General features: G+C 43.0%; 2 protein-coding genes across 2 annotated transcripts; both read right to left on the minus strand.

Moving 5' to 3' along the window:
* Nucleotides 1-1,100: 1,100 nt before the first annotated feature.
* Nucleotides 1,101-6,151, minus strand: MED28 (mediator complex subunit 28). Its single transcript, XM_065878118.1, has 4 exons — nt 5,985-6,151; nt 3,900-3,966; nt 2,816-2,928; nt 1,101-1,525 (listed from the first exon to the last, which is right to left on the minus strand). Exons 1-4 carry the CDS (start codon nt 6,141-6,143, stop codon nt 1,328-1,330), a joined length of 537 nt encoding a protein of 178 aa, XP_065734190.1. The 5' UTR covers nt 6,144-6,151; the 3' UTR covers nt 1,101-1,327.
* A 3,932-nt stretch (nt 6,152-10,083) lies between these two features.
* LAP3 (leucine aminopeptidase 3) lies at nt 10,084-35,050 on the minus strand. Its single transcript, XM_065877157.1, has 13 exons — nt 34,867-35,050; nt 32,381-32,496; nt 31,018-31,072; nt 30,448-30,553; nt 28,625-28,784; nt 27,173-27,337; nt 24,341-24,499; nt 19,372-19,496; nt 18,082-18,170; nt 17,101-17,203; nt 13,026-13,105; nt 11,120-11,229; nt 10,084-10,661 (listed from the first exon to the last, which is right to left on the minus strand). Exons 1-13 carry the CDS (start codon nt 34,966-34,968, stop codon nt 10,472-10,474), a joined length of 1,560 nt encoding a protein of 519 aa, XP_065733229.1. The 5' UTR covers nt 34,969-35,050; the 3' UTR covers nt 10,084-10,471.
* Between the last annotated feature and the right edge of the window lie 37,039 nt (nt 35,051-72,089).

Genomic DNA, 72,089 nt, shown 5'->3' on the forward strand with positions numbered 1-72,089 from the left:
AGGCTGAACTTGGAAATAGGAAGCTCACATTAACCTCAGTCAGATCATCAATAAAACGTAGCTGCGGTGCTTTGTGACTGCCTAGAGGAGTGGGATAGGGAGGGTGGGAGACACAAGAGGGAAGAGATATGGGGATATATGTATAGCTGATTCACTTTGTTATAAAGCAGAAACTAACACACCACTGTAAAGCAATTATACTCCAATACAGATGTTAAAAATAATTAGAATAAAATAAAAAAAACGTAGCTGCTCACGCACTTATGTCATTTTGAGAGAAATGCAATTACAACTCAGACTCACAATTTAAAAGTAAATTTACTACCTAATCAAAACATATGGCCCAATAATATAAATTTTTAAGTATCACTGCTCCTACCCTCCCCCAAAAGTAAATGAACACTACACAAAATATAAACTCACCCCAAATAAAAGTCAACATTAAGGGGGCTTCCCTGGTGGCGCAGTGGTTGACAGTCTGCCTGCCGATGCAGGGGACACGGGTTCGTGCCCCAGTCCAGGAAGGTTCCACATGCCATGGAGCGGCTGGGCCCGTGGGCCATGGCCGCTAAGCCTGCGCGTCCGGAGCCTGTGCTCCGCAACGGGAGAGGCCACAGCAGTGAGAGGTCCGCGCACCGCAAAAAAAAAAAAAAAAAAAAAAAAAAAGTCAACATTAAGGATACTGCTGGATTCCTATAGCACTAGTTACTGCAGTACAGTAACAGTTATTACACTAACCTACGATATTATAATCCTCTTCCAACCTATTTACAGAATATCCTCATTCTGAGGTTCTGGAAGTGTTACATCGTTGCATTAGACTCCTCTTCTTTAGGCAGTTCAGTCTTGAAAAACAGCAAACTTACATATTTTTATATGCTGCCACTGATGGGTAAATTATCATAAAAGGCCTACAACCAAAATCCTCATCCTTTGATATGCAGATCAGATCATACAAGCTTTTCCCCTCAGATCATACAAAATAATCTAAAACTGGAAACAGAGAGATAAACACTCATACAAAAATAAAAACAAGCAGCAAAAACCAAAAACATAAGAAGGAATCTGTAAACGGCATCATATTAACAGTCTTAAATTTTGCTAAAGACAATACACTTGGTTTACCAAAGCAATAAGCATTTTATAAAGTACTCCAGAAATAACGCTTATAAAAATAGGGGGAAAACTTTAGATGAGAGCGCAAAACTAAATCATCTCACTCTCTGGCAAAGAGTTCTCCCAAAATGTCATGTCTACAAGAAGTGATGTTTGGCAAAACTGTGTCTGGGCTGACTCAGCCACCAGCTCATGTTCAGGTGGCTTTTCCTCAGGTTTGCTTCATCGGTGCAGGGATATTTGCAGATGCCTGCTCGAGGTAGGCCAGGGAACCCTGAGGGATGTCGGCTGGCTTTTTGTGCTGCATGTTGATGTCCTCCAGCACCTGCTGCCAATGTCTCAGTTTTGTTAAGTGCTTCTGGACCAGAGCATCCTTTCGCTGTAATTCGTTCCTCAGTTCTGAGACATCCTACAAACGAAAGCAATGAAGTCAGAGTAAACTCACAAAACATGAACACAGTTTCTGATTAGTTAAGAGCACTAAGAAGTAAATTCAAAACAGAGAACCAACTGAACCATAGTAGGCTGATTACTCTGCTTGGCTGCATACTTTGAATAACCCAGAACAATTCTTCTCATGAAAGATGCCTGCTTAACAGTTTTTATTTTTAATTCATGTTCTTTTAGTAAGTAATACACACATTACAAAATTCCAAAGTACCAAAGGACAGCCAAAAAGAAGTCAGTCTCTTTCCCATCCTGGTCTCCAGGCACTCAGTGTATCTCTATCCAAAGGCTACTGTGAGAAGAATCTAAAACACTGAGAATCTGAAACATATGTTAACTGTTTTAAAAGAATCCACAGCCACTGTTCTATCATTTCAGATTATTAAGTGTTAAAATCTCATTTTCAAGAGCTTTTTAATGAGTAACAGTATTAAAATCCTATATTAAGACCTGGCCTTGAACACACCTAGACTGTCACTCAGGTATTCAAATCAGGAAATGATCTGATATGGTGAATTGTAAGAATATCATCTTCTTACCATTCACCTTCCCAACAGCTGGTAGCAAAGAATAAAATGAACATTTTGACTAATTGCTCAGCTTGTGGGAGGAGTTATTTTAAAAACTGCTAAAAAAATAATCATCCCAATTTTAGTATTTCCCACTGGGGGCATCACTGTGTTTTGGGCAGGAAGATTCTTCCCTCTTCCACACTGCAGGGGGCAGGCCCTGGCCCTACCCACTAAATGCCATTAATGACAACCTCAACAGACTTCCAAATACCCTGGTTTCAAACAACTAAGATAAATGAAATCCTGAGTTTCAAGGAGCCTGGGACAGAACATTTACTTTTTGGTTCCTTGAACAAAATTGCCTAGAGCCCTTCCTGTGTGTAAGGCACCAGGGACACACATATCAGTTCCTGTTCAAAATGAGCTTATCATCTACATTAATGGCTTTTCAACCTTTCAAGCAGAACCTTTTCTTTTTTTTTTTTCTTAAAAGAAAATTCTTCCATGAAAGCCAGTGTATGAAATGAGTAAAAGCCGACAGCTGCTGTGTTTGAAGCACCGCTTTCCACCTCTGACCCCCAGGTCCAGGTTGTCATGAACACTGACAACCAACATTTTACATTCAAGCTATGAAGCCCCACTATAACTAATGGGCAAATGGAGCATCTCATTTAAAGCATAAATGGAATTTTGACAACATTTGCTCTTCCTTAAACTTAGGGAGAGAACTCAGCTTGTACCTCTTTGATAACTTGCTCTGGTTTCTGGACAGATAACTGCAATCTTTTTTGTAGGAAAAAACATTCTGTCTGTCTCGCAATATCTAGAAATTTCTGGATACACTGATCAACACCTTAAAAAAAAAAAGACCAAAGTATTAAATTAAGGAAAACACTAGACACATATATCTCTCTCATAAATCAACAGTTGGAATATCAAAACAGCACCTTCTTGTAGATGTAGTCGGGGATTTTAATCCTGCCCACAGCAATATTACTGACCTCAACCCCCTATGTGTTAAGCAACATTAACTAGCAGATAATCTGTGCTTTTACCAGGTGAATAAGAAACCAAACTACAACGCAGAAGTTCTTCTGAAGAAAGACAATCCAGAGAGCCAACAATTAACATCATGATTTCCAGTTAAAATGAAACATTTAAAACACAGTACAAAGAAATCAGAAGTACCTCTCTTGGGACAGAACGTGGGTGAAGAAGGGGAAGCAAAAAACTTAGTTCTTTATTTTTTAAAAAAGACACAGAGGATTTCTTTTTAAATTTACTTATTTATCTTTGGCTGTGTTGGGTCTTCGTTGCACACAGGCTTTCTCTAGTTGCAGCGAGCAGGGGCTACTGTTCGTTGCGGTGTGCAGGCTTCTCATTGTGGTGGCTTCTCTTGCTGCGGAGCACGGGCTCTAGGCGCATGGGCTCAGTAGTTGTGGCTTGTGGGCTCTAGAGCGCAGGCTCAGTAGTTGTGGCGCACAGGCTTAGCTGCTCCACTGCATGTGGGATCTTCCCAGAACAGGGCTCGAACCCGTGTCCCCTGCATTGGCAGGCAGATCCTTAACCACTGCACCACCAGGGAAGCCCAACTTAGTTCTTTAAAAAGCAGTACACACTATTGGTCGTCTTTGTCTTGGTACCAATATGAAAAGCTCATTCATTACAAATGGCTTATTATGAGTGACATAAGATGTCAATAAACTGAACAAAGAACCAGCAGTATATAGATTACAAAAATCTTATTCCCTGGAAAAGTTCTCTTAGGATACAAGCGGGACTGAAACACATCAAGTGTAAAATCAGCAATGAGGGAATTCTTACCAGTTCGAATTTCTTCCTGATCTGTACCATTGACATAATCCTGACTCACCAGAGAAGCAAAACAAGCCTGTGTGATCAAAACATATTACAAAAGAAAAAAATGTCATTCACACATCAAGAATCTTACTTTAGAGTAAGAAATAACTTCTCTTGATGGAAAACGAAGGCTGAGCCGAGTCTCGCGAGAAGACTACGTGGGTGATCCAGGTAGCACCTCTCCCCATCCTTTTCACTTGGCTAACTCCCAATGCCCCGCCTGGGTTTCATGTTTTCTGGGAAGCCTTCCTTGACAGCCATGCCCAGATGTGCTCTCAGAGTATCCCGGGTTTCTTCTATCAGAGCACTGATCCCACAGCACAGCAGCTGCCTGCTATTTATCTGTTTTTTCCACTGCACAGTCATGAGCTCCTTGAAGGCAGGAACTGTTTTCTGTGTATTCTTAGCACCCAGGACAGGTCCTGACACATAACAGGATCCTTCACTCTTTCACAAATATTCATCAAGCACTTGCTATCTGCTACCACTGGATTAGCACTACAGATACAATGAGAGGAGAGGAGGGCAAAACAGGTGTTCTCTGACTCCACGGAGCCTGATGTAGTGTGCTACAAAGAGCAGCAAGGCAGGGTCGATGCGGAAGTGATGTGTGAGCTGGGGGAGGAACCTGGAAGTCCAAAGAGAAAACGAACAACACAAGCAGAAGGTCTCTTGTGGCCAGAGTACGAAGAGATGGGTCTGGAGCAGAGACGTGAACATGCAGAGCTAGGAAGACCACAGCACCTCTTGGGCTATCCCCACAGCCACAGGTATCCACTAAAGGGTTTTAAGCATTAAGAGTGCTGGTGGTCAGCTGCGGACTTCTTTCTACAGGGCCAGTGTTTCAGCAAGAGCTCATAATGAGAGCCACCTCCCCTCTCAGTGCTAGATGCTGCTCTAAAAGTTTCCTTTATGGTTTAGCCCCACCCCAAAGGCATCTCATCCTCCTCCCAGACAGAAGAGATTTCTGTTCTTTAAATCTGTTGTCTCCAAACTGTTGAATGTACACCCCACCAGCAAAAGCATTTTGTCCATGCAGCCCCAATAACACGTTCATTCACAAACTATGTTTATCAACTGCTCTGCTATTATATACAGTATAAAACTCACACGACTAGGATTTAAAATGTAGAAAAGGTAATTCCAGTTACAAGTTATTTTATTTCCACACGTTAATGGCTCATCTTCCACTTTAGAGACCACAGGAAGCCATCTTATTTCTAAGCACTTATTTTGTACCTCTCCTTTGTCTGCTATCACTCCCCATCTTCTTTGGTACAGGGTTAATGCTTGAGCAGAACTCAAGAGTTTGGGTCACCTCTGCCTCTCTCCTCACCCCCCAGCTTTCCTCCTCCTTCCGCGGCCCTGAGTACCAACTGCCCCACAGTAACTTTTTTTTTTTTTTGGCGGTACGCGGACCTCTCACTGCTGTGGCCTCTCCCGCCGCGGCGCACAGGCTCCGGACGTGCAGGCCCAGCGGCCACGGCCCACGGGCCCAGCCGCTCCGCGGCATGCGGGACCCTCCCGGACCGGGGCACGAACCCGTGTTCCCCGCACCGGCAGGCGGACGCCCAACCACTGCGCCACCAGGGAAGCCCCTCCCACAGTAACTTTTAAATATCTCCCAGCTCCAAAAGTCCCACTACTTTAGGACCGTTTAAGGGTGGAGCCCAACGGAAAGGATACAGGACATAGGGGTGGACGCTGCAGTCCGGAGAGGATGAGCACGTACTAAACACGCAAGGACGCGGGAAGGGATACTCAGGGATGGAACCAAGGATGGGGTGGGACGGGAACAACCCACTGAAAACCTAGAAGAATCCCACGGTTGGGGGTAGACAAACTTCAAGTCCACGTGGCTCCAGAAATGTCAAGTTTAGGCATCTCTGCCAGCCAACTAGAGGAGAATTCCGGCCACCATTCAATGTGAAGACTAATGCAAGAGACTTTACGTGCAGGTATCGCCGAAAGAGAGAAGCTGCGCGCACGCAGCATACGCTTCAAAAAAGAAGGGAGGCTGGGAACAGAGACGCCCACGTCTTATCTTACCTCGAACGATGACTCCAACTCGTCCACCAAGGTACTGTTAGAAGTCCTCGGGACGCCTGGTGTGGCCTGAAGCAGCGAAGCCTGGGCCAAGAGACCCGGAGGGGGTGGCGGCGGTCCCGGTGGCTGCCCGGAGAACATGCCTCCTAGCGGAGCCGCCATTTCTAAAATGGCGGCTAAGAGGCTCACTGCGCCTGCGCGGGACCTGGGGCCGCGGGTCACGTGATGTGGATGGTCACGTGATGTTGTTGAGTGCACGATGGCGTCTGTTGGACGCCCAGGAAACGTATTGTTTGGTGCTTCGTGCCTTCTTTCTGTCACGCAGGCAAGCTGGCTTTTACTTTTTGTTTTTTAGCTTGAGAATTGAAGGCTTTGATAGGGTTTATCACAGTTGTGAAGAGGAGAATCAGTAACTACGGTGGGGCGAGCCCTCTGGCGGAGTCAGGATATTCCTGTACCAGCCCCGCCTTTGCTCTCAACTCTTGAAATGACTTTGGCCCAGTTGCTTTCTCTGGGCTGGGTTTACCCGTTGGTAGAAGGGAGGTGCTCATTCATCCAACAAACATTTATTGAGAGCGCACTGTGTGCCAATTACTAATCCAGTCACTGTGGCGGGAATAAAGAGGAAACATGTCCCCTAAATTTTCCTTTGGAAGATACAGGTAACAAAACCGACTTAACATTGTTGAGGCTCCCTGTCTTATGTGCTGGGAGCTATTTGCTTTAGATATTTATGGTTACATCAAAGAAAGTCACTATGCTAATCTTTTTTTAAAAACATTTGCTTATTCAACTTTTCAGAAGCTAAATATTTTTTCATTATAATTAACTTTACAGTTATCACCCAGCATATCTGTTGAGCCTTCCATGTCCCAGGCTCTATTTACTGATCTGAGGGTTATAGCAATCACCCCAAGTTTCTGCCCTTGGAGAGTTTACCATTGTTTTGTGGGAGAGAGATCAATAAACATGTACATATATAGAGTGAAATCATGTAGAGATAAGTGCCAAGAAGGAAAATAAAGCCCAGTAAGGGGATGACTAATGTTGGATTTTATTTAGGTTTTTTTTGGCTGCATTGGGTCTTCATTGCTGCATGCGGGTGTTCTCTAGTTGTGGTCAGTGGAGGCCGCTCTTCGTTGTGGTGCAGGGGCTTCTCATTGCAGTGGCTTCTCTTGTTGCGGAGCGTGGGGTCTAGGGTGTGCAAGCACAGTAGCTGTGGCGCACGGATGGGCTTAGTTGCTCCGTGGCATGTAGGATCTTCCTGGACCAGGGATCAAACCCGTATCCCCTGCGTTGGCAGGCGGATTCTTAACCACTGTGCCACCAGGGAAGTCCCAAGTGATGGATTTTAGGTGGGTGATTGGAGAAGGCCTCTCTCAGGAGATCTGCACTGGAGTGACTAGAGTAAAGTTTAATTAGGAAAGTTTTCTAGACGGGGGGGGGGGGGGGGGGGGGGGTGGGGGGGGGTGGGGGGGTGGGGCCTTGAAGAAGGAAACTGCGTGGCATATTTAAGGAGCTACAGAGAGGCCAGCAGGGCCAGAGTGAGTGAGGCAGGCAGAAGTAGAGAAAAAACAGAGGCTTCCCATTGCCAGTCAGGTCTCAGATCAAAAGTCACCTTCCCAGAGTCAGTCTGATTGGACCCACACTCCCAGCCATTTCACCCTGTTTAATTTTCTTTACAGCACTTGAACACTTACCTGAAATTATCTTGTTCATTTTTCTTCTTCACTGACTAAGTTGCCTTGCAGACATGAACACACGCACACAACACGCGAACTGGAAAACAAGATCTATGTGATCAGGGCCTGCCTGTCTTGTTCACCTGTATTCCCAACACCCAGAACTGTGCCTGGCATAAAATAGACATAATAAATATTTAATTGAACAAAAATAGAATGCCATGAGGGAACTTAGTGTACTCCAGCAGTTCTCAAACGTTTTTGGACTCCTTTACACTCCTAAAAAATTATTGAGGACTCCAAATGTTTTTGTTTATGTGAGGTATGTTGGGCAATATTTACCTATTAATTAAAAATAATAGGTAAATATTAAAACAGAATTTTAAAAATATATTCATGTAAAAATAAGCCGATTATGTTAACATAAATAATATTTTAATTAAAAATGTAACTATTGTATACAATGAAAAATAGAGGAGTGGAACCATTTTACATTTTACTCCTGGGTTTCCAGTGCCCACAGGGCTGCTTGAATTCCGGATTCTTACTTCAGCTATCTTTTAACACTACTGTATTCTAAACCGCTGCTTTGGATTTGCTGCTCTCTGAAGCCACGGCTCTCTCAAGCCCTGCCTTGTCCGTAGTGATTTAGATGCAGATTATACCACCAGTCTCTGGAACATCATTCTAAGGATCCACCAAGGTTTTGTGAGTACCTGGTAGCCAGATGCACCAGCAGTGGCAACTAAATTTCATCTCAACCAGATTAGATAAGCACAAGAATCTAGGACTACAACCATGCCTTTTGTATCTCACACTCTAGTAAACACAAGAGTTCTATTGTTCTTTTACTTATAAAAAGCCTTTGATAGAAAGGTCAAGTCCCTATTTGGTCTTCTGAGAATCACACAGAAGAAATCTAAATGTTTTTAGTTTCCTTTCACAAGCCGGTAATTCCACCTCTCCGTTTCCATCTTCCCTGCTGAAGTAGCTTCTGGATATAGATACCCAGAGGAACCTGTGTTTACACACTACTCCTTCCTGATTTTAATTAATTTAAATTCATGTTATTTATTAACATGGATATGCATGTCCATTGTCATTCCCTCTCTAAAAGCCAGTTTAGACACATAATATCCATTTACATGTCAAGTTTTTAAAATATTAAATGTTAAAAATAACTCCAATTAAAAAAAAACTGTCAAACGTTGTCAAAGTCTTAAAAAAAAAATAGATCCTATTTGTGGGTAATTTGATTCACCCAATACAAATGTAGCAGAAATTTAACCCCAGGGCTTCCCTGGTGGCGCAGTGGTTAAGAATCCGCCTGCCAATGCAAGGGACACGGGTTCGAGCCCTGGTCCGGAAAGATCCCACATGCTGTGGAGCAACTAAGCCTGCACCACAACTATTGAGCCTGAGCTCTTGAGCCCGCACGCCACAACTACTGAAGTTTGCACACGCAGAGCCCGTGCTCAAGAGAAGACCCAGCTCGCTGCAACTAGAGAAAGCCCACGCACAGCAACGAAGACGCAACGCAGCCCAAAAAATAAAATAAGTTTATAAAATATAATAAAAATAAAAATACTTAAAAAAAAAAATTTTAAACCCAGGCAGTCTGCCTCCAGAGCTGGCATTCTTAATTGTTCCACTGCAATGCTTTCTTTCAGTTTAGGGACTTGAATGGATGTGGAATTTATTTGGAAATACTGAAAGAAGACCATAAAAGGGACTGTAAACTATTTGCTTACCACCTGGAACTAAAACCAATCAAAATTCCACTTGTGCAGATTTAGAAGGAAGCTCTAGGACTTCCCTGGTGGCGCAATGGTTAAGAATTCGCCTGCCAAGGCAGGGGACGCGGGTTTGAGCCCTGGTCCGGGAAGACCCCACATGCCACGGAGCAACAAAGCCTATGCGCCACAACTACTGAGCCTGTGCTCTAGGGCCCGTGTGCCACAGCTACTGAGCCCAAGTGTCATAATTACTGAAGCTTGCGTGCCTAGAGCCAGCTCTCTGCAACAAGAGAAGCCTCCGCAATGAGAAGCCCCTGCTCGCCGCAACTAAAGAAAGCCCGCGGGCAGCAACAAAGACCCAACACAGCCAAAAATAAAATAAATAAATAAATTTATTAAAAAAAAAAAAAAGAAAGCTCTACTGCTTTCTGCTCTCCCACTTATTAGCTTGGTGACATCACCGGCATGTTACTAACCCCATCTTGTGCCTCATTTTCCTCATCTGTAATGTGGGGATAATAGTACCGCCTCACAAACTCATAAGCTCATCACTGAGTGCCCCAAAGTGATCATTAACATTGAAATCCAACTTAATTACTTAGTTCATATAACACAGCCAGAAGAGACAAGTTATAGCATCACTGGTTTTATAATAATATAAGTAAATCAGAGCCACACCAGGGAGCACAAGAAGTTGGATTTATTGTTTCTGACAACTGCATAGCAACTTTTAGTTTGTTCATATTCCCAGCATCACAAATCTGAAATACAATTTTGCTCCTCAATTACAAACATATACTCTGAAAAGTGATTAGGTAGCTTTTAAAAAATCATCATTATTCATTTAAGAGAGAGTATCTTAAAAATCTTTGCCAAGCAAGATATTAGCTTTACCTTTATAAATCTCTGCATAAAATGAAAAACAAATCAAGGCATACAAATTTCATTTTGTTCTATGTTTTTAAATACCATCCTTTGTTTCCCTTAAAAGATTTTGATCTATTCATTCAAAAGTATTCTGAAGCTCTACTGCCTGTTTAAGACAGAATGAAGGCATTTTAGAGCATCTGAACTAAGCACTGTCTTGACTGAACCGAAGCAGGAACTCAATCAGGGTCCTCGTGGGCCTCCCAGCCATGCCTTTGCGCAGATAAGGAACCTCATCTTTGTTGGTCATCACACCTGCTATGTCTAAATGCGCCCACTTAGGATGAGTCACGAATTCTTTCAGAAACGCTGCAGCCGTACATGCTCCTGCAGATCTGAAGGGGAAGACAATAATCAACATTTAACCCCATGTAAATGTGCACTGAACGTTCTATTAAGATCCTCCATTCTTGCTAAGTGGCTTCTATGGCCAGAGAGCAAAGTCAAGCTAATGAGACCTCTTAAGATGTTAACACAGAAATCACTTTCAAGATTTTCAGACATAGCTTTAAGCATAAAGGATAAATTCTTTTTCCTATGGTAATGACCATATTTGCATCTCATTCCCTTACCATTTGCTTAAAATGACCTTTAGATTTGAAAACATGCAAGATTTTGAGAACCAGTTGGGAAATACCTTGAAAATAAAAGACAGAGATTAGTGCTTACAAGCACTACATCAAAAGAAAATTGGACAGCTAAACCTTTTGTGAAAGAGGATTAAACTGAAAATGGTCTTTCTGGCAACCAATGATGACTGTAAACATGTACTTTTATAGCTTATTTTACATACCTATATTTTCCAATGTTATTAACATCAGCGAGTTGGCAATCTACAACCTGTCTTGTGTAATGTTCAAAGAGAGGCATCCTCCAGACACGGTCTCCCGTTTCAATGCTGGCCTAAAGAACAAATAGGTATGCTGGTTGGCAGAGAAGATGAAGCAGGTTCTGACCTGTTACTCTAAAACATGATGCAATAGAACAGATTGCAAAATTATTTCAGTTAGTTAAAAGGTTTACTTAAGAATTATAAAAGAAGCCAGGAATGTTGTAAAAGAGTCCTGCAAATTTGTAGGGCATTTGCTAAAATCGTCAAACTAATATTATGGGTCTCAGTTTAAATGAATAAGCTGGTAACCTGTAGCACAGACAGGCTTTCTGGTTTGGTCTGGCCAGATCTCCTAAGATAACGTGACCTCATTATTTCATGTAATCATTTACACGTCCGTCCATCCGTCCATCATCACCTACTGAACTGCTGAGCACCAAGGTGCTGGGGATATAAAGACACTGAATAACTGAGCCATCAAAGGGCCCACAGGCTAGTAGGAGAAACGGATAAAGGTGGTTTTAATACACTGTGGTCAAAGGTGAGAGCCAAAAGTGAAAAGTCAGGAAGCAGCAATGTAAGCTGCTGTTTTGAGACTTGAGTAGTTATCAGATGAACCCACCAAGGGTTGAAAGCAACTGCCTCCAGGACAAGAGGCTGTAGGCTGTATAGACTGCTGGCTGTTATTTCAGTGTTTATGTACATACAACTTTAATTTTTTAAAGAAAATGAAATTTAAAAAAAAATCAAAACCAACAACGACGTTGTGGACGGTAGCGAGGGACACTGGACACTGGGTGCCTGGCACAGAAGAGAGGCCCCACAGCCTACCTGAAAGGAGACAAGGGGGCTGAGCTTCTCCCTGAGGCTGGGGACGGTAGAGGGGGGCTTCACAAATGGTGAGATGACAGAGGTGAAAAGGAAGCAGTTTAGGGTGGAAGGGCAGTTTAGGACCTTAAACCACATCAAGAATGTATTCACGGACATTTTGTATTTGTTTCTGCTGGCACATAGTAAGCTCGCATTAATTACTTGTTGAAAGAATGAGGTGCCAGATGGAGCTGTTTCATAGCCAAGCGGGATGCACAGGGGCTGGGCCGCAGGAGAGATGGGAGCTCAGCAGAGAGGTGCCAGCTGAAGCCAGGGGAGTAGACGGGCTTTCCGGTGAGGACCATGCAGAGTCAGAACATGTGGCCCGGGACTGAAGGCAACCAAAGGGGCAGACAAAGGAAAAAGCTGGCCAAGGAGGCTGAAACAGAAGTCAGCGAGGAAGGAAACCAGAAAAGATTATCGTGGAAGCCAAGAGCAGGGTGTCACCAAGACGCCAGAGGTACACGCTGCCTCTGGACAAGCTAAAGGAGGCTAACAGAGTGGCGTCACTGGGCAAAGCTGATGGCAGCGAGAGCGGGGGGCGGGTGGTGGTGACGGGAAACTGTTTGGAAGAGGCTGCTGTGAAAGCGCTGGGAGGAGGCACAGAGCACAGCTGCAGAAGTCGTCCTTCTCACCACCCGCGAAGGGACAAGGGACGCGGGTGAGCCCTATCTACATGCTCCCCTACTTGACTCATGACCTGTATTCCTTAAAAGGCCATTCCTTCTTCTACAAAGCTGTCCTTGTAACCTTTTCTACATCAGGGATATTTTAAAGTTATTTTCACTTCATTCTGAAGCTGCTGGAGGAGAGGAGGAATATAGCATCATACCCATAATTTTGGAACATTTATAGAAAACCACACTGAATCGAGTTTATTGAATTTTCATTTCAAAGGCAAATCTACAACATAAAAATCACTTTAATGAAGAAATATAGCATTCTAAGGCTGGAGTAATTAAATCATTTCCATGATCTAGGTCTGTGTTATTCTTACCTCAAATAGTTTGTTCCACAGCCAGGAAGAATTGGTAAAGACCCCAGTGGCACCAGACCCCAAAGCTACGTCCATGGCACCTGCAAGACACAGCACTTCAGGTCAGCGTTCAGTCTCTTCCGGCGAGACAGGTTTCTCTGCTGCTATGCAGACCAAAACTTTAGCCATTACCCTATTTTAATGTCTCCCTCATTTTAGAAAATAGATGATGTTGGGAAATCCATGCTGTATATATTTAATATTTTTCTAGTTTCTCAAGCTAGAATTCACCTTCAATTATTAAGGAAAATGAAAAAAAAGCAAACATCAAATATCACCAATAATCTCATCCCAGGGATAACCACTACAGATTTTTAATATTTCTTTCCAGATTTCTTCTAAAGTTAAAAAAGAAACATAATTAAGACCATACTGTACATGTCCAATACGTGCTCTTCCTCTTATGCTTTAAACGTTTATTCTTTTATAAACAAATTCATTAAAAGTATTCTTAATGACTTTAAAAGCCCGCTGGGTAGAGGTACGGACATACCTCGTTTTATTGCACTTTGCTTTACTGCATTTTGCAGATATTGCATTTTTCACAAATTGAAGGTTTGTGGCAACCCTGTGTCAAGTAAGCCTATCAGAGCCATTTTTCCAACAGCATTTGGTCACTTCGTGTCTCTGTGTCACATTTTGGTAATTCTTGCAATGTTTGATACTTTTTCATTGTTTGTTATGGTGATCTGTGATCAGTCTTCTTTGATGTTACTACTGTGACTCGCAGAAGGCTTAAATGATGGTTAATTAGCCTTTTTCAGCAATAAAGTATTTTTAAATTAAGGTATGTACATTGTGTTTTTAAACATAATGCTACTGCATGCATACCAGACTACAGTGTAGTGGAAACGTAACGGTGACCCATATGTAAAAACCTGTGATTCCACATGACATTTGGGCAACTCTGTTTGGGTCCTTTTCCCTTGGGGTTTTGTTACTCTACCTCCCAGTTATATCTCAAACCGATTCACTTCCCTTCACCATGACCGCTACCACCATCATCTACCACTGGACTATGGTAATACTTTAAAAAAACAAACAAACAAAAAAACCTTATTGTCAAAAACTTCAAATATACACAAAGCAAAGAGAATAATGTAATGGACATACAAGTAAGCACCCATTAACCACCACAAACAATTATCAAATCACGGGCAAACTTGTTTCACCTATACTCTCAGACCTGACACATTCTGAAGCTAAACGCAGACACCCATCCTTAGCACACACACTTACACATCCACCGGAGTCAACAACCAAACACTGTTCGCCAGCCCACCTAGACTGCCAGCGTCTCCTCGGCCCTTCTCCCTTGCACTCAGCACGCTGCCGGCCAGGGACCCTTTCACAGGGCAAATGTGATCCCACAGTCTCCACTCTTAGCTTCCTGCTGCACTTGGCTCCAGACTAAATCCCACAACAGGCCAAGGCCAGTGGGGGGCTGGTGCCTATCAGCATAGGGGTCCCGAAAGTCCCCACCCAGCCACGCTCTGCTCCTCTCGGCCCCATTCACCGCTGCCCACACACACACACACACCTCGAGAGGTGCCTTCACTCTCCCCACTTAATGCCGCCTCCTTCAGATCCCAGCTCAAGCAGCACTTCTCAGACAAGATGCCTGACATCTCAGACCTGTCAAATCCCCAGATGCACAGGCTCTCACGGACTCCTTTTCTCACAGCTCCTCTGTGCTGGTCAGTGTGAGGATCTGCTGACTGCCACGCCCCATGGGACGCAGGCCTCACCTCTGTCCTGACCCACCTCTGTATCCCCAGCCATCTGAAGGGATTAAACACAGGCCGACTGTGTCAACAATCATTCATGGCATCCCCTATATCCCAGATACTACGATGGTTGCTGGTTACTCACTGCCTATGGTCTGTCTATATGATTGCGGAGATACACACTCATTAATGCTTTACTTTTCAAGCTAGTGGCTTTTTCCATACTTATTCACTTGTCCTCAAAACATTCCTATCAGCCCTGTAAGAGTCTTGCATCAGTGTGTGAATTTCTCAAAGAGAAGATGAGCACGGACCACAAACAAGAATGTGATGTGATATCCGCTCTTAAAGGAAGAGAAAATGGGAGACGTAAATATTTAATGTGATCCAACAGGGATCATGGCTCTAGAGATGATTTCATTACATACTTCAGAAAATAATCTATTTTCTACATAATTACAGAACTAGTACCACCACCAATTTCAGAATTACCATTATCGGGGGCATACCTTCCATTTTCTTTTACAAGGTACTTTTGAAGCTGTATACTGAGGTGCTAACTCATCAGTGTTACCAGAATTTCTGAGTATGGAAGGAACATCAAAGCTCCAAGGAAGGTGCTGATGTCACCACTCTCGTTCCATCCTAAATCACAGGCATTACGAAAATGAGAGGTACCATGACTGAATGGCACCCCCTGAGCAGCCGCTGCTCCTACAGTCTGCTACAGGCCTACCCTTTAAAGGTCAATAACATCTGTCCAGTGTCTACCAGGCACAACAACCTGTATCACCTTATTTAACTTTCACAGGCACCCCTCCTGCCAGTGACGTGCTATTATACCCCTTTTACAGACGAGACAACTGAGACATTGTCAAAGTCACATGCTATTAAGAGGCAGGACAAATTATTTTCTCCTTCTAAAGACTACGTTCCTCCTCCTGCTATGAACTTGGGGTTGGAAACTGTTTCTCATCCTCCCCCTTTGAATCCCAGCTCCTGGAACTCAAGAAGGGGCTCAGTAAGTTATTTAGGGAACTAAAATGAGCCATCAACAGCCTTCAGCAAGGACAACGGCTGGGGTGATTTGAAGGCTCCCCCATCAGGTTGCCCTTAGTTACCTGGAACCAACTTCCCCACCTTCTCACACCCTCAGGCTTGGGAAAAAAAAAGGGGGTGGAGGGCTGTGATTCCTCATTTACAGAAAGGGTGTACTATCACCCACCTCAGCACTGCCCCTCAAACACCAGCCCCAGAAACCTCTGTTGTTCAGCTTAAAATGTTTGCTGAACTGAAAAGGGAGACAAAAGACCATAAAAATACTATAATGCCAGCTTGAAAAAAGGATTCTTAGCATATAAATCTGTGGACTATTGTTAGAAACACATAAAAAAGAAACATGAACTGATTTCTCTTAAAGTAAAGGCTCACGTGACCAGGGGAAGAATTAAAACCAAAGGATAAAAAATGATCTGAATTTTAATCTTAAAAAAGATGGAGACAGAATGAATTCCTAAAAAGAGAACAGTTGGATAAAGATTATGAACACTGGGTTTCTGCAATAAGGCAATGCCCACTGTCGTCCCTCTAGGCATTTACTCCTACTCTACAGAGCCGGTGGTGTTGCCTGCCGCGCGCAGGCGCTGCATTAAAGAGGCTTTCCAGAAACTCCCTCCAGTCTTCACAACTCTGCGAGACAAACAGACTTGTCCCCAGGTACTGATGCTCGGGGGTGTCAGGGAATCAGCCAAGGCTGGTGGACTAGGAAGTAGCACAGCTGGGAGCCACCCCTGGGTTGGCCTTAAAGCCAGCAAGCTTCACACAACACATTACCCAGCCCCGCCTCCGCTACATGAGGACCTTGCCACCTCCATCCCCAGTGTTTTTATTTCTGTATAACCTCAAGTACAAAAGTTCAGAAAACACTTAGGGGGCATTAGATGCGTTATGATTAATAAAAATAACTACTGATTTTGGAATTTATCACTAATCTTTTCAGACCTGTATCAGACAGCAATCGTAACAGAAAATATCTCTTAGTATCATTCATAGATGTCGTCGCTGTGGATGGAATGACCTAACCCTCGTTATTTCTTTATTTAAAGGTACAGCCTGGGATGTTTCAAAACAACAAGGCTAATATTCGAAGCAGTTTACAACTGCAGAACAATTCCTCTGGTGAAAGATATTTGAATGCAAATGGAGCGAGCCAGGTTTCAGCAAAATAATGCCCTGAGTACAATGTGTGCACTCGATGCCAACAAATGAGACTTTCTTCAAACAAAAGCAGGAAAAGCACGTTGTCTGACCTGTCAAGGTGGCGGCATTGATGATGACCTTTGGGTTAAAAGTGTGTGCGTAGCAGAGCGCATCAGCCAGGATGAGTCTCCCCTCAGCATCAGTGTTATCCACCTGCGAAGAGGAAGGTCAAAAGAAAAAAAAAAGGGTAAGATGATACAAATAATGAACATAAAATCTAGACACAGCTATGTTCAATTTAAAAGAAAACGCTGGTGTGACGTTTGTCATCGAGTATCAAAACCATTAGAACGGGAATAGTATATTTACTCTGAAGAGCAAATGTAATTTAATAATCCCTGTATCAGAGCTGATAACCAAATGCTGATGACTTTGGAGGCTGAAATAAAGAGAAATGTCTGGTTCACTCTACCATTAAGTTTATAACAGGAAGGCAAAAAAATATCAAGATTTCTGAAAACAAAAAGGCTAAAGAGTTTAAGAAAGATACATCGAAGCAGCAGCCTGGATCTCCAGGCCGGAGAACTCTTGCAAGTTCAGCAACTTCATATATATTATATCCTTTTCTTTTAAATAGAGGCTCAGTCGTTATGGGCAGTGTGTGTGTACATGCATACACGTGCCCAGCGGACGACCTGCTGCCACATCCCCAGATGCAGTACCCATGATGCAGAATGCGTTTTCCACTCGAGTGAGTTGCTAAATGGAAAAAGTTATCACGTTGAAGGTACATCTAGAAAACAGCCTGCACTTTTACTGCTTTTCCCTGTTCTGCAGGGTTGGCTGCAAATTCGTGGTAATTTGCGTGTACAGCATTCAGGAAGTAGGAGGAATAGTAAGGTAGGAAAAACAATCTTAAAGTTCCCATGAAGAAGTACTTTTGACTGCATGAAAAGCTACTCATAATAAAGGCACTGCCCTTCCCTACATAGAGCCAGTGCTCTGCACCCATTCAAGATGTGTTGATGTGGCTGTGCTGGGAGTCCTTCAGAAAGAGCAGAACTCAGAGGCTGTGTCTTCCACCTACAAACCTGTATGGTCTTCCCATTTTTGGCTCTAACAACATCCCCAGGCTTGTTGGCCTTCCCGCTGGGCATATTTTCACAAAGAGGGGCCAAACCTGACAAAAAAAGAATATATGAAGAAACATGGAGTGTGCTAGGTCCAAATACACCACCCATGGAACCTAGGTCATCAGCGGGCCCTCAACAGATGCCAGTCACAGACACCACTTCGACCAAGTGATCGAGTTTAGCATCACCAGTGACCCAGGTGACATTACGCGCACCAGCAACAGGAAATACATGTCATTCTCTCCAAAGAAGTCTAACCTGATTCTATTGTGAAGAAATAACCAAATAAATCCGAACTGTAGGACATGGCAAGACGACCTTGAACCTTTAAAAACTGCCAGTGTCATGAAAGAAAAAAAAGGGGGGCAGGAATAGGCTCTAGATTAAAGAAAACTAAAGAGCCACGGTGACCACACGCAAGGGGTGATCCTTGAGCGGCTCCAAGATTTCAAAAACAAACAGAAATAAATAAACGCGTGTGTGTGTATAGACACACATATAAAACAAACATTTTTTTGACAACTGGGCAGTTTGAATTTGGTTACTGTATCAATCCCTGGAAATGATATTGTCATTACACAGAATGCCCTTGTTCTTAGGAGACACAAGCAGAAGTATTCAGGGGTGACGTGTCGTGACGTCTGAGACTCACTTTCAAACAGTTCAGCAAAAATGGAGGAGGAGAGGGAGGGGGCATATCAGACAGACCCGGGCTGCAGTCCTCCCTTCCCATGCAGTGGAAGTGACACTGCACAAGTCATTCGACCTCAGTCCCCGCTCCCAGCAACCCCCGGACACACGGCAAACCCCCAGCATTGTGTCTGGCATCCTGCACTACAAAAATCGCCTACGTACTGAGCACTTTTTCTGTCCCAGGCATTTTCTGCATGTCGAGGCACTTAATCCGCCACAACCCTATGAGGTAATCGCTACCCTGAACACTGACTGAGCATTTTCCATTGGAGTTAACCGCAAGCTTGACATTATGTGCCCCTGACTGCTAACCACTTTTTGCAGAAGTAAAACAAATCAATTCTAGTTACAGCCCACAACGCAGAATACATTTAACTCTGCCAGTTCAGACAAGATAACACCTATCTCAGCTAAAGAAACATCTTCCACTCGAAAACCTATTTAAAAACCATTTCTTGATCTTTTCAGATTAGAGGAAACCATGTTTGTTGTCTCTGTTCTACCATTTGACAGGATCCCAGAAGCTCTCCAAGACACCCTCCCTCTCCCACGCACCTACAACGTTGATGGGCAGGTCGAGCTTGGCAGCAGACACGATGGCTGAACAGATAGTGGCGGCTCCTCCCATGTCAGCCCTCATGAGGTCCATGTTTGCAGCCGCCTTGATGGAGATGCCACCACTGGGGGGAAAAGGACAATGTACCATGTTAATAGCAAAGAAGGGGGCCAGGACCATTTCCCTAAAAAGAACGTGTAAGCTGAGGGTAAACTACCACATACAAATGCCAAGAAATTTCCAAATTGGGAATCAATGATTTCAGCATTTAAGAAGATAATATTGTGGTTTTTATAAAAGACACAAAATAATTCCAGAAATACAGGTGGGTATGTTAGCTCATTTTATTTCTGTATGAATGAAATTTAAGCAGTGCCACTGGAAACATTACATCATGCAGTTGACACTGCTCAAATCCCATCTGAACTCCTGACACCTAGGTAGATTTGTCTTTTCAGCAAATTTTATGAATTGATCAACTTATTGAACCTGAACGTCACAAGCTGTTGGGGAAAGCTGACAAGCTCACAGAAGACCGGGAGGATCCCTTTCAACTCCTAGGAAGACACGAGAGAACTCGTTCTGACACCCCCAAGGTGTGCTAGATCCTGCAGACAGCAAAATACAACCCAGGCACGAGGAAGATGCTAGCCCAAAGCCTCGAGACAGTGCCCAAACACAAGAGCTGAGAAAGGTTTCAATTACCAAGAAACCCAAGCCACTGCCCCAAACAGACTTCTTGAACTAACTAGTGACTTTTCTGCTTCCGGTTTATAAGAATCCAGAGCCACTGGCTCTGCAGGCTGGGCAATGAGCCAGGGGTTTCTACTCTGAGTTCTAATTGGATTCTGCTGCTGACTTGCCTTGGTGAGAGAGTCAACTCCTTGCTCTGACACCTGCTCACCTTAGAAATCAGGTCCTAATTCTCATTCACCTCCAAAGCACTTGATATTTAAATCTATTTTTTTTTATTTATTTATTTATTTTTGGCTGCATTGGGTCTTTGTTGCTGTGCGTGGGCTTTCTCTAGTTGCGGTGAGCAGGGGCTACTCTTCGTTGTGGTGCGCAGGCTTATCATTGCGGTGGCTTCTCTTGTTGTGGAGCATGGGCTCTATCAGTGTGGGGTTCAGTAGTTGTGGCTCGCGGGCTCTAGAGCGCAGGCTCAGTAGCTGTGACGCACGGGCTTAGTTGTTCCACGGCATGTGGGATCTTCCCGGACCAGGGCTTGCACCCGTGTCCCCTGCATTGGCAGGTGGATTTTTTTTGGCGGTACGCAGGCCTCTCACTGTTGTGGCCTCTCCCGTTGCAGAGCACAGGCTCCGGACGCGCAGGCTCAGTGGCCATGGCTCACGGGCGCAGCCGCTCCGAGGCATGTGGGATCTTCCCGGACCGGGGCACGAACCCGCGTCCCCTGCATCGGCAGGCGGACTCTCAACCACTGCGCCACCAGGGAAGCCCGGCAAGTGGATTCTTAACCACTGTGACACCAGGGAAGCCCTGCACTTGATATTTAGATGGCTGTCATTTATACCTAGAATTAAAGATTATCCACTGGCTCAGAATAAGAAAAGAAGTACACTCCTGGTCCAGGAAGTCCAGACATAACCCCATGGGGGCAAGGAGAGCAAGCTGGTGCATGAGGCTGTCCTTCTATCTACTTCTAGGCCACTTCTGCTCAGGGGGTTCCACTCTGTGTATAGAACTATCATTCTAAATAACCACTAGTCAAAGGTCAGCAGTTATCTCTGCTCACCTTTTAGATTCCCCTCCAATCCATCCATTTCTTTTCTCCTACATCCATCCAAGTTGAGGCTACCACCATCAGTCATTCAGATGTTTCCCTGGCTCCTATACATATTCAGATGTCCCTATAGCAGTCTTACCCCTTCACTTCATTACCCATACAACTATCAAACTTTTACAAATAGATGAAAAAAACAAAACAAAACAAACAAAAGAACCTCGATGCTTTTTATAAGCATACACAAAAATTCAAAATGGATCACAGCCTTAAAGGCTAAAACCATAGACTTGTCAAAGAAAACACAGACTTGGCATAGGCAATAATTTCTTAAACAGGGCAAAAAAAGTATGAACTATAAAATTAAAAACTGATAATTATACCTCATTAAAATTAAAAACTGCTCTTCGAAAGGCACCACTTCAAAAAATGAAAAGGCAAGCCTCACAGTGGAAAAAAAAATATTTTCAACGCATCTGTCTGAAAAAATGACTTGTATCTAGAATATATTTTTTAAAAACTTATAACTCAGTAAGACAAACACTCCTATAATAAAGGGCAAAAGATCTGGACACTTCATGAAAGAGGATGTACCAATGGCTAATAAGCACATAAAAAATGCTAAACATCATTAGTCAGAGAAATGCAAAGTAAACCTCAAAGAAATACACTACACACTCCGAGTGGCTAGAACTAGAAAGACGGACACCATAAAACGCTGGGGAGGATGGAGAACAACTAGAACCTTGTACACTGGTGGTGGGAATGCAAAATGGTATAAGAACCTTGGAAAACTTTGGTAGTTTCTTATAAAGTTAAACATGCAGTTATTACACAACTCAACTCTCCTTTCCTGGGTGTTTAACTAAGAGAAAGATAAATATATATGCACATAAAGGCTTCTAGATGATACTGGCTTTATTACTAATAACTCAAAACTGGAACAACCCAAATTTCCCTCAGCAATGACTGGATAAACAAATTTTGGTATTTCCATACAACGGAATATGACTCAGTGATATAAAGGAACAGATTACTGATACGACCACAACATGGTTAAATCTCAAAGATAATATGCTGAGAAAGAGGCCAGGCATAAAAGATTCCACATAAATGAATTTCTGGAAGAGGCAAAACTAATCTACAGTAACAGAAAGATGACTGGTTGTCTGAGGTGGGGTAGGGGAGAGGATGACTGCAAAAGAGCATCCCCCAAAATTCCCCAAGGGCGTTTTTGGGGTTTCAGGGAAATGTTCTGTTTTCACGACAGAGGTGGTTTGCTGCATGGGTGCACACGGTTGTTAAGCTCATTAAACTGGACACGTAATGGGTGGACTTTACTGTATGTGTAACTCTCACGTCATTCTTTCTCTCTGCTAGACGCCCCTCAGTTACTTCCAACTGTTCAAAGTCCAAAATCTAACCAGGCCCAGAACAACCCAGCTTCTGCCTATCTCTCCAGCTGTGCCTCGTCCCTTCCCCCAGTCACGTTCTGTCACGGCCACTCTGGCATGCTTTCAGTACCAGGAATTTCCCCTCTTCCTTCCCACCCGCAGCCTCCACCGGGCTCTTTCCCTGCCTTACTCCCCGCAGAACTAACTCCCTTATCCTTCGCATCTTAAGCTAAAACTGTCATTCCTTCTAGGAAGCCTTCTCTAAACCCAGAAGACTAGGTCAGGCCTCCTTGCTTCATATTACCGTAGCAAAAAATTCAAGTACAGATTTAAATGAACAATAAACTTCACCCTAAGCATAAATGTTTCAATTAAGATATTAGCCCGTGATAGTATAAAACCATCACAATTAGCAAGATGTTTAGAAACAACTTTCATTCTCTTATTTTTATCTGCTGTAGTGTTCTATTTATTTTTATTCTATTTTTTTATTGTTTTGGTTGCATCACGCGGCTTATGGAATCTTGGTTCCCCAACCGGGGGTCGAACCCAGGCCCCAGCAGTGCAAGCGCCAAGTACTAACCACTGGACCGCCAGGGAATTCCCTGCTGTAGTGTTTTATAATACACACTTTAATACAACAGTATATGCATGTGACATAAATAAATATGTGTATTTTGAGTGGTATGAGCTCGAATCTTTTACTGATGGGCTACATAACGAAGATCGTTTGGAGACCAATGCTTTAAAGGAGAGAACGTGAACCAGTGGATGGAAAACACAGGAGGCATTACAATCTGCTAGTACAAGGAAGACCAGCCTGGAGGCCAGATCTGCCCAGGACAGAGGCATCACAGTGCCTAGAAACACTCCTGTAAGGAAGGGTGGGATTCATTCACGTTTCAGATGGAGTTTCTGAATGGGTGCAAAAACATACTAGGGGACACCAAGATTTTATGATCTCTAGCAGCATTTTCCAAAGCAGTTTCTATGAACCTTGATTTCCTGAGATAAACGTTCCCTTCAAAAGGAAATTAAGATGTCAACTATATTTATATTTCAATTAAAAAAAAGGAAATTTAGAAAATGCTGTATTTTATACCCCCAAGAAGTCCTGTAGTTGAAACAAAACAAAATAAAAAACAATTTGTTTTATCTAACCTAGTTTTTTGATCAAGTAATCCTTTTCAAGTCTCACATTTAATTAGCAACCCAGAAACTAGTATTCAGTAGCAAATGCTTTCCATGGGAAATACTGACTCAGATCATCTTTTCGAACTCAGCTTCTCCCTGGTTGAAATAACCAGAGACAGCTTCCAATTCTAAGGAACACTTATGGTTTAAGGAGATTAATGAAAGCTAGACTGGTCAGCAAAAAAAGTAATCTCAAGTAAGCAAAAGGAAGACAGCATGATCTACTTGGAAAGCTGCCTCACCATTATCTACTTGTAAATCCTTAATATCCACACAGGAGAATCAAAGTGCATGATGGAAATATTTTAAGACATTTTAAACACACAGCTGAGTTTGACTTCCCATTCTATTAGTTATGGGGCTTTGAACAAATTATTTAACCTGAGTCATGGTTTCCTTACCTGAAGAATGTCTGCAATGCCTAGCTCCTAGGCGTAAGATCAGGGCTAATATATGTAAAATGCCTAGTAGAGCCTCTGACACACAGTAGGTGTTTTGTAAGTGGCAGCCTAATATATTTAAAGTTACACATAAGATCTGACCAAACACCATGCTTCTGAACCAAATTACACACCAAATAATACAATGGCATACAAAGCATTCACCAAAATACAAAGCATGGATGCAGTAAAGAAGTACCTGTCAAAGGTAATCCCCTTCCCAACAAACACCAAGGGAGGTTCACTTGCATTGGGGCTGCCTTTGTAGTGAATTTCCAGGAAGACGGGAGGCTCTTCGGACCCTTTGGCCACACTGAGGAATGATCCCATTTCCTGTTCCTCAATCCAAGGCTTGGGTCTATAGAGCAGAAAAGGGAAAAAGTAAATACATGTTGCTATCTCCATTTCAATAACTTAGAATAACTCATCCGTGTGTAAAAAAGTATAACATACAAGCTCTTAATACAGACACGTTAATGCTTCAATTATCACCTCCTATCTGCTTTCTGTATATTCTTGGGAGAGTCACTCGATTCTGAGTCTGTTTCCTCATCTATAAAATGAAATCGATGACACCTCCATCAAAAGATTAGCTGTAGAATTACTAAGAGGATTCATGTATGGTATGCAATACAACGTCAGATAATAGTGCCTAGTCAATAAACAATTATTACTTGATTTTTTTTCCCCAAGCCACTCACGTATTTCTAAAGTTTTAATTTAAAGATGAAATTAGCAAGGCTCTGAGACCATAAAGGGTACTCAAAGATAGCTGAGGAGTCCACTGATTTATTTTTGGTACTTCTGAAAAAGACAAAGCAATAGCCAACCAACCAATCAACAAACAAAGAACTAACAAAACTACACTCCACTGATTAAACTACCTATTTCTTTGCTTTTACAGAATTGCTGGAATTCCATCTTTTTAATGTTGTCACACCATTTCTCACAGTTTGAGATGTCTGATTGAAGTGGGAAAACTAGTTATTACTTAATAAACATGGGATCAATGGGGATAATTTAATGGGAATAGTCCTTAGTGCCAACCAGAAGACAGATGCCACATCGCTATTCCTCCTAGGCTGGAGGCCCAAAAGGGCTTTGTATTGCTTTCTGGCCACAGTAACTAGGCCAGGGGAGAAATCCTACCCTGCTACAGACAGACCAGAAACAACCTCATTCAAGGAACACTCCTCCCGCACCTGCCTAGACACTTGTTGAAACTATTCATCTAGGACGTCATTGTAGAGAGAGGGCCACCCAACTTCAGAGGGAAAAGAATATAAAAATGGAAGGTAGGACAATTAAAAAAAAAAAAACGCTTCAAAAGGAGCGAGGCCATATAACGTGGGCACTTTTATTCACAAACCCAGTACTTGATGTTTTATTAAAGTCCTGCCCTTCTGGAAGTACAGTCTGTATTTCTTTGATTTACACCCACCTGCGCTAGAGCATTTGACGCAGCTACCTCGGTTTCAGGGCTACATTCCGCCCGCCTGACCTGCCTCATCTCTGGCCGACTTCCCTTTGCTCCACCTCAAGCCATGCAGTTTCCCAAGGCCACTGCATAGGTACTCCTGCCCCGCTCTCCTGTCTGTTCACTTCTAAGCCACCTCCCTGACTCTGCGTAGGCACCACTTTTGTTGGCAAGCCGTTTCGACTCTTCCACAATCCTCCCATGGCTCTCTGCCCCTGTAGCATCCCCTGCACAGCCATTTCCCTGCCTATTCCTTCCTGCAAGGTCCTCAGTTGTCTGAGGACAAGAACCATCGCCACGCATCCTTGTATGCTAAGTTCCCAGGCACACAGGAGGTGCCCTTACCGATAACGTGAGGCCACACAGCCACAGTCTGCTGACACAACGTAGCTCTGGTGTCTCCCAAAATAAATCAAGGAATAGTCTTTACCAAGATACCTTTGTAGAGACTAAACATTGCTACAGAATATATAGCAACCATTCCAGAAATTTTATCAAGCTCCAAAACTACATCTTCTATAGATTATACCTTTCCTTCGCTCTATCTAGACCACAGGGGTTTTCCTGAAAAATGCGAACTCTACTCACAACTAAATAGTGAAGAAGCCTTTTAAATGGAAGTGCCCTTGAGAAGCAACTTTGACAGTAAAGGATTCTTTAGGTAAAGCAAGTATCTGTGGATTTACTTTAATCATAAATCCCCAAATACTCAGACTTGGTTTGCTTAAAGGGTTACGGGGAGCCTGGAGGGGCAGCCTTTTACATCCAACAGCCTGGCTGCTGACAACGAACCTGAGGACGGTCTGGGAACACCAGTTCTGGTTATTTGATCTAGCTAACGGAATCTACCAGGTAGAGATTCTCATCCTATGCCAAGGAGGGCGTGCTCTGTTCTTCACTTACGTTAAAAAGAGAAAAGACAGAAAGGATTCACCAAAACAAAATACAATCTGTACACTCCTCAAAGAGGTTAAGAGTTAACCATTCAATCCAAGAATTCAACTCCTCAGCACATGCCCAAGAGACAGGAAAACATACGTCCACATAAAACCTTGTAACACAAATGCCCACAACAGCATTATTCAGAGTCCAAAAGGTATAAACAACCCATATGTCCATGAACTGACGGCCAGGGGGAGAGGGAAATGAGGAGTGGCTGTTAATGGGGACAAGGTTCCTTTTACGGGGTAATGATAATGATCTAAAGTTAGCTGTGGTGGTGGTAGCACAACTCTGTGAATCTACTAGAAATTACTCAATTGCGTACTTTACGTCAGTGAATTGTACGTCACATGAATTGTATTTCAATAAAGCTGCTACAAAACACACACACGTGTGCAGTGTGCAGTCACAACACCCTCAAAAGCAAAGCAAGATATGCTGGGAGAGACCTCAAACTGAGCCCTTACCCCCACCTGTATGTGGCTGCTGGTGGGTGACCTCACCTCTCTAGTCTCAAGTTAATTCTCCGAATAGTGAGAGAGCTGGATTTTAGGATCTCTGAGGCTCCGTCTGGCTCTAGCCATAAGAGTCTGTGACATAATCCTGAATTACCTGATGTGGACGTCTGTTTTACTACTAGCACTTTTGAGATTCTTCTCGATAATTTCCGCAAATTTGGTTGGCGTCATCTCATTGGCAGGCGTCTCCATCAAGTGGCGTGCCAGGTTCTGCCCAGAAGCAAAGAGGACTCCCCTTTGCCAGGCCTCCTGATCCCCACTGGCAAAAGCAAGCACAAGGTCATCGTCAGACAGCCTCTCCGGAACACTCACCACAGCTCAGCTAGGAGGGCTCCTGCCGAAGATGACAAGTGAAACGTGATGCACACAGGGACCCGGATTTATTCTTTGTGATCTGATCCAGGGGGGCAGCTGTTATGGTTTATGAAGTGTTGGAAAACACGACCCCCACTGAGCTGAGCTAGAGGAAACCTAGAATCCTCACCTCACCTGTTGGCCTGAGGGACCTCTGGAGCCCTCAATCTACCCCCCAAATCTGATGGCAGAGGCTTCCACAGAAAGGCCTCTTTTACACTCCTCCAGGGTGTGACTACAGAGCAAGCTCCCCTTGCTCAGTCCTGCCGGGGAACTGAAGGCCTCCCGCCTTCTCCCTGCCTGGGTCGGGACCCTGAACTCCAACCCACCAGAGGGCAGGGCCGGCTTCAGAAGACAAAGGACGTGGGTGACCTCTCCACGACCCTGGCTCTTCTCGTGCACAACAGGAATTGACACGGCGCACGGACAGGCAGAACACTCATCACTTACGGAGTTCACCATGTGACACACCCTTGATGGGTTTTGTCTTGCGATCGTAAAAGCCCCATGAAATCCGAGCCACAACTCTACTCAACCAATGAGGAAAATGAAGCAGAGAGAGACTTCAGTCACTTCCAGCCAGGAAGTGGGAGGCAGATTCAAAGCCAGGCTGACTGGTCGCAGGGCCCTCATTCTTACCCACTACCTCACAGCTGCCAACCACCGGGAGGGACCCCCGCTGTCCTCCCAGCACCGTCTCCTGAGGGTCCCACACTGTCTGCTCCTGAACACAGAATAGGGCTGGAGTGTAGTTGGTGCTCAATAAATCTGCTCAAAGATGAGTCTCCCCACTAGACTAGGAGGGCAAGGGCCGGATCCCTGCATCTGCGTATCTCCGGCGTTTAGTACAGGGCCCACAGGCACTGGGTAGATGGAAATGATCTGCATCAAAACCTGCTGGGACCCGTCTGTCATCTTGTTCCCTCCCTCCTCAGGGAGCCAACCAGGTATGGTTTCCTAGGAACCAGCAAGCACGGAGGGGTCTAGAGAGTCGGGGGGAAACACACACAGGACGAAAGCCAGGAGCAGAATGGAGGCACAGTCACCAAACTCCTAAAATGGCTAAGGCCATGGGAGAGCCACAGACAAGCTGCACGGCAGTGCCCAATGCTAAAAGGCAGGTAGCTCATGTCCAAAAGGCCCTGCCATCAGCACGCAGGGAATGGGCCTGGTCCTGGTTTTGTTCCATCACCTTCCATGGAGCTTCACTGACACGGCCACCTTCTTTTTCTGCTTCAGGTCATCATACTCATAGAGCCCAAGCATCGCTCCTTCCGCAGCCGCCTGGGCGTCTCCGCAGGGGTCCACCTCCACAGACGAGATCTCCAGGTCCTGAATCTGTCTGCACCCCGCTTCACAGGGACAGAGGAATCAGAAAACCTGAGTCAGTCAGGGACACCTCTGAGGGCAGAAGGCAGAGGCCTGGGGTGGGGTCCTGAGAAAACATCAGAATTGGAGTTCAAATCCTGGCCCTGACACTTGACTTTTCTGAGCCTCCACTTCCCCTTCTGTAGAGTGAGGACGAGCACACACCTCACAGAGGGTGGGAGGACAGACTGATGGATAAAATGACTAGTCTAGCACCTCACAAAGCGGGCCCTCAAGAAGTGGCTGCTATTACTAGTATCACTTCTGAAACACTAGGGTTTCCTGATGAGGCATCCCAATCGCCAGGAGCTTGCCACATTAAAAATGACATAGAAGGGCTTCCCTAGGGGCACAGTGGTTGAGAGTCCGCCTGCCAATGCAGGGGACACGGGTTCGTGCCCTGGTCCGGGAAGATCCCACATGCCGCAGAGCAGCTGGGCCCGTGAGCCATGGCCGCTGAGCCTGCGTGTCCGGAACCTGTGCTCCGCGACGGGAGAGGCCACAACAGTGAGAGGCCCGCGTACCGCAAAAAAAAAAAAAAAAAAAATGACATAGAAGTGATAACACTGAAATTACATCCAAGGAACTGAGCAAAGTCCATTATTAATACAGCATTTACTAAGATCAGGTCAGCAAAATCTCCCTAATAAAAGTTATGAAATAATCTCCGAACATGAACTTTGAAAGTACATTTAACAAGCAAATATGATAGACACGGGGTCAAAGATCAATCAAGCTAATTATCACCACCTCAGCAATGGTTTCAAAGCATCTTTAACCACAGTCTCCGTGGTGATGGCCTTGTCCTGCCGCTCAGCTCTGAAGAAACCCAATGGCACCTACCTCAACTTTTGAACTGCCCATGTGACGAAACTGGGACAGGCTTGCACCTTTGGTAACTAGTGATACAAGCATCCTGCCCTTGGCATCCATTTTCTCTGATTTGTAAATATGATGACTCCACGTGATTTAAAATTTGAGCAACGGACTTCCCTGGTGGCACAGTGGTTAAGAATCTGCCTGCCAATGCAGGGGACATGGGTTCCAGCCCTGGTCTGGGAAGATCCCACATGCCGCGGAGCAACTAAGCCCGTGCGCCACAACTACTGAGCCTGCGCTCTACAGCCCGCGAGCTACAACTACTGAAGCCCGCGTGCGTGCTCCACGACGAGAAGCCAGCGCAGTGAGAAGCCATGCACCACAACGAAGAGTAGCCCCCACATGCCACAACTAGAGAAAGCCTGTGCACAGCAACGAAGACCCAACACAGACAAAAATAAATTAAAAATAAATAAAAAATAATAAAATAAAATAAAATTTGGGCAACATGAGGGCTGCATTCCAAAAAAGGAAAAAATCACCCACCAGGACTTTCTGGCAAAACAGAGCTCTAAGGCCGATACTGCAAGAGGGAACAAGTGGTCCTGAAACCCCCAGACACAGCTAAAGAAATATAAAAATAAAATTCCACAAGCTAACCTTCTGTTTCTAAAGTAAAGCCAAGCATGTTAGGTAAGGGAAACTGAATATCTGTTCAGAGTTATTTATGTGAACGTGAGGGGATGGTGATGGAAAGAGGGGAGACATAATCTGACCGAGTGATCCTTAGGAATCTTTACCAACATTAAAATTCAAAAGTTAAAGAACCTGCTGCAGCGGCCCTGATGTTCTCCTTGCCTCCGTGCCAGTTTTCCTGTTCGTCGACTCCAGCCGTCCTTTTGCCAAGGCCAACCACCACCACGCTGGGGAAGTCCTGTTCCAAGAGATACATGAAATCAGCTGCTTTACGTCTTTAAAGCATCCACTTCCAGCACGAAATGGCACAGGAGCTTGCACACAACCCCCTAAAACGCTGCACGGGACAAAACCCTCCACGAAGTTTGCTTGTTTTATTTTTGTAAGCCCTGTTATCTTGGTTAAATTTTATAACTGTGTGTTGCAAAGGGAGAGCGAGGATAATCCTACAAATAACTCTGCTGTGTAAGACAGGGCCACTGAACCAAGAAAGCCTGCAGACTGAGGAATACAAGAGATGCGGTACTTTTTGACAACAACTCGCCTCTTTACAATGTTAACCAATACTTGCGGCTTAATTCTGGGATAAAACGAACACATAATCCGATACAAAATTTTCTGCCTGACTGGTCAGCCACAGTACTTGGCACGTATAGGTGCTAACTCAGGGTTTGCCACATAAACCTTATTTTCACCTCCTACCTCATGCAGACCATAAAAGGTTCGGGTTTTGCCTGCCTTCAGGGGTGGTCCAGATCTGCAACAAGAAGAAACAGTTGTTTTAAAAATTATAGTTTGCTCTGCTCCATTAAAAAGTGACATAAACAAACCTTTAGCATTATTACAGTATGCTCTGATGCCTCTGCAAATTTGCTACACTTATGTTTTTATCAGATACAGAATTCTCTCAGGCCAGATTTCTCAGATGCAGCACTCCTAATTCTATCTCAAAAACTTCCAGATTAGATTTAATGCCAACTACAGAAAGCGATGCCGTGGATGGGTAATGGAGGGGAGAGCTGAGCACTGGATGGAGGCTGACCTCAATCTTAAACCTCATAAAAGACGCCAGACACCAACCTAAGTGGCTGACTTAACGGCAGTGTGTTCAACCTGGACGTTTTTTGTGATTTATCTACAGATGGGATACCGGGCAATTTAAAAACAAAGCAGGTGGCAATGCACAATTACAGCCTGAGGACCGGATGCCCTGGTACCTCACAGTCAGGAAGGCCAGGCTGTTCTGTACTCGTACAGGTTAGCTTTGGGGTTAATGAACTAATCAAGGCAGCTGAAAGAGCTGCCTACTGGTGATGGACTGGTATAAACTGACAGGCGATGCAAATTCTGTCATTCAATAATTAGACAATTACTCTAATTATTAGACTACACCTATCAGATGCTAATAGGCTATCTGTAATCCAAATAATATACAGTTGCAGTGGCCTATGCTGTCACCTCTGTGTCTGTTAAACGTGGCCGGCAGCTCAGAGGGACTTGGAAACCCCAATGCTTCCCTACCTTCCCCAGACCCTGGCTAATCCAAGAGTGGTTAGAATCTCAGGCCCCACCCAGATTTACTGAACTGGAATGTGCGTTCTAACTACACCCCCAGGCGATTCACATGTCATTTAAGATCTGAGAAGCCCTTGAAACTCAGCGCTTGCAGCCTCCTCAGCCTATTCTGAACCAGCCCAGGCTGTTCCCCACAAGTGAAGGGGAGTTAAAGAGGTAGAGAGATGGAAGGTGGGAAGGGGGTGGGGAGAAACAAACCGGAGCCAGGAGGGTGGGCTGAGGAAATATGGTACTTTCCAGATCCTGCTGGGTCAGCCTCTCACATAAGTCTGTGGTTTGGTTGAAGCAGCCTGACTTCCCAGAACTGTGGACCCACCCAATACTGAACCTGAAGTACCAATGTGCATTCCACAGACACATACTTCCACTGAGAAGATCCCAGCCAGTGTATTTCCGTGCATTTTCATCCACTAATGATAAAGCACCGAAAAGATATTCTCTTTCACTTTCAGGGCATTTTAAAAACTGGAACCCACAGATGAATACTTACATGTTCAAGATTTCTCTCAGCTTTCCACACACCAATTTATTAAAATTCTCTCCTGCGCTTGTAAACTGGGGCACATCATCATCTTTTTCTTTGCTATAGACTCCTAAAACAAGGCCCTGAAAACAAGAGAAAAGGTGAATACAATTAGAGTAGATCCCTGAGAGGGACTCAAGGGTTCCCAAATTCCAGAAAGGGCTAATCATTTCAACAAAACCGTGTCCCCCTCAAGGACAGAAGAACAAGGCCAAAACAGCAGCAGGTGCTGGGCAGTCAGCTACAATCACATCCTGCCTAAATGTTTCAAACTCCTGCCGATGCAAGAGCGCAATTACTACCTGTCCTGGTCTTGATGGTCCCTCCCAAGAGCTTTCACAACATCGAGGGCTTCCTTCACTTTCAAATAAAGAAGAGCAGAAAGGTGCTTTAAGAAAACAATTCCATTTGTAACGAAGTCAGATCTGGAAGGGGTTCAGAACATGCCACCCCAAAATATGCCACTCTGGCATACTGATTACTTTGAGGTGCAGGCAGCTGAGAAAAAGCAGATGCAGGAAGGGCTCTCTGACCGCCCACCCCCCCCCACCTATCTAAAAGCTGGTCATAAAATTTCCCATGAGAACGCTTCTCTCCCTGTACCAGGAAGAGAACATTCTTATCACCCTAGACTGGGAGTCAACACCAAACAAACCTACTAAAATAACCCTTATCCTCCCTTTGTTTCCCCCATATTTCCCTGTCTCTCAATGCCCCCAGGCTCCTCTGCCTTATCACATCCCCACAATTTCCCCATCTCTGTTTAAAAAGGTATATAAGCTTTCGGGCCTATAGGATTCTTCGGGTCTTCATTTCCCTTTTGAAGATTCCCATGTACACATAAAAATATGAAATAAAACTTGTATGCCTTTCTCCTGTTAATCTGTTTTATGTCCATTTCATTCTTAGGTGCAGCCCTAGAACCTTGAAGAGTAGAAGTAAGTTCTTCCTCCCCTACAAGCTTCAAATGCAAATCTGCAATACTCTGGGAGGTCATTCCAATAAAGTCAATGGCTGTACTTGCCAATACTAACAAGTACTCTGGCCAACTCATAAGCTGGAAGAAAGGAAAAGGATGCACCTTCACCGGGAGGGTCGGGCCAGAGCATTCTGTCCAGCACTTAGTGGCTTATCCTTTCATCTCCTTAAGCTCCAGGCCCCAAACATGTGAAGTAAGGAAGTAAACCTAGGAATCACTATTTGCCTTTGCACAGCAATTTATGACTTTAAAAATGTGTTCTGACTTAGGGCACCTCTGTGAGGTGGAAAGAACAAGTAGTCTTCTTCGCATCTGATGGATAAGAAAACTGAAACCTGGTTTGACATACTAGCCCGTGTGCAACAGAACTGGTCAAGAATCCAGATGCCTTCCCTCAGGTCCTCTGTCCTTTCTACAGAATCACACTGGTACTTAGACCAAATCATGTCCTGTCCTTTCCATCAAAGAAAATAGGCTTCCTCGGGGTTGGTAACCTTCCCAGGTTCTAACTTACCCAGACTGCCCACTGTCTGGGATTCCAGGGAACCAAGTAGGGAACTGATCAGACAGAACACGGATGTTACCTGAGTAGGATCTATTTCCATAGTGTTGAACAGACTAGGGGACAAGCTTCTGGTCCCTCGGCCATCTGTGATTCAGGGAGAGGCCTGAGCTCAAGCCCCATCTAGAACACTCCTAGCCAGGCACAGTCTTTCTGGTCCTCAAGCGTGACTCCCACACATGTGCTCCTTCCGCCAAGCCGTTCCCCTTTTACAGATCCCCCACGACTGAACAGTGACCCTCTTCACAATGTTTTGGAGCTCAGTTAGATGGAGGAGGCGCTTCTTCTGCAGGACACTTCTAATCTCACGAACAGATGGGTCTCCCTGCAAAGCCCTTTTCCCTAGAGAGACATTTTTCTCTAGAAACTCTTCTAGTCAGTTTACTTCCTGAGAGCCTGTGTCTTCCTGGCCTTCAGCCGGGGAGGGAGGTCTTGGTGTGGAAGCCGGGGCCAGTGATTGGCCGACTCTGGGACCCTAGAGGGCATTTCACCTCACCAAACTTGGGCATCCTCCTAGCTAAGGTGGGAACAATCCTGGCGCCGTCCTTCCCTGGGTTACTGAGAGGACTAAACAAAATAATGAAATAAGGGCACGGCACAGAGTGGGAGCTCAGGAAACGGGAGCTACGGCTATCATTCCCTCGCGCGCAGAGTTCGGGTCCTAGCACTTTCAAGCAAGAGAAGGAAGAGCGCATCCTCGACACTAGCCGGCTGGAGAATACTGGGGGGTCTGCAGCCCCGCGCAGCCCGCTGCCAACGCCGAGCTCCGCAAAGATACGAAACGTTTCTTTCTAGCCAATGTCTGTAACTCGGCTCAGAAGCCCGGAACAACGCGGCCCTGACCTGACCCGAAGTCCCCGTGGCCCGCGGGCAAGACTCGCGGCGGCCCCGGAGCGAGCCGCGGCCTCTCACCTTCGTCATGTCTGCGGCGGCTGGACCGGGTCCCCAGAAATGCTTCACGCTCAGATGTCGGACGGCGAGTCTCGCGGCAGCCGGAAGAGGCAGCAAGAACATCTTTTCGGCTCGGCCCCCCCGCACCGCCCTCCACCGAGCACGTGGCGCAAGGAGGGCGAGTGCGCGCCTGGGAGCCCAGCTTTCCGGGTTGGGGGGGGTAAGAGGGGGTAGGTGGGCGGAGGGCGCGCGCCTAGGGGGCGGGGAAGGTGCCAGGGGGCGTGCCGGGCGTGAGCCAGGGGCGTGGCGGGAGGGCGTCGGGGGCCGGGGCTGTCGGGTGAGGGCCAGCGCGGGCGCGGTAGGGCTCGGGCGCGGACGAGCATGCGTGCGCCCAATGGGCGGGGCGGGCCGACTGGGCGGTACTGGGATAGACGGGAGACTGTGGTGGGCGCTCAGGGCGTGCAAGTGCGGACTGAGACGAAGAGGCGGGGCTCTTGGAGAAACGCTCTAGAGAGGGGCGGAGTCGCTGTTATGCTGTATCACGAGGGGCGGGGTTGGAGGCGGGGCACCGAGGAGAAAGAGGGTAGAAGCAGCCTTATAGCAGAGCTCTAGCTGGGAAGTGAAGACCCTCCTGCTGAGTAATTTTTATTACTTTCCTTTTCTTGAACTTGCATCTGGTCCAAGGGTTCAGCATGGTAAGGCAGTTAGCCCAAATACTGTTTTTTGAAAAGAGAAGCTTTGCGAATAGCGCTCAGTGTTTTAATATATATATTTTTAAAGGGGTCTTGCATTTTTTATTGTAAAAAGATACATGGTTGAATGGAACTTGGAGAACACGATGAAGTACAAAGAGGGATACGAAAGCCGTCCTTAATGTTACACCAGTGTCTGAACCCAATTTTAGCTGGATCTTTGATTTTAGCTAGGGGCGCGGGGTAGGCGGGGTCCCCCAACTGAAGTGAGTCAAGTCCTGGTCTCAGTCGCGGGAAGGAGAGAATGTCTGTTTCACTGAGTAAAGGCTGGACGCAGCAGAGATTTGACTGTCCATTCTTGAAGGTTGGGCTAGTTGGGGGTGGTAGGTCCTCTTTGACTTCCTTTAGATAGTTGAAGAGGAATTGCATCATAAACTCAACAAAATTCACCTATGTTCATTTAAGAGAAATTTTGTATTCACGTTATAGCCGTTTTCTCGTTCCAACGAACTCATGCTACAGTTTCCATAACCAGAAACTTGGTAAAACGTGTCCTCCAACCTTCTGTGGGAGTGGCGAGGAGGAGGACTGTGTGAGCTTCAGAGGTGACAGTGCTAAAGAGCCATCGGTTACATTTGTGACTATCTCCTTTTAGCAAATTCTGTTCCCTTCATTTTATTTATTTGCTGCTCCTGCCAGGGAGAATTTGCTTCCTGCCATAGCCTCATTTACTTTTTGCTTTGCTTCAAGGACCACACCATTTACATTTTCACATGCCTAAATAGAATAAGGGAGAAATAAATGTCAAAGCCCCCAAATAACTTTTGTCCTTACTGAACAATATTTTTGACCACTTTGGGATGCAAGATTTAGCCATCCATCAAACCCTGAGTTTACGAAGTGTTTAGTATGTTTTTCTGTTAGAAACCATGGAGTGCAACAGAATTTAAAAGGGTCCCTGGCCTCAAAGACTTTATTATCTAGTAGAGGTAGGGTATATCATGACTGTAAAGAGATAAAAATAGAGTTTCATACAGTTATAAGTGCATATGCTTCAGTTCTTTCCGTCCCCTTCTTTGCTTGACCGAGGCTTTGGTGCCATGTCCTCCAGGAAACCTTCACTGACATTCCACATCTGGGTTATGTGCCCTCCCTTTGCTCCCAAAGCAGCCTGTCTCAAAGTGCTGATCCCCTGTATTCTCCCTGGTTCCCCTAGGCATCTAAGGGAGCCACGGCTTTCATCTCTGAGCTCCCAGTGCCTAGATCTAGAGTTTAGACTGTGACTGCCACATATACGAGGTGTTCATAAAATATTTGAATGAATGCATGATCAGGGTCTACTGGATGCGGCAGGGTTAATTAAAGAACAGAATAGTTCCCGATTGTGGCCTTCACATAATAAAAACAAAAACAGAAAAAGCTTGGGCTTCCCTGGTGGCGCAGTGGTTGAGAGTCTGCCTGCTGATGCAGGGGACATGGGTTCGTGCCCGGGTCCGGGAAGATCCCACATGCTGTGGAGCGGCTGGGCCCGTGAGCCACGGCTGCTGAGGCTGCGCATCCGGAGCCTGTGCTCCGCAACGGGAGAGGCCACAACAGTGAGGGGCCCACATACCGAAAAAAAAAAAAAAAAAACAGAAAAAGCTTGAAAGGAGCCAGTGGAATGTAAAGGATATAGATGGTTGAGGAGAACATCAGGATATAGAGGAGTGTGTGGGAGGCCGTTGGTTTGGCTTACAGTGTAGGGATCAGGCTTGCCTGGATGAAAAGGTTATAAAAGACAGTGATGCTGGATTAAACAGGATTTTGAAAGGCTAGAAGAGTTTATTATTGATATGGGAGTCAACATGGAATCAACAATGTTTTTTGTAGAAGCTGGGAGAGGTAAACTCTATGTTTTAGTACAGTTAATAGAGGTTGGAGTCAAAGATGAAGAAAGACCAAGCAGTATAGGTAGAGTTGTGGTTTGGTGGAAAACCATGTACTGTCCAGAGACATTTGAGATGACTCCTGTGGGTAAACTGATTCAGATTCTACGAAATTCTTTCACAACTCTGTAAATTGTTGTACATTGCAACACAAGTCTTGTCTGTAGATATGTAGATTATATCCTGTCTAGTAGAAGTGTGTGTGTGTGTGTGTGGCAGGGAGGGGGACCAGTCTTGTCTCCATTTGCACAATCATTTCAATATTCCTGATCTATAAATGTATCAGTTCTCAGAATTATCTTTTGAACCAGCGATAACAATTGTTTCCTCCATGAGCTAAAGAAAATCTTTAACATGTGTTCATTTTTATATCTGTATGAGTCTTGATTTTAACTTTTTTGGAAAATTATCTTTTAATAGCAGGTAAGCTGGCTGGAGACATGAGTTCTTGCTTGTTTGCTTGTTTTTTCCTTATTTATACAACAGGTTCTTATTAGTTATCTATTTTATACATATTAGTGTATACATGTCAATCCTAATCTCCCAATTCATCCCACCACCATCACCGCCCCCCCCCCGCCACCCTGCTTTCCCCCTTTGGTGTCCATATGTTTGTTCTCTGCATCTGTGTCTCTATTTCTGCCTCGCAAACCAGTTCATCTGTACCATATTTCTAGATTCCACATATATGCGTTAATATACGATATTTGTTTTTCTCTTTCTGACTTACTTCACTCTGTATGACAGTCTCTAGGTCCATCCACGTCTCTACAAATGACCCAATTTCATTCCTTTCTATGGCTGAGTAATATTCCATTGTATATATGTACCACATCTTCTTTATCCATTTGTCTGTCGATGGGCATTTAGGTTGCTTCCATGCGCTGGCTATTGTAAATAGAGCTGCAATGAACATTTTGGTACATGACTCTTTTTGAATTATGGTTTTCTCAGGGTATATGCCCGGTAGTGGGATTGCTGGGTCATATGGTAATTCTATTTTTAGTTTTTTAAGGAACCTCCATACTGTTCTCCATAGTGGCTGTATCAATTACATTCCCACCAACAGTGCAAGAGGGTTCCCTTTTCTCCACACCCTCTCCAGCATTTGTTGTTTGTAGATTTTCTGAGGATGCCCATTCTAACTGGTGTGAGGTGATACCTCATTGCAGTTTTGACTTGCATTTCTCTAATAATTAGTGATGTTGAGCAGCTTTTCATGTGCTTCTTGGCCATCTGTATGTCTTCTTTGGAGAAATGTCTATTTAGGTCTTCTGCCCATTTTTGGATTGGGTTGTTTTTTTAATATTGAGCTGCATGAGCTGTTTATATATTTTGGAGATGAATCCTTTGTCCTTTGATTTGTTTGCAAATATTTTCTCCCATTCTGAGGGTTGTCTTTTCATCTTGTTTATAGTTTCCTTTGCCATGCAAAAGCTTTTAAGTGTCATTAGGTCCCATTTATTTATTTTTGTTTTTATTTCCATTACTCTAGGAGGTGGGTCAAAAAAGATCTTGCTGTGATTTATGTCAAAGAGTGTTCTTCCTATGTTTTCCTCTAAGAGTTTTATAGTGTCTTGTCTTACATTTAGGTCTTTAATCCATTTTGAGTTTATTTTTGTGTATGGTGTTAGAGAGTGTTCTAATTTCATTCTTTTATATGTAGCTGTCCAGTTTTCCCAGCAGCACTTATTGAAGAGATGGAGGCATGAGTTTTTGATGGAACTTGCCAGATGACTCCGTTTGGGAACTGGACCACAGAATCAGCTAGATACAGCTTATGAAACTGGCAAAACATACACCCCTAGCCTGTTTAGGGCCCTAACACTTCCCACTTGCTTAGGAAGAAAGAAGCTGTGAAGGTGATGGGGAGTTTAATTATAAATGCTGACTCTCAAGTAACAGTGGGACACTGGAGGGGAAAACAGATGGAAAAAAGTCCAGTGGGAGCTTCAGATGATGACGCAGATGCTCCCGGGGTGAGCTGAACAGCAGGAGTCTGGCGATTTCCCTAAAGGAGCCATCACAGAACAAAACAAGCAAAGCGAAAGGACAGAGCCTGTGGAAGACGCCCTCTGTCAGGAGATGCAAGAACCCTAGAAAGAGGAAAAGTAGGGAGTGGTTGGGGAGAGGCAAGAAGAGAGTCATCTTATCAACATTCATGAGTAACAGTTATTCAGCACTTCCAGGGTCACCCTGGGCAGACTAATAATTCAACAGTGCTTCTAGCTGATTTGTTTAAAATATCAACATTTGAGAGGGAAGGAAGGAACAGTTTCTAGTGATAAAAGTTGTGTATCTCTTGCTATGTTCAAATTAAGGGAGTTGCCACACGTATTAACCATAAAATAACATCTTAACTTGCTTGAAATCATTTTATACTTTTTTCCCCCAAATCATAACTGAAGAATGTTCATCGCTCGCAGTCACTGAAGATAGAGGTAACCTCCACACCATGGTAGTCTGTGAGTTGTCCCCCAGTATTGTTCTCCCCCTTTTTCTCTAGTATTGACAGCTTTAGTCAGGCACATCACCATCAAAATAAAACTATATTTTCCAGTCTCTTTTGCTGGTAGGGTGGTTGTGTGACTAGCTTCCAGCTAATGGGAGGGAGTGGAAGTGAAATGTGAACGTGTAACTTCCAAAGCATGGCCCTTCTTCATGCCTACATTCATTTAAAAATAATTGTAGAGCATCTACTAAGTACCAGCCAATGTTCTAGGCATTTGGGAATCCATCAGTGTATAAAAGAGATAACGATCCTTGCTTCTGTGGAGCTTATATTCTAGTGGGAGGCGTCAAACAATACATGTAATGATAGCTAAATTATATAGCATGTTAGAAGATAAGTGGTATAGAAAAAAGCAAAGGTGGGGCAGGGTAAGGGGCTTGAGAGCAGTGAGGGAGCGGATGTGTTGTACTGTTCCATAGGGTGATCAAGTAGGTCTCATTGAGAAAATTACCTGAGCGCAGCCTTGAAGGAACTGAGTGAGGGGATGAGCTCTGTGGATATCAGGGGGAAAAGATTTCCTGGCCTAGAGAACAGCCATTGCAAAGGCCCTGAGGCTGGAGCATGCGAGGAAGCCAGTGTGGCAGGAGTGGAGCGAGTGAGAGAGAGAGCAGAAGATGAGCTCATGGATGGATGAGGACAGCGAAGGCTGACCATGTGGGACCCACGGGCCACATTAAGGGCTTTTATTCTGAGTGCAGTGGTAGCCCTGGGAGGATTTGAGCAGAGTGGAACAATGGACTAACTCGAAAAGTGTTACTCTGGTCTCTCGGTTAAGAACAGTCTGTAGGGAGCAAGGTGGAAACAGTGAGACCAGTTAGGCTACTGCAATATGTAGGGAAGAGTTGACAGTGGTTCAGACTAGGGTGCTAAGTGGAGGTGTTGAGATGTTGTCAGACTCTGGGTGTATTTTTAGAGGGCCATTAGAACTTTTTCATGGACTGGAGGTTGGGTGGTTGGATGTGAGAGAAAGAAGAGTCAAAGATGATTCTAAGTTTTGGCCTGAGCAGCTGTAAGGAAGGTGCCATCAACAAGGATGGGAACTAGGGTGCCATCAGCTAGAAAGACTGTGGGTGGAGCAGATTTGCAGAGAGTGGTCAGGGGTGTGAGACATCCATTAGACCTCCAGGTGGAGAGGTGGAGGAAGTAGCGTGATCTATGAGTCTGGAGTTCAGGAGAAAGTTCTGGGCTGGAGGTATAAATTTGGCAGTCATTGGTATGAAGATGGTACCTAAAGCCATGGGTCCATGAAAAGAAAGAATGCAGCTAAAAAAAAAAAAAAGAAGAGGTAAAAGGCCAAAGACTAAGCTGCAGCTTCCTCCAGCACAAAGATGTTGGAACAAATAAAAAGAACCAGCACAGAGAATGAAATGTATCAACCAGTGGGGCAGGAGGAAAACCAAAAGAGTAGTTCTTTGAGAAAAAAAAGCCTTAAGATTTCTATAAAATGGAATGGTGAACCTACTTCTCCCCCTTCTTCCCTTCTCTCTCACTGGAATGCAGCCACAATGGTAGGAGACAGAGCAGCATTATTTTAAACCATAAGACATGAGGGAGCTGGGTCACCAACAGCATGTGGCCAGTGAATCATTTCTGGATTATTAACATCCTGACTGTGACTTTCTTTAGGCCACTGTTATTTTGACCTTTGTTAGAGCAGCTGACCTTGAATTCTAACTAATACACATAGATAACATCGCAAAGTTTTGCTCAAGACATGTATTTAATTCCCTGACCCTGGTTTCAAGCTAGCTAGTACAATAAATAGAGGATATTCCATTGTATTTGTCAAGAAAGAGACTTTCATTCACACCTCTATGACCACACTTACCACTCCTTGTTTGCAATTTTGCTCTGTTTAAATTAGGAATGCTTTCAGCTGCAAGCAGCAGAATATTTGACTAACAGTGGCATAAACAAATAGTTTGTTTTTCTCATCTAACAACAAGACCAGAGAGAGATTTTTCCAGGTGTTAGTTTAGCTGCTTACTGATGCCTCTGCTGTTCTTGCTCTTTGCTTGGCTTATGTTCATGGTTGCATGTGGGTTCAGGCATTGTATCCACACTCAGGGTAACAGGAAGCCGGAAGAGTGGCACCAGCCACATCTGTCTTTTGTCTGAAGAGCAAAAACTTTCCCAGGAGCCCCCAAAGTGGACTTCCACTTACTTGTCATTGGCCGGTACTGTGTCATATGGCTACTCCAAGATGAAAGAGATGGGAAGTATTCATTTTTCCCAGCTTCTTTATTTTTTCTTTCAGTTTTATTGAGATATAAATGACATAGAGCACCATAGAAGTTTAAGGTATACCAACTAATGAATTGACTTACATGTATTGTGAAATAATTACCACAATAAGTTCAGTTAACATCCATCATCTTGTAGAGATACAAAAAAAGAAAAAGAAAGAAAAAGGTTTTATCCTTCTGATACGAACTTTTAGGATTTATTCTCTTAGCGACTTTCAAACATACCATACAGTTAACATACAGTGTTAACTATAGTCACTTTGTGCATTACATCCCCAAGTCTTATAAATGGAAGTTTGTATTGTACCTTTTGATGATCTTCATCCAATTCCCCCACCCTTCATCCCCTACTCTGGTAACCACAAATCTGATCTCTTTTTCTATGAGTTTAGTGGGTTTTTTTTTTTTAAAGACATATGAGATCGTACATTATATGTTGTTCTCTGACTTATTTCACTTAGCATAAGCCTTCAAAGTCCATCCATGATGTTGCAAATGTCAGGATTCCTTTTTTATGACTGAATATATATATATATATATATATATATATATATATATACACATTTATATATACATATTTATATATACATAAAATTCACATCTTCTTTATCCATTTATCTGTTGATGGACACTTAGGTTGTTTCCGTGCCTTGGCTATTATAAATAATGCTGCAATGAATATGGAGATATCTCTTCAACACAATTATTTCATTCCCTCCTGATATATACCCAGAAGTGGAATTGCTGGATCTTTCCCGTTTTCTATAGCAGAAGCAGAGAAGAGGGGTGGGGGATGGGAATGGATGTTGTGATAACCAACCACTGGTGTTTAATACCCCCTTCCTGACAAGACTTTGCACTCCTTGACGGTGTGAACTCTATCATCTATCTACCTATCTATCTATCTATCTGTCTGTCTACATCTGTTTATCTATTTATCTATCCATCCACTATTTATTTGTCATCTATCTATCTATCTAATTTTATTTTTTGTATTCCTAGTGCCAAGAACATGTTGGTTTATGGAACATAAAATATCGGGAGTGAGATCTATGAGAAAGGAGTTACAGGAGAAAAATAGCACTGATGGTGGCTCCATGCAGGCAACAGAAGCAACCCTGGCTGATTCAGCAGTGTTTATTGAAAGGGAGGCTTGAGGGCTGAAGAAAGGACCCGAGGGGCAGAGCTTCTAGAAACAATGCCCTAGACCTGCCACAGGCCTGATCAGTCGAGACAACTGCCCCATCTTCCCCACTCAGGCCCCACCGCCACGGTTGATACTCCTGGCACCCCTGCACCATGAATTTCATCTTGCAACACCCCTGCACCATGAATCCCATCTTGCAGCCACTGCTACCTCCGAACATCAGGTGCCCCTGCTTCCAAACCACCAGCAACTCTGATGCCATGGGAGCCTCCCTCCTCAGGTTTCTCGCCTCTGAATTGGAATCTGCTGAGGGTGCCACTGACTGACTGGCAGAGCTAGGTATGTGCCAGCCCCCATGCTGGGAGAGCCAGGCATCGGGCTGCTCCTGAGGGACAGGGGTTCCCGAGGTGGGTCATTCGCTAAACAGAAGAGGAGCGGGTAAGAGGTGCTGGGAAACCAGCAAACACGAGAGATGTCCACCACCAGTACTTCTCGATGAGACGTTTAACAGCCACCAAAGGAGACAAACAGGAAGGTAGCTGAAAGAGGCCAGAGGCACAAATAGTTGTGGTTTCTTTTTATGGTTAGAAATTATTTTAAATGAATCATTTCATACATCAGAAGAATAATTATAATGTATATGCCACCTATAAAGCATAGCAATAAATCAGACACCTGTGAACCCAATACTTAACCTCAGACTAGAAATTTCCAATTCCATTGAAGTTATTGTTGCACTTCTTCCTCATCTTGTTTCTGAGCTTTATAAAAGGGTATTTATACTAGATATAGCTTTCTGTGATGTTATTCCCTTAATATTGTATTTCTAAGATTCATCCATATTGCTCTATGTATGTACAGTTGGATCAATTTCCTTAATATGTAATTAGCATGTGACTACCAGAATGTATTTTTCATCCTCCCATCAGTCGACATTTGGCTTGCTTCTAGCATCTATTACAAACAATGGTGCTGTGCAAAAAAATTTAAACATCTCTTGAATGACAAATTCAGAACTTCCTTTAGAAAGAAAAGTAGGGGTAGAATTGCTGGGAGGTAGGGTATAAATGCTTAAATTTGTGAGACAATATCAAATTGTTTTCCTTTTGCCAGCAGTGTATAAGAGTCCTAATTTTACGACATTCTTCTCATCCCTTGATTTTGCTAGATTTTTTTGCCAATCTAATTGGATGCATGTGAAGTAGTATCTCATTGTGATTTTAATTTCAAATGAGGTGAGCATCTTTACATAGATTTATTCACAATTTCCATTTCCTCTTCTGTGAAATGCTAGTGCCTTTTACCCATTTATCATTTGGTAGTTTGTCTCTTAAAATTGGTTTATAGTTCTTTATATATATTGGGCACTATTCTTTGCCAGTTAAATTTGTTGTAAATATCCCCCCTCCAGTTTGTGGCTTGTTTTCTCCCTTTCATCTTTTTGATGAACAGATGTGGGAGTGGAGTCAGAATTCCAGACTCGGAATTTCAGTAGAGTCTGAAATTCTGAAAGCTGGTGACATGCCTGAGGTCCGTTGACACACATGCTCCAGTAAAACAAAGGAATACACACGGAGCCTGAGACAGAAAAATATTTCCACATAAGGTGAAAAGTCCACCACAGGCCCATGTGGGTTCTTTATCTCTAGGTTAGGAAGTGTTCCAAGCCCAAGGCCCATTCTTACATGGTCAAGCTTGGGTTGAAACAATGCATGTACAAGATTGCCTTTCCCAATGTTTAGTGCAGAGTTTTCATCCTTGAGGTCATCTGGCTACTGAAATGTCAGCCATCACCTCTACCTTCCAGATAAGAGGAAGGGTAAAGACAAAGGTCAAATCACCCTCCCTTCCAGCTGAGTCATCCCCTTTGGAGTGATGCACAGAGATTGGAAGCTCCACTCAACGTTTTGCTTAATTCCATTGTCCATCCCTATCTGTAAGGAGGGCTGATACCCAGGATAAGATTTGAGTTCTAAAACTAACGAAGAAAGGGAGCCTGGATGTTGTGGGCAACAAGCAATGTCTGCCCACATAGTAATTGCTACCCCTCAGGTCCCAGCTCAAAGTTCATTTCCCAAAGACATTCTTTTTTTGTTTTTTGGCAGCGTGGCATTTGGAATCTTAGTTTCCTGACTGGGGATCGAACCCACGCCCCCCTGCAGTGGAAGTGCGGAGACTTAACCAGTGGACCACCAGGGAAGTCCCAAAAGGCATTCTTTCTTGATGCCCCTCCTTAAATCAAGTTCCCTTTGGCTATACTTCGTTGCAGTGTGAGGGCTTCTCATTGCGGTGGCTTCTCTTGTTAAGGCGCACGGGCTCTAGGCGTGTGGGCTTCAGTAGTTGTGGCACATGGGCTCAGTAGTTGTGGCTCGCGGTCTGTAGAGCACAGACTCAGTAGTTGTGGCACACGGGCTTAGTTGCTCCACAACATGTGGGATTTTCCCGGACCAGGGGTCGAACCCATGTCCCCTGCATCGGCAGGCAGATTCTTAACCACTGCACCACCAGGGAAGCCCTGGCGGTACTCTTTAACACTGTAGAGAAGATAAAATTTCCCCTCTACCCTTTTAGGGTCTCTGGCTAGACCTAAAAGTTAAACTGACATGACAGACTAACAGGAGGAAAGTATACAAATTTTACTTAGTCATTTTTACACGTGCATAGGAGGCTTCACGAGAAAAATGAAGACCCAAAGAAGCAGTTAGGGCTGAGAGCTTATATACTGGGTTGTTAATGTTGAAATCAATGCAGCTGCACTGTGTATTATGTATGTTGCATAAATTCATTGTCATGTACAAATCTAAGCTTAGTGTTCTAAAATCATATATGTGAATTTTATGTTTTAATAAAGTAGTCCTACAAGACACATTCCAATTGGAAGGAATCTCATGTGGAAAGATCACTGACAACTTTATTTTCTGAATGAGATAATAGCTACTATATATTAAGAATCTACTATGAGCAGAACGTATGCTTACCATAGATTTTTTAACATTGATCTTTTTTCCTATCTCCTGTCTTTTCGTTCTATGAATTTCTTATTTCTGCTATCAAATATTTTAATATTTGATTTTAAATATCCAAGAGCTCTTCCTTTTCTCATTGATGCAATATTTACTATTATTTTCTATACATATTAATTACACTTTCTGTGAAGTTTCTTCTGCTCTCTGAATTGTCTCTGTTTCCTCTGAGTCCCTATTTCTTCTTTGTTTGTTTTGGTCTTTGACTTTAATGTTGTTGGATTTCCTCAAATGCCTGCTGATCTTTGGCTGTCTAATAATATTTAAAAGTGGAGGGCTTCCCTGGTGGCGCAGTGGTTGAGAGTCCGCCTGCCAATGCAGGGGACAAGGGTTCGTGCCCCGGTCCGGGAAGATCCCACGTGCCGCGGAGCGGCTGGGCCCGTGAGCCATGGCCGCTGAGCCTGCACGTCCGGAGTCTGTGCTCCGTAACGGGAGAGGCCACAACAGTGAGAGGCCCGCGTACCACAAAAAAAAAAAAAAAAAAAAAAAAAAAAAAAAAAGTGGAACACTGAAAGTCTAAGTGGGACTTCATGAGAAGACTGTGGCAATTCGTAGCCATCACCTTAGGGTGATTAGGTAGCACCCTGTCATTTCATTGTGACATCCCCAAATGTCAAAATTTGTAAGCTTTTCCTCTTGGATCCTTTTTCCTCAAAAAGGATCCTTTGGAACTTCCTAGTGGCACAGTGAAGAATCCTCCTGCCAATGCAGGGGACATGGGTTCAAGCCCTGGTCTGGGAAGATCCCACATGCCGCAGAGCAACCAAGTCCATGCGCCACAACTACTGAGCCTGCACTCTAGAGCCCATGAGCCACAACTACTGAAGCCCGGTGTGCCTAGAGCCCGTGCTCGAAAACAAGAGAATCCACCTCATGAGAAGCCTGCACACCACAATGAAGAGTAGCCCCCGTGCCCCGCAACTAGAGGAAGACTGCGCTCAGCAACAAAGACCCAATGCAGCCAAAAATAAATAAAATTTAAAAAAGAAAAAAAGGATCCTTCAGTTGCTTCTCTGTCCTTCAAGAGCCTGACTGCTAGTATTTTGGAAGCAAGTCAGAAGGAATGTCTTGACTCATATAATTCAGTCCATAGATTTTTGACTTAGTCTATCTATTTTTATTTAGGTGTCTCCTTCCCCCAGTTGGACTTGGGACCCCAAAATCTGGAGCATCTCTGACTCAGCCCCTTTCGAGAGAAAATCCAGTCTTCTGCTAAGTTGGAGGTGTATTTATGTGGGGGAGAATGAGTATAATATGTAAAGATCTATTGAAATATTATTTCAGGTCTCAGATTATATTTTCTTCATTTCTATGTAATCTGGTCTCATGATTGCTCTGTCAATTAAGAATTAAGAGGATGGCTCTCAATGTAACTGGATCACAGACTGCATAGTTTATTACTCCTCAGACCACTGGAATGGAATTTCACTATGTGTAATGATTCACTTGTTCAGCAAATATTTATTGAATGTCTGCTTTGTGTCAGGCCATAATGTAGGTGCTGGGGATATAACAGTGAACAAGACAGGCAAGAGTGATCTGAGTTATATGAGCCCCAGATTCTACCTATTCACTTCTTCCATTCACTTCATAAATATTTTGAGGGCTCACGATATGACAGGTAATGAGCTGAGCTCTGGGGATACAAGATAAATGAGAGACACAATCTCTGCCTTCACTCAGCACGTCACGCAGTGAGGAAAACCACTCAGCAAGGCAATGCCAAGGCTGTGTGCTGAGTGAGGGCTGTGACTGGGGAAATAAAGGAGCGTTACGAGCAGAGAGTAGGAGACTCTTCCCTGATTCATGAGTCAGGAGAGTTCTCCCAGAGAAATGAACACTGCAGCTGAGACCCGTACGATGAGCAGGACTGATATAGGTGATGAGAATGAGTGTGAGGGGCTTGCAGAAAGACAAGAGTATGTGGACGGTCTTTCAAGGAACAGAAAGAAGGTCAATGTGGCTGCAGTGTACACAGTGAGGGAATGATGGGAGCTGGACAGGTAAGCAGGGTCCAGTGGTAAAAGACTTTTGTTGTACCCTGGGGAAAGTTGATGGTGGCTTGTACTATGTGGTGGCTAAAGCAAAATAGAGAAGTGGAGAATTACCTTCATGTAGAATCAAGATGACTTAGCAATGGATTGGATTTGCAGAGTGAGAGAAGTGAAGTTTCAGAGATACTCCTGGATTTCTAGCTTAAGCAACAAGGTAGATATCCTTCTTTTAACTGAGACTGAGGACCCAGGAGGCGAAGCAGTCCTGGTGGGGGTTAAGGAAAGAGGCAGTAGAGAAAACAATTCCATTTTACACAAGATGAGTTTGAAGGACTTTGAGACATCCAAGTGGAAATATGCAGTAGGCAGCTAGATGTGTGGGTCTGGAGCTCAGTTGAGACATCCTGGCTAAAGATACTGATTTTGCAAACATTAGCATATAGCTGGAATGAAACCAGGGGAAAGGATGAAATTGCCCAAGTAGAGTACATGTTCTTAGAGGATATGAGGGCCACATACACAGTCTTAAGCAAGTCAGATGCTTATGGGACAGGTAGAGGAAAAGAGGCTGAGAAGAAGCAGCCCAAGAGGAAGGAGGTAAACATACTGATTAGATGACAAGAGTGGTCAATGTGGTCAGGTGCTGCTGAAAGGTCACTCAGCAAGAATAAGGACTGGGAAGAATCCAGTGGATCATGCAAAGTAGAGGTGATTATTTACCCTGGCCAGAGCAGTTTCAAAGGTCTCTTCCATCCTCAGCAGATCCTGTAAAAGTGTAGGTTAGATCACGTTGACCTGTTCAAAACTCACCAAGGTCTTCAGAATCTCCCACCTTTCAGACTACAGTGTTGGACAAGTGATCTGGTCTCTCCACTTCCAACCAGTTATCTCCTGGACCTCATCTCCTTCGACTCTCTCTCCCCTATCAGACTTGCCTCCTTGCTCTTTTCACAATAGCCAGGATGGCTCCCACCACAAGGCCTTTGCATTGGCTGTTTGCTCTACCAGGAATAATGCTCCCAGACTTCTTTCAAACTCAATCCCTTGTTTCCTTCAGGTCTTTGCTCAAATGTTACCTTCCAGTGCGGCATTACCTGACACTCTTTTAAAATCACATTTATTTCCACTCAAGCGCTATCCCTCTTTCCAACTTTGTCTTCAAAGCATTTATCACTATTGAACATACTTTCTGTTTTACTTACTTACTTTATTTATTGTCTGTCTCCCCACCTTCCCCCAAATGTAAGCTACATGAAGGAAGAGATTTTGTTCACTCGTATGTCCCAAGAACCTAGAACAGTGCCTACAGCATAATAGGCACTTAACAAATAATTGATGAATAAATTAGTGAATCGAGCAATGGTGCAGAGAAAGGTAGACATGGAGAATATAAGTTAAAGAAAATATTTTCAGGACTTCCCTGGTTGTCCAGTGGTTAAAACTTCATGCTTCCACTGCAGGGAACACAGATTCAATATCTGGTCTGGGAAGTTCCACATGCCACGTGGTGTGGCAAAAAAAAAAAAAAAAGTAAATATTTGCAATAAATTTAGCTGCAAAGAAGTGGAGAAGGATGTTGTTGTACTTGGAGGGGAACATGGGGTCTAGGGAAATTTATATGTTTTTATCTGTTTAGTGTACACTGATATTTTTTCTTTCGAAAAAATTACTGGTTCACGGAAAGTTGGAAAGAAAGTACAGAGTTTCCATTTACCCTTCACCCAGTTTTGCCAATGGTTACTTCTACAGCTATGTAACTACAGTACAATATCAAAACCAGGGAGATGACATTGGTATAACATGTGCATATAAGTCTATGCTACTTTATCACATGTGCAGATTTGTGTAACCACTACTGAAATCAAGATACAAAACTATTCCAGCACCAAAAGTATCTCCCTCATGCCATCCCTCCTCCATCCTTAACCCTTGACAACCATGACTTTGTTCTCCATCTGTGTAATTTTGTCATTTCTAGAACGTTATGTAAATGGAATCATATAGTATGTAACTTTTTGAGATTTTATTTTATTTATTTATTTTTTTTGCGGTACGCGGGCCCTCACTGTTGTGGCCTCTCCCGTCGCGGAGCACAGGCCCCGGACGTGCAGGCTCAGCGGCCATGGCTCACGGGCCCAGCCGCTCCGTGGCATGTGGGATCTTCCCGGACTGGGGCACGAACCCGTGTCCCCTGCATCGGCAGGCGGAATCTCAACCACTGCGCCACCAGGGAAGCCCTTTGAGATTGTTTTTTCTCACTCATCCTATGCTCTTGAGATCCATCCATGCTATTGTGTGTACCAATAGTTCATTCCTTTTTATTGCTGAATAGTACTCCATAGTATGGATGTACCACGGGAGTTTATAGCCATTCACCCATTGAAAGATATTTTCATTGTTTCCAGTTTTTGTCAGTTCCAAATAAAGCTGTTATGAACATTTGTGTATGGGTTTTTGTGTGAACATAAGTTTCATTTCTCTGGAATAAATGCCCAGGAGTATGATCACTGGGTTTTATGATACATGTATATTTCACTTTTTAAGAACTGTCAAACTGTTTTCCAGAGAAGCTGTACTATTTTATTTGATTTATTTACTTTTAATTAAGTTATTTTTGGCTGCTTTGGGCCTTCGTTGCTGAGTGTGGGCTTTCTCTAGTTGCTGCGAATGGGGGCTACTCTTCGTTGCGGTGCATGGGCTTCTCATTGCGGTGGCTTCTCTTGTGGAGCACGGGATCTAGGCATGCAAGCTTCAGTAGTTGTGGCTCACCAGCTCTATAGCCCAGGCTCAGTAGTTGTGGTGCACGGGCTTAGTTGCTCCGCGGCATGTGGGATCTTCCCGAACCATGGCTTGAACCCATGTCCCCTGCATTGGCAGGCGGATTCTTAACCACTGCGCCACTAGGGAAGTCCAGCTGTACTATTTTAAATTCCTCATGGTCTTTTTTTTTAAAAGGTGGGGCGATGTAAAGCCTGTTTGGGTGTTCTGGGGAGGAGCCAGCCCCCAGGAAGTGGAAGGATGCAGAGGAGAGAGCTGAGTCCAGAGGAAGCAAGTGAACATGGAGCGAGGTAAAGAGATGCTCCTTCCTCTGGAGGGTGTGCACTAGTTACCTGCTGAAGAAGGAGCGAGGTCGGATGCTGGTGGCTTTATGTGTTTGATGGCAGGAACTTAATGGCTTCTCTTCTGATTCAACAGTGAATGAAGGCCATGCTGAGAGTGAAGTGTTTTGACATCAAAGGTCTTTGTGGTCACGCTAGGTTGGGAAATGTTTCTTAATGTCACAGCCTACTTATTAGAACATTAAAAGTTTAGAAAAATCCTAGGGTAGAAAAGAGACCAGTCATACTCTGTGGCTTGAACAAATGAATTTATGTGGTGAAGAATTAATTTTGTTTTGCTCTCCACATGTATTTCTAAACCCTCCTCTCAATTCCCCCACACCAACCCCCAAAGAACAATCTTTCTCTTCACACCAATTTGGAAAGCTCTGGAATAGAATATAGCTACAATGGAACATTGCATGTATTCCATGCAATACATGGAATTTCACCCTCTCCACGAGAGGCATACGTCCAAATTTAAATATGTGTGGTATCAGAAATTAATGATCAGATTTTTAATAAAATCTTCTAATATGTAAAAAGTATTGCAGTATAGGGGCTTCCCTGGTGGCGCAGTGGTTGAGAGTCCGCCTGCCAATGCAGGAAACACGGGTTCGTGCCCCGGTCCGGGAAGATCCCACATGCCATGGAGTGGCTGGGCCTGTGAGCCATGGCCACTGAGCCTGCATGTCCGGAGCCTGTGCTCCGCAACGGGAGAGGCCACAGCAGTGAGAGGCCCGCGTACCGCAAAAAAAAAAAAAAAAAAAGTATTGCAGTATAATTTAGTTGTTGCACTAATTATGCCAAGCTGATATTTAAAAATGAATTAACATTCTTAGATGAAACGCTTGATTTATTATAAAAGTAGAACAGTGGAGAAAGAGCAATCTTTTAAATAAACAAAGTCCTTCGATTTCAATAAATGAAGCTGGATATCCATATGGGAAAAAGGGAGTATTGACCCTTACCTCATTTCAAACACAAAAATCATTTACAAGTAAACGTGAAAACTAAAACAATAGAACTCCTAGGAGATAACATCGGAGACTATTTTGATGAATTTGAAGGTAGGCAAAGATTTCTTAAATAGAGTACAAAGAGCACTAACAATAAAGGAAATGGTTGATGAATTCAATTACATTAAAATTAAGAACTCCTGTTCAACAGAAAGGCATTAAGAGAGTGAAAAGACAAACCATATTACCGGAAAAGACATTTGCTATCCATGTAATCAGCAAAGGATTTGTATCTAGAATAAATAAATACTGTAAACCAGTTATAGACAGACAGTGCAGAATGAAAACTGGACTATAGAGCTAGACTGTTACTGAGTCCAACTTCGCTCTGCTTGCCGCACGACAGGCCAATAAATCGGGAGAGGAGGTATTGAGGCAAGGCATAGAGACTTTATTTGGAAAGCAAGCGGACAGAGAAGATGGCAGACTAGTGTCGCAAAAGAACCATCTTATTGGGGTTTGGAGGCCAGTTTCTTTTATAGAACAGGGAGGGGGAGGAGGGGGAGAAGTAAAGTAAAAAGGCCTTAAGTCTTGCAAATATCTCCTGGAATGGCCAGCCTCAGGGAGGGGATGTGTTAATTTCTTTTTTTCTTGCAGCCATTCACAGGTGGACAGGGTCAGGATGCTTCCCTGAACAAAGGCACTTTGGGTTACCATTCAGGCAGAGGGGCAGTGTTCCCTGAGGCAGGCCATTATGTATAGACAGTATCCTTTTAGTGAACAAAAGCAATGGGAAGCAAAGGTTAAAGTAAAAGAAAGAGATCCAACATGTAATGAGATTTGGTTCTTCCCTGTAACAAAACTGCCTATAGCTACTTCCTGGTGCGACTTTGGACACATTATTCAATGCTTTTTTGCCTCCGTTTCATCACTGTAAATGGGAATAAGAGTATACCCACCTCCTACAGTTGTTGTGAGAATTAAATTAATCAATACAGATAAAACACTTTGAGTACAGTTTTGCACATTAAAAGGGCGCAACTGAAGTTAGCAATTATCATGTGTCCTCTGTATTTTCAAAGAAAGGTGAAGCCTGATGCAGCGAATTTAGCATTTAGTGTGCTTTCGTTATCAGAGTGAGTATCACTGATGTCCCTGACATGTTGCGCCATCACATTTCTTGTTACACAGCAGCCATGTGTGCATGCATGTGCACATGAGTGAGGTGTAATGCCATCAAATGTCACCCACCCCTTCCATAGTAACTGAGAGGCATTCTGGTTTAACCACCATGCACCTGCATTGAGCTTGGCTGTGTTCTCCTTCACCCAAAACTGTGACTTCTTCTACCAGTATTATATTTGGACAGTTTTCTTACAGATACATACATAATTACTGGAGAATATAAAATCTCTTACATTTCAGGTCTAACGTTACCTTGTTATGAGTTTACATTTGTACAGATGTTTCTCTGTCTTAAATAAAATGCTTTCCTCAATTTTATCATTTCCAAATGGGTTGTCCTGTGAGTCACTGTTCTCCCCTCTGGGTGGCAGAGAGTCAAGTTCAAGGTACCTCCTGCCAGGGCAGTTTTCTCTAAGTTGTGCCCTAGCTCAACTGGATTTCATTGGTACCAGAAGCACTTGTAAAGCCAGCACATCTCTGGTGCTGTTCTAATTAACCCATCGTAACTCCTTGGGAGGTGGTCTGTGTATGAGTATGAAATGATCATTAACAACCAGACCCATGATTCTCAAAGTGTGCTTGTGGTTCAAGTTCATAAAATTCACCTGGGATACTTGTTAAAAATGCAGATTTCCAGGTCTCATCCCAGACCCTCGGAATCAGAGTCTCTGGGACTGTCAATTGAAAGTTTACATTAAAAAAAAAAAAAGGGCTTCCCTGGTGGCGCAGTGGTTGAGAGTCCGCCTGCCGATGCAGGGGACACGGGTTCGTGCCCCGGTCCGGGAAGATCCCACATGCCACAGAGCGGCTGGGCCCGTGAGCCATGGCCGCTGGGCCTGCCGTGTACCGCAAAAAAAAAAAAAAAAAAAAGCTTTCTAAGTGAGTCTAAAATTTGAGAATTATCAAAATGTATATTACTGAGTCCCACAGAATCTGGTTCTAGAATTAGAGTATGAATGCCCAACAATTCCAATAGGATACAGTGAAATGCCCGAGGTCGCGAGACCCCTCCACAAGACCACCAGAGACGAGAGTCAAAGCCAAACGGCAAGGGTCATTTATTGAAGGTTCGAACCTGGACCTCCGCGCACTCGTTGCCGGTGACGCTAAGAGGTCCCGATGGAGTTTAGTACAGCTCTTTTATAGACAGGTACAAACAAGCTCGGGACCTTCTGCGGGGCTTTCCAGGGGTGGGGAGTACTGATTGGCTAACTTTTAAACAAAGACACTAGTCACTGATTGGTTAACTTTTAAACAAAGACACTAGTCACTGATTGGTTAACTTTTAAACAAAGACACTAGTCACCGTCTGATTGGTTGGATGGTTGCAAAAGGGGGTTCAGCAAGCATAGTTACAGAAGCGAGAGCGGCTGGTTAAGTTTCGGTTTCCTGAGGTTTTGTTTCTCAATTAGAAATACTTAAGATGGGGCCATAGTTACAAACAGTACAAACAGGAAGATCAATGCAATCCTAGCAGCGCTGCAGCCTAACGGCAGGGCATCAATTCAGTCCTATTTCTACCAAAGTAGAACATAGCCCTTCAACAGCAAGATACAAGCTGTGAAAATGGACACTGGTTGAATCTATGTAAGGATTAAATTCGAGGAAGAAGGGCTGTGTGAAGAGGGTGGAAGAGTGCCCAGAACACTGTGAGCACTGCACATGTTGTAGTCATGATTTTCTTAGAGCTGAGGGAGTATTTTAATTTGCCTCTGAGAAGTGAATTACTCAAAAATAGATTTATTTCATCTTTATCAATTCCAAAAATGAATAAAAATATGACTGTTTCTGTATCTCAAGCACTTTGTTTAAGATCTGGTACTCTTCTTATCTGTTGGGAGTATGTGATAAATGTATAGATTCGGGTAATTCTGCTCTTGCATCTGAGACCCCAGGCTGAAGGTCCTTCTAACCTTATGAACTAACAAGTCTGTCTTGGTCATTCTTGTTGCCATTCACTCGCCATTCACTCACTGTTCACTCCTCTAACTAGCGGTTAGGTGGTCTAGGAGACCTAACTACAAGTACATTCACTGCCTGGGGGTGTCTTGTAACATGCAGTATAAGATTCAACAGGTCTTGGGTGACACCTGAAATTCTGCATTTCTAACAATTTCTTTGGTGATGCTGATGATGCTGGTCCATGGACAACACTGATAGCAGTATTGCTTGTTTAAGAAGCACTGTCTTCTTTCTGGCCTCCAGAAAGGCTTTTTTGAGACTCTCTGGTCCCTGGATATCTCTGAGCTGGACTGCTGGTGGAGGAGGTGAAGACTCCATACGGGCAGTGCAGCACTGGACTTTGCTCTCAGCAGCTCCTGACATGAATGCTGTGTTGGCTGCCGATGAATGATAAAGATCCTCTCCCTTTCGTACCTGATCCAGGTCTCAACTGTGAACCTTTTGAACCAGCTAGTTCTTTCTCTGGGAGCATAAGTTTGGAATTCTGGCCTGGCTGCCCCCACACATCTCCTGAACTGTTGATAATGACCATGACTGCCCTTAAACATCTCGTAAGCCTTCAATGGCTCAGTGGTGTCTGAATCCCACAGTAGTTGTTTCTCTTTATTTTCCATTTTTTAAAAAAGATTAAAGTATAATTGACTTACAATATTATGTTAGTTTCAGTATACATCATAGTGATTCGATACTTTTATACATCACAAAATGATTAACATGATAAGTCTAGTTACCATCTGTCACCATACAAAGATATTATCTAATTATTGACTATATTTCATATGCTGTATACTACATTTCCATGATTCATTTATTTTATAACTGGAAGTTTGTACCTCTTAATCTCCCTCACCTATTTCACTCATCCCCCCACCTCTTGTCTCTGGCAACCACCAGTTTGTTCTCTGTATCTATGAGTCTGTTTGTGTTTTATGTCTATTCATGCATTTTGTTTGTTAGATTCCACATATAAGTGAAATCATACAGTATTTTTCTTTCTATGTCTGACTTATTTCACTTAGCATAAGACCCTCTGGTTCCATCCATGTTATCTCAAATGGCAAGATTTCATTCTTTGTTATGACTGAGTACTATTGCATTATATGTATATATGTATGTGTGTATCTATCTATATCTTTATATACACATTTTCTTCATTCATTTATCAGTGGGCAAGATATGGGTCAATTCCATATCTTGGCTAATGTGAATAATGCTGCAGTGAATGTAGGGATGCATATATATTTTTGAATTGGTGTCTTTTTTTTTTCAGAAAAATGCTCTGAAGTGGAATTTCTAGATCTTATGGTAGTTTTATTTTTAATTGTTTGAGGAACCTCCATAGTGGCTGTACCAATTTACAATCCCACCAACAGTACACGAGGGTTCCCTTTTCTCCACATCTTCACCAACACTTGTTATTTGTTGTCTTTTTGATAATAGCCATTCTGAGAGGTGTGAGGTGGTATCTTTTTGTTTTGATTTGTATTTGCCTGATGATTTATGATGTTGAGCATCTTTTCATGTGTCTGCTGACCATCAGTATGTCTTCTTTGGAAAATGTCTATTCAGGTCCTCTGGCCATTTTTTAATTGGGTTATTTTTTCTTTTGATGTTGAGTTGTATGAGTTCTTTGTATATTTTAGATATTAACCTCTTATAGGAAATATCTTTTGCAAATATCTTCTCCCATTCAGTAGGTGGCCTTTTCATTTTGTTGTTAGTTTCCTTTGCTGTGCAAAAGCTTTTTAGTTTGATAGAATCCCATTTCTTTATTTTTGCTTTTGTTTCCCTTGCCTGAAGAGACATATCCCAAAAAACATTGTTACGACTTATTTAAAAGAGAAAACTGCCTATGTTTCCTTCTGGGAGTTTTATGGTTTTAAGCTTTATATTTAAGTCTTTAATCCATTTTGAGTTTATTTTTGTATATGGTGTGAGAAAGTAGTGCAGTTTTATTCTTTTGCATGTAGCTGTCCAGTTTTCTCAGCATCATTTATTGAAGAGGCTGTCTTTTCCCCATTGGATATCTTGAATCTTTTTTTGCAGATTAATTGACCATGATATGACTATGGGTTTGTTTCCAGGCTCTCTCTTCTGTTCCAATGATCTATGTGCCTTTTCTTGTGCCAGTAGTATACTGTTTTGATGACTGTAGCTTCGTAGTATAGTTTGAAATCAAGGCACACAATACCTCCAGCTTTGTTCTTCTCTCCCAAGATTGCTTTGGATATTTGAGGTCTTTTGTGTTTCCATACAAATTTTAGAATTATTTGTTCTTGTTTTGTGAAAAATGCCATTGGTATTTTGATAGGGATTGCATTGAATCTGTAGCTTGTCTTGGGGAGTACAGTCATTTTAACAATATTAGTTCTTCCAATCCATGAGCATGATATATCTTTCCATTTGTTTGTATCATCTTCAATTTCTTTTATCAGTCTCTTATAGTTTTGCAAGTACAGGTCTTTTACTCCTTTGGTTAGATTTATTTCTAGGCATTTTATTCTTCTTGATGCAATTGTAAATGACATTTAAAAAAATTTTTCTCTTCCTGGTAATATGTTGTTAGTGCATAAAAACGCAACAAATTTCTGTATATTAATTTTGTATCTTGTAACTTTACTAAATTTATTTATCAGTGTTAATAGTTTTTTGGTGATATCTTTAAGACTTTCTATATATATGTAGTATCATGTCATCTGCAAACAGTGACAGTTTTGCTTCTTCCTACCAATTTGGATGACATTTCTTTTTCTTGTCTGATTGCTGTGGCTAGGACTTCAAATATAAATAAAAGTGGCAAAAGTGGGTATCCTTATCTTGTTTCTGATCTTAGAAGAGACACTTTCAGCTTTTCACCCTCGAGTATGAGGTTAGTTGTAGGTTTGTCATATATAATGTTATTATGTTGAGTTATGTTTCCTCTAATCTCACTTTGTTGAGAGTTTTTTATCATAAATGCATGTTGAATTTTGTCAAAAGCCTTTTCTACATTATGAGATGATCATATGAATTTTATTCTTCAGTTTATTAACGTGCAGTATTACATTGATTGATTTGCAGATATTGAGCCATCCTTGCACCTCTGGGATAAATCCCACTTGATCATGATATATGATCCTTTTAATGTATTGTTGAATTTGGTTTGCTACTATTTTGTTGAGGATTTTTGCATCTATGTTTATCAGAGATATTGGCTGGTAATTTCCTTTTTTTATGGTGTCTTTGGATTTGGTATCAGAGTGATGCTGGCCTCATGGAATGTGTTCAGAGCATTGTTTCCTCTTCATTATTTGGAATAGTTTGAGAAGAATAGATGTTAATTCTTCTTTTAATGTTTGACGGCATTCACCTCTGAAGGCATCTGGTCCTGGACTTTTGTTTGTAGGAAGTTTTTTTGTTACTGATTCAATTTCATTACTGGTAATTTGTCTGCTCATATTTTTTCTTTCCTTAGTCTTGGGAGATTGTACCTTTCTAGGAATTTATCTATTTCTTCTAAGTTGTCCATTTTATTAATGTATAATTGCTGTAGTAATCTCTTATGGTCCTTTGTATTTCTGTAGTGTTGGGTGTAACTCTCCTCTTTCATTTCTAATTTTATTTATTTGAGCACTCTCTCTTTCCTCAATGAGTCTGGCTAAAAGTTTATCAATTTTGTTTATCTTTTCAAAGAACCAATTCTTAGATTCCTTGCTCTTTTTGTTGTTTTTAAAGTTCAATTCCATTTCTGTTCTAATCTTTTTTTATTTTTATTTTTTTTTATTTTTATTTTTTCGGCGGTACGTGGGCCTCTCACTGTTGTGGCCTCTCCCGTTGCAGAGCGCAGGCTCCTGATGCACAGGCTCAGCGGCCATGGCTCACGGGCCCAGCCGCTCCGCGGCACGTGGGATCCTCCCGGACGGGGGCACGAACCTGTGTCCCCTGCACTGGCAGGTGGACTCTCAACCACTGCGCCACCAGGGAAGCCCTGTTCTAATCTTGATTATTTCTTTTCTTCTATTAAGTTTGGGTTTTATCTGTTCTTTTTTTCTAGTTCTTTTAGGTGTAAGTTTAGATTGTTTGAGATTTTCCTTGTTTCCTCGGGTAGGCTTGTATCACTACAAACTTCCCTCTTAGATCTGCTTTTGCTGTGTCCCATAGATTTTGGATCATTCTGTTTCCATTTCCATTTGTCTCCAGGTATTTAAATTTTTTCTTTTTGATTTATTCAGTGAACCATTGGTTATTTAGTAGCTTGTTGTTTAGCCTCCATGTGTTTGTGTTTTTTGTAGTTTTTTTCTTGTAGTTGATTTATAGTCTCATAGCACTGTGATTTCAATCTTCTTAAATTTACTGAGACTCATTTTGTGGCCTAGCATGTGGTCTATCCTGGAGAATGTTCCACGTGCACTTGAAAATAATGTGTATTTCTCTGCTTTTGGATGGAATATTCTATATATATTAAGTTCCCTACATATGAACAAGTTCTATTTTGAGAGCGTGTTCATAAGTCCAATTTGTTTGTAAGTCCAGCAAAGTTAGCCTAGGTAGCCAACTAACACAATCGGCTATATAGTACTGTACTATAATAGGTTTATAATACTTTTCACACAAGAAATACATAAAAAACAAACAAACACAAAAAATAAATATTTTTAATCGTACAGTATAGTACCTTGAAAAGTACAGTAGTGCAGTACAACAGCTGGCATACAGGGACTGGCATCGAGTGAACAGGCAAGAAGAGTTACTGACTGGAGGAGGGAGAGGAGGTGGGAGATGGTAGAGCTGAAGGATCGTCAGCAGTAGGAGACGGAGGGCAAGCTGCAATTTCACTCACTCCTTATGTGATTGGACAGGAGAACACACGTTTGCATCTTTGAAAGTTTGCAACTTGAACGTTCATATGTAGGGGACTTACTGTATATCTACTAAGTCTATCTAGTCTAATGTGTCATTTAAAGCCAGTGTTTCCTTATTGATTTTCTGTTCAGATTATCTGTCCCTTGATGTAAGTGGGGTGTTAAAGCACTTACTTTGTTGTGTTACTGTCAATTTTTTCCTTTATATCTGTTAATATTTGCTTTATGTATTTAGGTGCTCCTATGTTGGGTGCATTTATATTTACAATTGTTACATTGTTCTGTTGGATTTTTATCCTATAATGTCCTCTTTGTCTCTTGTTACAGTCTTTGTTTTAAAGTCTATTTTGTCTGATGTAAGTATTGCTAACCCTGCTTTCTTTTCATTTCTATTTACATGAAATAGCTTTCTCCATCCCTCTCTTTCAGTCTGTGTGTTTTTAGATTTGAAGTGAGTCTCTTGTAGGCAACACATATATGGGTCTTCTTCTTCTTTCTCTTTTTTTGAAAATCCATTTAGCCACCGTATGTCTTTTGATTGGAGCATTTAGTCCAGTTACATTTAAAGTAATTATCAATAGATATGAGCTTATTGCCATTTTGTTAGTTGTTTTCTGGTTGTTATTTTCCAATTCTTCCCTCAGCTTTCAGTCCTAATGAGCTTTCTATGCCTCAGACAACTCTGGTTTTAATTATCTATTTTGCCAGGACTCTCACCTGGGCAACTGGCCTCCCTTCCATGGCCGCTGTCATTCAGCCTTAGCAGGGAATCCAGTCCTATGGTTTTTTTAATAAGAACCAAATCCCGGGCTTCCCTGGTGGCGCAGTGGTTGGGAGTCCGCCTGCCGATGCAGGGGACACGGGTTCGTGCCCCGGTCCAGGAAGATCCCACATGCCGTGGAGCGGCTGGGCCCGTGAGCCATGGCCACTGAGCCTGCGCGTCTGGAGCCTGTGCTCCGCAATGGGAGAGGCCACAACAGTGAGAGGCCCGCGTACCACAAAAAAAAAAAAAAAAAAAGAACCAAATCCCAAGTTCTCTATACTTGAACGTGTGTCCACATGCCTTTTAAAGAACTTCCTTGGGACTTCCCTGGTGGCACAGTGGTTAAGAATCCACCTGTCAATGCAAGGGACACGGGTTCAAGCCCTGGTCCAGGAAGATCCCACATGTCGCAGAGCAACTAAGCCCGTGCGCCACAACTACTGAGCATGTACTCTAGAGCCCGCGAGCCACAACTACTGAGGCCCATGCACCTAGAGCCTGTGTTCTGAAACGAGAGAAGCCACCACAATGAGAAGCCTGTGCACCGCAATGAAGAGTATCCCCCACTCACTGAAACTAGAGAAAGCCAGCGTGCAGCAACGAAGACCCAACACAGCCAAAAATAAATAAAATAAATAAATAAATAAATGAATGAATAAAAAGAACTTCCTTGCATTCTTCTGCCTCCATGAGCTAAGAGTAAAGAAGATTAATCCTTTTCTCTTATTCTCATATCTATCAGGTCTGAGGTCTTCCTTCAGTAACCCCAGAACTTTATCTTCTTGGAGAATAATCTTCCTTTGTAATATAAATGACAGTCCTGTGAGATGCTGTAAGGTGCATTTTTTTGTTTGTTTTTACTGTGAGGGTCTTTAGTGAATAAGAACTCTCATTTCTTTGTTCAACAGTTTGTTCATCTTTATACACTTCCAGAGACAAACTGTTCTGAGTAGTTGAGTAGTTTCAAATAAACTTTTTTTCTTTAAAATATAGATTTAAATGTATTATTAGAGTTGTCAATGTGTCAACTGTATGCCTTTCACAATTTTTCTTATTGCAAAATGATTTTTTTGAAAAGTAGTTTAATTCCAATTTGGTTTCCACAAGTTGGGTCCATTAAATTTAAGTTCTTAACCATTCAGATGCTCTATATTTTCCATGGCATCACCCACATGCCGACTCTAAAGTATCAACTGGGGAACTCAGAACAAACATGCGTGCGCGCGCACACACACACACACACACACACACACACACACACAGACTCAGGGATCCACTGTCCTATTCTATTCCCTTTCCCTCAGTAAATTCTGATTTAGTTTTTAAAAGCTCACTAGGTAATTTTGACTATCAGCTAGCTTTGGAAACTATTGAGATGGTTTCTTGTGTATCTATCTCTCTATCTATCCATCCATTATCCTCCTTTCCTTATTCTAAAAAAGATTTAAGGTACTGTCTTAATTAATATAGTCACGTAGGAAAGTAACCATTTAAGAAAATAGATAAAAAGATCAATAATAGTTTAATCTTTATCTACTTTCTCATAGTTTTATGTTTTCCAAATTTTCTTGCCATGTATTATTATAGCGATAATAACTTTTAAAAAGACTGAATTTTTTATGGATTAAAAAATTGATCCGGGGGGACCTTGAAGATGGCGGAAGAGTAAGACGCGGAGATCGCCTTCCTCCCCACGGATACACCAGAAATACATCCACACGTGGAACAACTCCTACAGAACTCCTACTGAAGGCTGGCAGAAGACCTCAGACCTCCCAAAAGGCAAGAAACTCCCCACGTAACTGGGTAGGGCAAAAGAAAAAACAGAGACAAAAGAATAAGGACGGCACCTGCACCAGTGGGAGGGAGCTGTGAAGGAGGAAAAGTTTCCACACACTAGGAAGCCCCTCCGCGGGCGGAGACTGCGGGAGGCAGAGGGGGGAGTTTCGGGACCGCGGAGTAGTGCACAGCGACGGGTGCGGAGGGCAAAGCGGGGAGATTCCTGCACAGACGATCGGTGCCGACCAGCACTCACCAACCCGAGAGGCTTGCTGCTCACCCACCGGGGCGGGCGGGTCTGCGAGCTGAGGCTCGGGTTTTGGTTTTGGACGGAGCTCAGGGAGAGGACTGGGGTTGGCGGCTTGAACATAGCCTGAAGGGGTTAGTGCACCACGACTAGCCGGGAGGGAGTTCGGGGAAAAGCCTGCACCTGCCGAAGAGGCAAGAGACTTTTTCTTCCCTCTTTGTTTCCTGGTGCGCGAGGAGAGGGGTTTAAGAGCGCTGCTTAAAGGAACTCCAGAGACGGGCGCGAGCCGCGGCTAAAAGCGCAAACCCCAGAGACGGGCGCGAGCCGCGGCTGAGGGCGCGAGCCCCCGAGACGGGCGCGAGCCGCGGCTGAAAGCGCAAACCCCAGAGACGGGCGCGAGCCGCGGCTAAAACCGCGGAGCCCAGAGACGGGCGGGAGACGCTAAGGCTGCTGCTGCCGCCACCCAGGGGCCTGTGTGCGAGCACAGGTCACTCTCCACACCCCTCTTCCGCGGAGCCTGTGCAGCCCGCCACTGCCAGGTTCCCGGGATCCAGGGACAACTTCCCCGGGACAGCGCACGGCGGGCCTCAGGCTGGTGCAACGTCACGCCGGCCTCTGCCACAACGTCACGCTGCCTCTGCCGCCGCAGGCCGGCCCCGCACGCAGTGCCCCTCCTTCCGCCATCCCCCAACCCCCGGCCTGAGTGAGCCGGAGGCCCCGAATCAGCGGCTCCTTTAACCCCGTCCTGTCTGAGCGAAAAAACAGACGCCCTCCAGCGACCTACACGCAGAGGCAGGGCCAAATCCAAAGCTGAGCTCCTGTGAGCTGTGAGAACAAAGAAGAGAAAGGGAAATCTCTCCCAGCAGCCACAGAAGCAGCGGATTAAAGCTCCACAATCAACTTGATATACCCTGCATCTGTGGAATACCTGAATAGACAAGGAATGATCCCAAATTGAAGAGGTGGAATTTAGGAGCGAGATCTATGATTTTTTTCCCTTTTCCTCTTTTGGTGAATGTGTACGTGTATGCTTCTGTGTGACATCTAGTCTGTATACTCTAGCTTCCACCATTTGTCCTAGGGCTCTATCCGTCCATGACTTTTTTTTAAAAATTCCTTTTCTTAATAATTAAGTTTAATTGTAATAACTTTATTATACTTTACCTTCGTTCTTTCTTTCCTTCCTTCCCTCCCTCCTTTAGACAACGAATCACCCCAAATTGAGGAGGTGGTCTCAGGGAGCAGGATTTATGATTTTTCCCCCTTTACCTCTTTTTGTGAAGGTGTATGTGTATGCTTCTGTGTAAGATTTTCTCTGTATAGCTTTGCTTCCAACATTTGTCCTAAGGTTCTATCCATCCCCCCTTTTTTTTCTAAATATTTTTTAATTCAATAACTATATTATACTTTATTTTATTTTTACTGTATCATCTTTCTTTCTGTCTTTTTTTTCCTTCTTTCCCTCCTTCCTTCCTTCCTCCCTCCCTCCCTCCCTCCTTTCTTTCCTTCTTTGCTTCTTTCTTCCTTCCTTCCTTTCCTCCTTTCCCTCTTTCTTTACTCATACTTCTACTAATTCTCCCTACTTTTTCTCCCTTTTATTCTGAGCTGTGTGGATGAAAGGCTCTTGGTGCTCCAGCCAGGAGTCAGGGCTCTGCCTCTGAGGTAGGAGAGCCAACTTCAGGACACTGGTCAACAAGAGACCTCCCAGCTCCACATAATATTAAACGGTGGAAATATCCCAGAGACCTCCATCTTAACACCAGCACCCAGCTTCACTCAACAACCAGCAAGCCACAGTGCTGGACAACCTATGCCAAACAACTAGCAAAACAGGAACACAACCCCACCCATTAGCAGAGAGGCTGCCTAAAATCATAATAAGGCCACAGACACCCCAAAACACACCACCAGACGTGAACCTGCCCACTAGAGAGACAAGATCCAGCCTCATCCAGCACAACACAGGCACTAGTCCCCTCCACCAGGAAGCCTACACAACCCACTGAAACAACCTTAGCCACTGGAGACAGACATCAAAAACAACGGGAACTACGAACGTGCAGCCTGCAAAAAGGAGACCCCAAACACAGTAAGATAAGCAAAATGAGAAGACAGAAAAACACACAGCAGATGAAGGAGCAAGATAAAAACCCACCAGACCTAACAAATGAAGAGGAAATAGGCAATCTACCTGAAAAAGAATTCAGAATAATGATAGTAAGGATGATCCAAAATCTTGGAAGTAGAATGGACAAAATGCAAGAAACAGTTAACAAGGACCTACAAGAACTAAAGATGAAACAAGCAACGATGAACAATGCAATAAATGAAATTAAAATCACTCTAGATAGGATCAATAGCAGAATAACTGAGGCAGAAGAACGGATAAGTGACCTGGAAGATAAAGTAGTGGAAATAACTACTGCAGAGCAGAATAAAGAAAAAAGAATGAAAAGAACTGAGGACAGTCTCAGAGACCTCTGGGACAACATGAAACGCACCAACATTCGAATTATAGGGGTTCCAGAAGAAGAAGAAAGAAAGAAAGGGACTGAGAAAATATTTGAAGAGATTATAGTTGAAAACTTCCCTAATATGGGAAAGGAAATAGTTAATCAAGTCCAGGAAGCACAGAGGGTCCCATACAGGATAAATACAAGGAGAAACACGCCAAGACACATATTAATCAAACTGTCAAAAATTAAATACAAAGAAAGCATATTAAAAGCAGCAAGGGAAAAACAACAAATAACACACAAGGGAATCCCCATAAGGTTAACAGCTGATCTCTCAGCAGAAACCCTACAAGCCAGAAGGGAGTGGCAGGACATACTGAAAGTGATGAAGGAGAATAGCCTGAAACCAAGACTACTCTACCCAGCAAGGATCTCATTCACATTTGATGGAGAAAATAAAACCTTTACAGACAAGCAAAAGCTGAGAGAGTTCAGCACCACCAAACCAGCTTTACAACAAATGCTAAAGGAACTTCTCTAGACACGAAACACAAGAGAAGGAAATGACCTATAGTAGCGAACGCAAAACAATATATAAAATGGAAATAGGAACATACATATTGATAATTACCTTAAATGTAAATGGACTAAATGCTCCCACCAAAAGACACAGATTGGCTGAATGGATACAAAAACAAGACCCTTATATATGCTGTCTACAAGAGACCCACTTCAGAACTAGAGACACATACAGACTGAAAGTAAGGGGATGGAAAAAGATATTCCATGCAAATGGAAACCAAAAGAAAGCTGGAGTAGCAATTCTCATATCAGACAAAATAGACTTTAAAATAAGGACTATTAAAAGGGACAAAGAAGGACACTACATAATGATCAAGGGATCGATCCAAGAAGAAGATATAACAATTGTAAATATTTATGCACCCAACATAGGAGCACCTCAATACATAAGGCAAATACTAACAACCATAAAAGGGGAGATCAACAGTAACACATTCATAGTAGGGGACTTTAACACCCCACTTTCACCCATGGACAGATCATCCAAAATGAAAATAAATAAGGAAACACAAGCTTTAAATGATACATTAAACAAGATGGACTTAATTGATATTTATAGGACACTCCATCCAAAAACAACAGAATACACATTTTTCTCAAGTGCTCATGGAACATTCTCCAGGATAGATCATATCTTGGGTCACAAATCAAGCCTTGGTAAATTTAAGAAAACTGAAATTGTATCAAGTATCTTTTCCGACCACAACGCCATGAGACTAGATATCAATTACAGGAAAAGATCTGTAAAAAATACAAACACATGGAGGCTAAACAATACACTACTTAATAATGAAGTGATCACTGAAGAAATCAAAGAGGAAATAAAAAAATACCTAGAAACAAATGACAATGGAGACACAACGACCCAAAACCTATGGGATGCAGCAAAAGCAGTCCTAAGGGGGAAGTTTATAGCAATACAAGCCCACCTTAAGAAGCAGGAAACATCTCGAATAAACAACCTAACCTTGCACCTCAAGCAATTAGAGAAAGAAGAACAAAAAAACCCCAAAGCTAGCAGAAGGAAAGAAATCATAAAAATCAGATCAGAAATAAATGAAAAAGAAATGAAGGAAACGATAGCAAAGATCAATAAAACTAAAAGCTGGTTCTTTGAGAAGATAAACAAAATAGATAAACCACTAGCCAGACTCATCAAGAAAAAAAGGGAGAAGACTCAAATCAATAGAATTAGAAATGAAAAAGGAGAAGTAACAACTGACACTGCAGAAATAAAAAAAATCATGAGAGATTACTACAAGCAACTCTATGCCAATAAAATGGACAATCTGGAAGAAATGGACAAATTCTTAGAAATGCACAACCTGCCAAGACTGAATCAGGAAGAAATAGAAAATATGAACAGACCAATCACAAGCACTGAAATTGAAACTGTGATTAAAAACCTTCCAACAAACAAAAGCCCAGGACCAGATGGCTTCACAGGTGAATTCTATCAAACGTTTAGAGAAGAGCTAACACCTATCCTTCTCAAACTCTTCCAAAATATAGCAGAGGGAGGAACACTCCCAAATTCCTTCTACGAAGCCACCATCACCTTGATACCAAAACCAGACAAGGATGTCACAAAGAAAGAAAACTACAGGCCAATATCACTGATGAACATAGATGCAAAAATCCTCAACAAAATACTAGCAAACAGAATCCAACAGCACATTAAAAGGATCATACACCATGATCAAGTGGGGTTTATTCCAGGAATGCAAGGATTCTTCAATATACGCAAATCTATCAATGTGATAAACCATATTAACAAATTGAAGGAGAAAAACCATATGATCATCTCAATAGATGCAGAGAAAGCTTTCGACAAAATTCAACACCCATTTATGATAAAAACCCTCCAGAAAGTAGGCATAGAGGGAACTTTCCTAAACATAATAAAAGCCATATATGACAAGCCCACAGCAAACATCATCCTCAATGGTGAAAAACTGAAAGCATTTCCACTAAGATCAGGAACAAGACAAGGTTGCCCACTCTCACCACTCTTATTCAACATAGTTTTGGAAGTTTTAGCCACAGCAATCAGAGAAGAAAAGGAAATAAAAGGAATCCAAATCGGAAAAGAAGAAGTAAAGCTGTCACTGTTTGCAGATGACATGATACTATACATAGAGAATCCTAAAGATGCTACCAGAAAACTACTAGAGCTAATCAATGAATTTGGTAAAGTAGCAGGATACAAAATTAATGCACAGAAATCTCTGGCATTCCTATATACTAATGATGAAAAATCTGAAAGTGAAATCAAGAAAACACTCCCATTTACCATTGCAACAAAAAGAATAAAATATCTAGGAATAAACCTACCTAAGGAGACGAAAGACCTGTATGCAGAAAATTATAAGACACTGATGAAAGAAATTAAAGATGATACAAATAGATGGAGAGATATACCATGTTCTTGGATGGGAAGAATCAACATTGTGAAAATGACTCTACTACCCAAAGCAATCTACAGATTCAATGCAATCCCTATCAAACTACCACTGGCATTTTTCACAGAACTAGAACAAAAAATTTCGCAATTTGTATGGAAACACAAAAGACCCCGAATAGCCAAAGCAATCTTGAGAACGAAAAAAGGAGCTGGAGGAATAAGGCTCCCTGACTTCAGACTATATTACAAAGCAACAGTAATCAAGACAGTATGGTACTGGCACAAAAACAGAAAGATAGATCAGTGGAACAGGATAGAAAGCCCAGAGATAAACCCACGCACATATGGACACCTCATCTTTGATAAAGGAGGCAGGAATGTACAGTGGAGAAAGGACAGCCTCTTCAATAAATGGTGCTGGGAAAACTGGACAGGTACATGTAAAAGTATGAGATTAGATCACTCCCTAACACCATACACAAAAATAAGCTCAAAATGGATTAAAGACCTAAATGTAAGGCCAGAAACTATCAAACTCTTAGAAGAAAACATAGGAAGAACACTCTATGACATAAATCACAGCAAGATCCTTTCTGACCCACCTCCTAGAGTAATGGAAATAAAAACAAAAATAAACAAATGGGACCTAATGAAACTTCAAAGCTTTTGCACAGCAAAGGAAACGATAACCAAGACCAAAAGACAACCCTCAGAATGGGAGAAAACATTTGCAAATGAAGCAACTGACAAAGGATTAATCTCCAAAATTTACAAGCAGCTCATGCAGCTCAATAACAAAAAAACAAACAACCCCATCCAAAAATGGGCAGAAGACCTAAATAGACATTTCTCCAAAGAAGATATACAGAATGCCAACAAACACATGAAAGAATGCTCAACATCATTAATCATTAGAGAAATGCAAATCAAAACTACAATGAGATATCATCTCACACCAGTCAGAATGGACATCATCAAAAAATCAAGAAACAATAAATGCTGGAGAGGGTGTGGAGAAAAGGGGACACTCTTGCACTGCTGGTGGGAATGTGAATTGGTTCAGCCACTGTGGAGAACAGTATGGAGGTTCCTTAAAAAACTACAAATAGAATTACCATATGACCCAGCAATCCCACTACTTGGCATATACCCTGAGAAAACCAAAATTCAAAGAGAGTCATGTACCAAAATGTTCATTGCAGCTCTATTTACAATAGCCAGGACATGGAAACAACCTAAGCGCCCATCATCGGATGAATGGATAAAGAAGATGTGGCACATATACACAATGGAATATTACTCAGCCTTAAAAAGAAATGAAATTGAGCTATTTGTAATGAGATGGATAGACCTAGAATCTGTCATACAGAGTGAAGTAAGTCAGAAAGAAAAAGACAAATACCGTATGCTAACACATATATATGGAATTTAAGGGAAAAAAATGTCATGAAGAACCTAGGGGTAAGATAGGAATAAAGACGCAGACCTACTGGAGAACGGACTTAAGGATATGGGGAGGGGGAAGGGTGAGTTTTGACAGGGCGAGAGAGAGTCATGGACATATACACACTAACAAACGTAGTAAGGTAGATAGCTGGGGGGAAGCAGCCGCAAGGCACAGGGATATTAGCTCGGTGCTTTGTGACAGCCTGGAAGGGTGGGATGGGGAGAGTGGGAGGGAGGGAGACGCAAGAGGGAAGACATATGGGAACATATGTATATGTATAACTGATTCACTTTGTTATAAAGCAGAAACTAACACACCATTGTAAAGCAATTATACCCCAATAAAGATGTTTAAAAAAAAAAAAAAAAAAAAAAATTGATCCAGTTACTTATCAGGGTTGCCCTGCTTGTGTACTATTTTATGCTTAGTGAGTTGTCAGTTAACCAAGTATTTTAATTTTTAGGACTGTCTGTTCCCCAGAGGACTAGAAAGGAAAACTCCCACCTGTTATTTACAGATTCCTGGTAAGGCAGAAGACCTCTGAAGTTCTAACATTTTCTGTTCTTTAGGGTTCTGCAACACCCCTGGAGGAAGGATGCATATTATCCTCAGCCAGCAATGTTACATAAAACATTGGAATTTGAAATTGTAATGTAGCATATTGGAATCTGCGTTGGAAGAACCATTTAAGGCTCCCTGCCCAACCAGTAGTAACACCCCAAGGGCACAATTTATTTATTTCAGTGGATTGCTTCCCTCTAGTGGTGAAAGGTGGTCATACCACTTCAATTTTAGTGTTAAAGTTTTTAGTCTCACATAGTTTATAAATTATTTTACACCATGGATTTCTTTGATGACAATGATTGCAATCTATGCTTTTGTGATAATATCTATGCTAAAACCATTAGCTCATGATTTTAACAACCAAAGCAACAACATCTAAGAAGTCGTAGCCTGTTCTCTAATTTCTTTCTGACTCACTAATTGTTTCAAATGAAACAACGTATCTCTGATTTATAATACTCCTACTATGAAGAAATCTTACATAAACGCATGTAATTGTTCTAAGTCAGCCCTTATCACTAGACAGCATTATAAGTTAGTATGATTAAGTTTCTAGAAACACAAATTTCCATCATGTGGTTATAGCCTTTGGTGACAAACAGAACAAAACCAAAGAAGGATTGTGACAGTTTACTACCAGATCCAGGATTTGATCAACAATTCATGCCTAGAAAACACTTTGTCATTTTGAGACAAATTGCTCTTAAGAAACTCAATGAACTCAGTAAGTTTTCTAAATCATCCTTTGATGTCCTTTTTTTTTTTAACATCTTTATTGGAGTATAATTGCTTTACAGTGGTGTGTGTTAGTTTCTGCTTTATAACAAAGTGAATCAGTTATATATATACATATGTCCCCATATCTCTTCCCTCTTCCGTCTCCCTCCCTCCCACCTTCCCTATCCCACCCCTCCAGGCGGTCACAAAGCACTGAGCTGATCTCTCTGTGCTATGCAGCTGCTTCCCACTAGCTATCTATTTTACACTTGGTAGTGTATATATGTCCACGCCACTCTCTCACTTCGTCCCAACTTACCCTTCCCCCTCCCTGTGTCCATAAGTCCATTCTCTACCTCTGTGTCTTTATTCCTGTCCTGCTCCTAGGTTCTTCAGAACCTTTTTTTTTTTTTTAGATTCCATATATATGTGTTAGCATACGGTGATGTCCTTTTCATCTGAACTCTCAACAACTCTCCAAGGCAGAAGGGAAGGTATTATTATCCTACCTTATTTTTTTTAATGGCTGAGGAAACTGAGGCTCAGAGAGCACACAACAAAACAGTCTCAGAAATGGGACAAGAATGAGAACCATGGTTGTCCCGCTCTTTATGAGATGCTTCAGACTCAACATTCAGTGTTCGGCTGTGCATTTTTATTCGGACGTCCACTCACATGCTCTCAGATGTAACTCAGCCTGA

This window comes from Phocoena phocoena, chromosome 5 (assembly GCF_963924675.1).
Source record: "Phocoena phocoena chromosome 5, mPhoPho1.1, whole genome shotgun sequence".
NCBI lineage: Eukaryota > Metazoa > Chordata > Mammalia > Artiodactyla > Phocoenidae > Phocoena > Phocoena phocoena.

Excerpts from the sequence above, each read along its gene's own strand:
- MED28 (XM_065878118.1), bottom strand. The coding sequence starts at position 6,143 with ATGGCGGCTCCGCTAGGAGGCATGTTCTCCGGGCAGCCACCGGGACCG. Across the intron at positions 3,967-5,984 it reads AGTTGGAGTCATCGTTCGAG|GCTTGTTTTGCTTCTCTGGT; the intron begins GTAAGATAAGAC and ends TTGATCACACAG. Across the intron at positions 2,929-3,899 it reads TCAGGAAGAAATTCGAACTG|GTGTTGATCAGTGTATCCAG; the intron begins GTAAGAATTCCC and ends TTTTTTTTTAAG.
- LAP3 (XM_065877157.1), bottom strand. The coding sequence starts at position 34,968 with ATGTTCTTGCTGCCTCTTCCGGCTGCCGCGAGACTCGCCGTCCGACAT. Across the intron at positions 30,554-31,017 it reads CCTTTTATGGTCTGCATGAG|GACTTCCCCAGCGTGGTGGT; the intron begins GTAGGAGGTGAA and ends CTCTTGGAACAG. Across the intron at positions 10,662-11,119 it reads AATAACATTGGAAAATATAG|ATCTGCAGGAGCATGTACGG; the intron begins GTATGTAAAATA and ends CTTCCCCTTCAG.